At 40.6% G+C, this 72,089-nt stretch overlaps 1 protein-coding gene and 1 pseudogene across 1 annotated transcript; both read right to left on the reverse strand.

The window, feature by feature from the left end:
• Nucleotides 1-5,678: 5,678 nt before the first annotated feature.
• On the reverse strand, nucleotides 5,679-31,098 carry pou2af1 (POU class 2 homeobox associating factor 1). The gene is made up of 5 exons (XM_030745264.1): nucleotides 31,035-31,098; nucleotides 23,069-23,196; nucleotides 12,531-12,570; nucleotides 12,149-12,429; nucleotides 5,679-6,259 (listed from the first exon to the last, which is right to left on the reverse strand). Exons 1-5 carry the CDS (start codon nucleotides 31,048-31,050, stop codon nucleotides 5,825-5,827), a joined length of 900 nt encoding a protein of 299 aa, XP_030601124.1. The 5' UTR covers nucleotides 31,051-31,098; the 3' UTR covers nucleotides 5,679-5,824.
• Nucleotides 31,099-68,607: 37,509 nt separating this feature from the next.
• On the reverse strand, nucleotides 68,608-68,724 carry LOC115791316 (uncharacterized; annotated as a pseudogene).
• Nucleotides 68,725-72,089: the final 3,365 nt, after the last annotated feature.

Here is a 72,089-nt window from a genome sequence, read left to right on the forward strand (position 1 = left end):
CTTTTTTATATGACCAACATCAAATTGATACACTTTTGGGGGATCATTAATAATTATCTGCATACATACTTGGTATGTGATTATTTAAAAACTGAAATAGAAACTACAACTGAAAGATGAAAGATGAAGTGGTGTTCACATTTTTGTAATCATATAAGGTAAACTCCAAGAAATGAGTCAGTGGAGCTAAATGGAAATATATAACCACAACTTAAAATACTCAACAAATTTAAGTGTACTCAAAACAACTGAGTTAGAACTTCAACAATTCATTTTTAATTGCTTTCAATTTATGGGAATGAGTGACTCCAACTTTTTCAGCAGATTAAGATAAACGAACTCAATTCTTTTATTAGGATATACTGTTTTACAGTGTGTATCAACCGATTCTAATGGAAGTTTTTGTTCAGACTCCAGTCATTCTTCTTGTTTAAGTGTGCAATGCAACCTGAGGCTAATGGGAACAGAATCACTTTTCAAGCCAGCTTCAAAAGGCTGAACTGCAGTTTTTTGAAATACTTCCAACTCCATTCCATTTATTTGAAACATTTACTTAATGTTTGCTTAGAAGCAGAAGAATTTACACAAATGCTAATACAATAAGCTTTCCAAATACAGCATACTGTTAAAATTTATATCAGTGGTATCCAAACTCTTGTAAGGTGCTGTATGCCTCCAACATGTTACAAACAGCACTGTGTTGTCATGCATTTCATAAAAATCAAAGATTAAGAAAAGTCTGAAAAATGAAAATACAATGGTGCATTATAACTGTGTAGGCCGCGAATAAAATTGTTTAAATGAGCTTCAACTACAGAAATTAATATGAATAATCTATTGATGCCATAAAATATATTTGTAATATATCAACAATAATTTAACTGCATGCTATTGGCAACACTTACATGTAGGTGTAGCAGGACTTTTATTTATTTTTACATAGCTGTGTACTTTTACTCACTTTTTTCTTGTGCTTGGCTCTGTATGATGTCAGTGAGAGAGGATATTCCTTAGTAAACTTTTGCTTTGAGCACTGAAACCTCCTACTGCTCATGCAAAGCCATTCTAGTAAGGTGCAGAAATTGGAATAGACCTGGAAATGAGCATAATAGAGTCCCTTTACATAAATGATCAGAAATGTTCTTCAGCCATGATTAATACTGTACTGCATTCTGAAAAAAAGAACACTAGATAACATTTCCTTAAAACTACATCTCATATATTAGAGTGTATTTTAGTAATTTCCAAAAGAAAGTGGTATAGCAATGAATATTAAGACATAGTTTTATAGTTTTTGCAACTTTTATTTCTATGAGCATTAGCACTAAATTATCACCTTAATTGGTTTATAAAAAAGTTTAGATAATTGCTAAATAGGAGCACTACTGTGCAAAAGTCTTGAGCCACCCCTCCTTTCTTTGTAGTTTGCTTCCAATGACCCAGATTTAATTGTAATTTCATTTTCAGTCCAGTCCTTGTACCAGACCATTTTCAGAGGAATGGGGTTTGTTTGTTTGTTTGTTTGTTTGTTTGTTTGTTTGTTATGTCACATAACACTGACCTGTGAATCAAGCATAAAAGGCACCTAATTCAAGGGAAGATCCCAGTATTGCATCTACACATAACCAATTAAAACCGCAAGCGGTGACGATCGGGCCCTCGCAGCTGGCGCGTGTTGACCCGTGGCGCACTCGGAGGTTTTTTGATTGTGATGGTGAAGGTGTGTTACAAGTTTCATTCATTTATGGGAAACTGTATCTTCTGCTCTCCATATAAACACAATGCAATATTTGGGGAATGGTCACGGCTCCAGCGTGCAAAATAGAGTATGGGTCTCATTGACTTTTTTTGATCAGGATGATGTCAGGAATGTCGAAACAAATTTTTATGCATTTCAGAGAAACTAATTTCAGAGAAACTAATTCTTTGGACCGTCATACAAATTTTCATTTGCTTCTGTTGGGGGCGCTATTGAACCTATAGTCTTGAATCCATAGTTATGGGTTCAGTGTGAGTTTGTACATGACTGATTACATTTTTAGGCTCATCAGGCAAAGTATGTGCGAACAAGTTCACAAACTATTTTGTGGCAAGGGAGAAAAACAAAGGGTAAATTCAATGGCCTGGTGTGACAAGGCCGTTGAATATTCTACAAAATCAAGAATAACTTTTAATGGGCTACTTGTCTAGATGATCTGGAGCCATTTTGGTCTCACTGGGTGAAATGCCCTAGGAGGAGATGATTTAAATAACAGGCCTGAAAATGGCAAAAATTGACACCTTCAATTGAAAATGGCTAACTTCGTGTAGGGTTTTGGGTATGGGTCCAAGAGACTTTTTTGTATGTTTTAGGATGTTACATGAGCCTGCACAATTTCAGATATGTAGATAAAATGTAGCTACGGGGCTACACAAAAAACATGGTATTTCATGATATTTCCAGGTCCCACTAGATGGCGCTCTAATGTTAAGGGACTTTATGCATATCATTGTGTTCAGAGCAGGAGGCTTATCAAACCACTAAAGTTTGATACAGATATGGCTTTGAGTTACTGCTATTTTTGTCTTTATGGCGAAACACCAAAAGTTGCCATCCTGCCAGGGTCACGCCCTTTGGCGAAAACTCACAGCTTTGAAAACAATGTAAGGCCAAGTCCTTAAGGCTTTCCAGGGGAAATTTGAGATGTTTCTGGTCAACCACCTTGGCACTGTACCTCAAAGTGTCAAACATGACATTTCCTCTACCCACTAGGTGGCGCTGTGACTGTCAATAAATATTATCATATGTATGGGTTCAGGGGTGGACTGTCATCCTACTGTGGAAATTTGATCCAGATTGGATAATGCAGGTTTGAATGAGAGGCAATCAAAATTTCCTGGCATATGATTGAAATTCACTGTGGTGTCATGGCCACGCCCTATGGTGAAAACTCACCATTTTTGAAATTTAGATTCCCCCGGTGTGTAGATAAGACAAAACAAATACAAAGTTGATAACATCCAAAACCTCTGAGTTATTAGAGAAAGCATAAGGGCAGGAAATTGCTAAAATCAGCTATTTAATTCAAAATGGCGGACTTCCTGTTGGGTTTAGGCCATTGGACCCTGTGGTCTTTTTTGTTGGTCTGGACATGTTACACATGTGTACCAAATTTCATATATGTATGTGAAACACAGCAGTGGGACTTGAACTAAAGGTAGCACTGTACAGCCATTTTGAAAGGGCCATGCCTGAAACTGTTAACAATACTTAAATTTTCACCAGACCTGACGTGTGTAAAATTTCATGAGTTTTTGAGCATGTTTAGGCCCTCAAAAAAGCAATTAATTTGCCTAAATGTCCAAAGCAATTACAGTAGGGCCTTCACACAGGTTGTGTTCGGGCCCTAATAACATAGCGCAGAAACCAATTTTACGCTGTACCTTTAGGCACTTTGTTACTACCAGCTTCTTGCAAAAAGGTATCATTTCTTCACATTTTTCCCATTTGAATCGCTGAAAATGGCAAAGATAACATGGTTTGACAGGCACAAAATACTACTTTTGCACAAACAAGGTGACTCCCAAAGAGCTATTAGTTGAAAAGTTGTCACATTTAAGAATGGTATCCAGTGTTTACATAGAAAATTTGTAGAAAATGGGCAAGTGGAGGACTAAAAACAACTCAGCAGATGAGCAGTATCTGAAATTCATGACCTTAAAAAGAAATAGGGGAAAAAATCCAACAAAGACTTGACACAAGACTTGAGAGATACAACTGGCCCTTCAGTGGATCCATCTACTCTAAGGAGGGGTAGCTGTCAAGAAGCCATTCTTAAATAAGAGAAGAAAAGGTATGGTGAATTATGCAAAAACAAGACCAAAAGTCACACCAGGTATTATGGAGTGATGATGACAATTCTTGTCACCATGGCAATCATGGAAACCCATTCCATAAAGCTTTCTACACATAAAAAAAAAAGCATGTCTTTTTTTCTCTTCCCTAGGCCTTGCGGCAGATGACTGCCCCTCCCTGAGCCTGGTTCTGCTGGAGGTTTCTTCCTGTTAAAAGGGAGTTTTTCCTTCCCACTGTCACCAAGTGCTGCTCATAGGGGGTCGTTTTGACTGTTGGGTTTTCTCTGTATTATTGTAGGGTCTTTACCCCCAATACAAAGTGTCTTGAGGTGACTGTTGTGATTTGGCGCTATATAAATACAATTGAATTGAACTGAATTGTTCTTGAGCTAATCTGAAGGCCACGTGCACATTAGAGGTCTACTGACTGCAAAAATTTAGTGACATCTGCAAAATATGTAACTCAACATCCACCAACTCTGCTCTGTGATTTTACATGGCCTACCACTTCGTGGCTAAGTTGCTGTCATTACCAGTCGCTTCCACTTTGTTATAATACCTCTAACAGTTGACATTTCACAACTGGTCTAGTTGCACAGGTGGCATCCTATCACAGTACCACGCTGGAATTCACTGAGTTTCTGAGCGCAACCATTTCCTTCACAAATGTGGCTATGGAAATGATTAGAACACCTGAATTCAATTATTTTGATAGCAATATTGTGTATTGTGTGTATATTGTGGAAGCTCTGTCATGGTTTAGGCTGCCTTTCAACCAGTGGTATTGGGATTTTACCAAAATTGATGGAATTAATAATAGAAAAGTGTTATCAGACCTTGATCCACCATAATTATTTTCCAGTATGACAATGATCCCAACTAGATTGCCAGTGCAGGAAAAGCATCCCTGGATAGCAAAAATACACAGTACAATACATACTATGAGTCAAGGAATGGCCTCCACAGAGTCTGGACCTGAACAAACCAGTAGGGGATTATCTGACAAAGAATAGAACAAAAGGCAGCCAACGTCCAAAGAAGAGCTTTGGAATGTAGCCTGGAGCCTATTTAAAGAAATTGTGTTAAAGAAAGGTGGTCAAACCAAATATTCACTTTCAAGCTCATTAGAATTGTACTGTACAAACTCTGTTGTTGTCTTATACCCTGTGTTTACATGTATGTTTAGCCATTTTTCAGTCAATCCCTTCACTTGTTCCCATTTTCCTGGCAAAATATAAAACAATAAAGGGGTCAGTTCAAGACTTTTGCACTTTACTGTATCATATCCTCTAGAATTCAGCTGGTCTCTGGACAAGAAAGAATATGTATTTGTTTGTTTTTTTTAATTGTCCTTTATTACTGAGCACTAAACTAATTTCTAATTAATCAAATGAATACTATGTAAATTTCATAGCAGGAACCAGTAAATCTGGAGCACTGATACTGTTGCTGGGAAGATTTGCATTTATGGCAACCCAGTACTGATGTTGGAAGTCATTATACCTGTGGCTACAAAATTCATGCTCAGGTTACTGTAATCCATAATAGTCTTTAAATATGGTTCTATTATTTAAGTGAGCCAGCGTGCATAATTATTGAGGTTTGGAGCCAAAACTTCCAACTCTATTAGCAATTAATAGTTCTGTGAAGTCTAGGTCTTAATTTGTAATAATAAGTACCCTAAAGGTAACCCTAACCCTATATTTTCAAAATAAGTGATTTTTGAATTTTCAAAATTCTTCTCCTGAGTCTTTGCAATCAGGAGATCAAAACCATTCTAACTACAGAAAAAATATTTCAAGTTTTGCTTACAAATCAGAATAAACAACACTTGGATTGGGTAGTTTATCTAGGGTACTTAGACTTCAAAGGGTTAAAGAGAATCAAGTCAAATTTATACAAAAATGGTCTATAAGCACTTGTCCCTGAGGAGAAAAGCAAAATGTAAATGTAAAAATGCTTTCTTCAGAGAAAGTAAAACCTTAACTTTTCAAACATTGGGTATGAAGAGGGAACTGCTGTATGAGTCTTTGTCCTCCTCTTCACCATGTTCCTTGTGATCCTCTAGAAGTTTATCCAGTAGGTTTGGTGATTCCGGCTCTACCTCTGGATCTTCGTTCAGCGACTGACCTTGTGGTTCAGGGTCCAGCTGCTGGTCTGAATGCTCAGGGATCTCCAAGATCTGGGGTTGAGGGTCCATACCCTGGGGCTCCAGCTGCGGGATCATGGTGGTCAAAGACATGGACAGGGGCATGTGTACTAAAGGTGATCCAGGCAGGGCTGCAGAGCCTGGGGCAAACTGCACCCCTGGATTAGGCATGGTAGATATAGTGGTGAGTGGCTGGGCCCAAGGAAGATAGGTCACCCCTGAGTCTGGGAGCTCCACTTGAGGGAGGGAAGCTGGGGCTGGTGCCACCGGTATGGTCTGAAACAACAGCCATGACTTAAATATTTTTGATGATTACAGAGAAATTCAACTTTACAAAAAACAAACAAACACATATTTAAAATTGAAATCTGCTGCTGACATGATGCAAATAACTCTATTGTAGAGGCAAGATTAAGCTTGCTAATTTTCTTTTATTTCACTTTCTTTATTCTGACATATTCATCTTGTAGTGTAGTTTTGGGTATTGAAATTTAAGTAATGGCCTAACTGATATAAGTATGTGTGTTTTATTGAGTTTGTTTGTTATTCTTTTCTGCCTAAAACAGGCTATTTCATTGAATTTTGTCATTTGGGGTACTGCAGCTTTAAGAAAGCCCTTCAGATGGGCCTGTGAGCAGGGTAAGTAGAGAGAGCCTAGACTAGCTGGGGAGACCCAAGGTTTTCTTACCGTGTCCTGTTCTGTTTTTGTGTTTTATTAAGACTGTGGATTTTGTGACACTGGTGGAATAAATGGTTGTTTACACCTTACCAATTGACCTTGATATCAAGCTGATTTTTTTTTTTTGAACACTATAACAACAGAGCACATGTAAACCAGGACATTTCTTGAGTTCAACCAGCTGTAAGAAGATTTAGTTGCTTAGTTACCCCCTCTCACCCTAGCTCCTCTCACCCTAACCGTACTACTCCCTCACAACATTTTTTTTCTTGCACTTATCTGGTACCTAACCCTAGTTTTTTAATTCAGACCTTTACCCTATCTTCTTTATTTATTCAGCCCTTGTGCAGTCCCTAGCCTGTAATTGTAACCTCTTTTAACCAGGTCACTAACAAAACCTTGATAATCTTTTTTTGGTTTAACTCTTATCCTGCACCTAACCCCAAACTTAAGATTGTTTAATCTGACGGATATACTATGAAGCGAGTTCAACATAGCCATGCCTTTTTTTTGTATTAGTGATAACAGGTAGCTCTGTGGTTTATTTCTGTTATGACAGCTGTACATCAGAGCTCTGAAACCTATGCATTTAAAGATTAAATGTTATCTGCTGTGTTCATGTCTAACAGTAGGAAAAGAAATCAGAAAATCACTTTAGTTAGTCATCAAATCAAAATGAAATTCATTTTATCACCTGATATTAGCAATAAATACCCTACAACCAAAACTGATCAATTTTCTAATCTGAGCTCTAGTAACTGTAATTCCAGCAGTGAAAAAAAGCCCTAGCATCATTAGGACCAAGCATGAAAATATTTATAGATTTTCAACTTCACATTTTGGTTCCCTTATTTCCTGCAGCAGATTGAGCTGGATATTTGATTTGGCAGATTTGTACCCCACCCACTCAACAGCAAGTGTAGGGACCATGTTAAGGACCTGAGGGATGTACTACAAAGTGAGTTTAAAGAGTTAGCAAACTGTTTTGAGCTTAAAGTCATATTTTTCTGTGCCATAAAGGTTGGTCTCTTTGCGGGATGGTAATTCATCATGGTAATTGGTCTGTAGGTTATGTTCAGAGTTTCAGCTGGAAGTGCCAAGTTTTCACTAATTCCAGGATTTAAGTGCAATATAGATTCTCTGCTGAAGGAATATATTTCTTATGAACAACTGTGGAGCCATACTTTACTAACAACACCAAATGAATACTGTGCAAAATATGCATCAAATTGTCACTAAAATTTGAAAATGTATAAGTTAAAATAATGCCCTCTGGTTGTTAATTGGCTCTGGAAAACCCATTTCATAGCCTCTTAACTGGCCACGTCTTGTCCATGGGATGTATGTAGTGCCTTTTACACGTGCTGGTCATAAAATTACAATATCATGAAAAAGTTGATTTATTTCAGTAATTTCATTCATAAAGTGAAACTTGTATATTATATTCATTCATTACACACAGACTGATATATTTCAAATGTTTGTTTCTTTTAATTTTGATGATTATAGCTGACAACTAATGAAAACTCCAAATTCTATATCTCAGAAAATTAGATTATCACTTAAGACCAATACAAAAAAAGGATTTTTAGAAATGTTGGCCAACTGAAATGTATGAACATGAAAAGTATGAGCATGTACAGCACTCAATACTTAGTTGGGCTCTTTTTGCCTGGAGTACTGCAGCAATGCGGCGTGTCATGGAATCAATCTGTGGCACAGCTCAGGTGTTATGAGAGCTCAGGTTGCTCTGATAGTGGCCTTCAGCTCTTCTGAATTGTTGGGTCTGGCGTATCACATCTTCCTCTTCACAATAGCCCATAGATTTTCTATGGGGTTAAGGTCAGGTGAGTTTGCTGGCCAATTAAGAACAGGGATACCATGGTCCTTAAACCAGGTACTGGTAGCTTTGGCACTGTGTGCAAGTGCCAAGTCCTGTTGGAAAATGAAATCTGCATCTCCATAAAGTTGGTCAGCAGCAGGAAGCATGAAGTGCTCTAAAACTTCCTGGTAGATGGCTGCGTTGACCTTGGACCTCAGAAAACACAGTGGACAAACACCAGCAGATGACATGGCACCACAAACCATCACTGACTGTGGAAACTTTACACTGGACCTCAAGCAACGTGGATTCTGTGCCTCTCCTCTCTTCCTCCAGACTCTGGGACCTTGATTTCCAAATGAAATGCAACATTGACTTTGATCAGAGAACATAACTTTGGAGCACTCAGCAGCAGTCCAGTCCTTTTTGTCTTTAGCCCAGGCGAGACGCTTCTGACACCGTCTCTTGTTCAAGAGTGGCTCGACACGAGGACTGCGACAGCTGAAACCCGTGTCTGCATACGTCTGTGCGTGGTGGTTCTTGAAGCACTGACTCCAGCTGCAGTCCACTCTTTATGAATCTCCCCCACATTTTTGAATGGCTTTTGTTTCACAATCCTCTCCAGGGTGCGGTTATCCTTACTGCTTGTACACTTTTTTCTACCACATCTTTTCCTTCCCTTCGCCTCTCTATTAATGTGCTTGGACACATAGCTCTGTGAACAGCCAGCCTCTTTAGCAATGACCTTTTGTGTCTCACCCTCCTTGTGCAAGGTGTCAAAGGTCGTCTTTTGGACAACTGTCAGGTCAGCAGTCTTCCCCTTGATTGTGTAGCCTACAGAACTAGACTGAGAGACCATTTAAAGGCCTTTGCAGGTGTTTGGAGTTAATTAGCTGATTGAAGTGTGGCACCAGGTGTCTTCAATATTGAACCTTTTCACAATATTCTGATTTTCTGAGATACTGAATTTGAGGTTTTCATTAGTTGTCAGTTATAATCATCAAAATTAAAAGAAATCAACATTTGAAATATATCAGTCTTTGTGTAATGAATTAATATAATATACAAGTTTCACTTTTTGAATAGAATTACTGAAATAAATCGAATTTTTCATGACATTCTAATTTTATGACCAGCACCTGTATATGGCAGGCAGACCCTCCCATGTTTATTGACACCTCATTCAGCCACTCATGTTAAGAAACTGGTTTTCCATTGCACTATGTGCATGGTGTTTTTTAGTTTGTGATAGTGTGGAGTCCCGTAGTCCCTGCCACAGTCCCCTGGAGTCAGGCAAATTGTTGTTCCAGTCTGTCTCTTTCACTGCTCTGCAGAAGTTGCATGAGGTAGCCTTATAGTCCTCCATATTCCCATATTTAAGAACTTTTCCAAAAATCCCAGAACCATTTCCGTAAATTCCTCGTTGCTGTGAAACATGTCCAAGTCAGCTAAATCCAACACACCCTGCCGAGTGGCTTCTGTTTGGTCAGTCCACCCTGTCACTTCTCTCACAGCACAGGGTTCCTGCCTGAGCCTTTGTTTTAACTGTAATTTAGGCACAAGAAGGACAAAGGAGTGATTTGATTTCCCACATGGTAGGAAAGGCTTTGTTTTGTAGTCCCTTTTAAAAGGCAAGGACTACTACAATTAAGTTTGCAACTCAATGCTTCACACATGGAACCGGGAATGCACTGGACTTGTGAAAGATCAACAGGACCCTTCATCAGGATGTCTAAAGCAACATTAGAGACCAATTTCAAGTCACCATCAAGTGCAGGATTTACTAAGGAGATGCCCTCTCCACACTGGTGTTCTGCATAGGCTTGTAGCCCCCCATCCAGATCAGTAAGCTTATACCTCCAAACGTGTCAAATGTGATACAGTGTACTTCAAAAATGCTGCCATTCATGGACTTCTGGCAACAAATACTGTAATATCCCTATATGGCTGTGAAGTGCAATTTCTGGACTTTCAGGAACCATTTGAATTTTTCCGATAGGACAAACGGTCATGGAGTTAAGGTAAAAAGCCAGCTGATCAAAGTTCCTTCGATTGGTGCTGATACACTATGTCTCAATCGCCACTATAAAGGGCAAGTAACCAGCACTTCAGCAACGATTGCCTGGTGTTATAGGGTTAACAAGACGAGCTATGGATTTCAACTACAGAATGGAGCAATTATCTACCTCCTCAAAATGACATGTCATCAAGCTGACTGCCAGGAGTGAATGAGACATTGATTCAGTGATCTGCACCACAAAGCTCTAAAGCAATGACATCGAAATGTCATTCAGACTCGAGTAGTGTAGTCAGATGGTAAAAAGAGAGGGAAAGTAGTAAGAACTGAGGCAATTGCACTACCAGAAGGCAACATTATAGACACTGAAAACAGCTACAAGTGTCTTGGAATCCCACAGGCAAATGGGAACAATGAAGAGGCCGCTAGGAAAGCTGCATCTGCCAAGTACCTGCAGAGAGTAATGCCGAATTTCCACTAGTGTCTGCTCAGCGTGGCACAACTCGCCACAACACTACTTGCCACGACTGTTTTGTTTTGTTTTCATTACAGTTGAGGACCACCTCAAGGAGTCGATATAGCAATGCAGGTAGAAGTCTCATGACGTAGGTTGTATGTGACTCAAAGTGTATTAGCTTTTGTCTACACTGCTGCATTGTGCAATGGCAGCCATTAGCTTGGGGACCTCATGATAAACTCTCTCATTTCTCATCTCATCTCCCACCAAGCACTGAAATGTCTATACCTCCTCATTCGACCACAGCATTGGATTGTGTGCCTCCAGTTTCTTTTTTGTCGGGCTTTAAAAATGGCACAGTCAATTCTGGTGAAGGATTCGCTCTCATGACTCCACTAGTAGTGACAACACTCCCTTGCCAATCAGTGGCATGCTGTTCTTCGACGTCACATTTTAGGATCACCACAGATCACTTGGAACCCTGGCTGAGTAGGTACTAAAAAACTACCTGGTACCAGGTACTAATGGAAATGCCTACAAACCATGCTGAGTAGGTACTAATGGAAACATGGCATAAGGCAAGTCCTACAGAGTCAGCTCAATGGGAAGAACAAGATCCAGGAAATCAACACCTATTCCCACCTATTTTCCGCCAGTCACCATATACCCTGCTGAGATAATATGCTGGCCAAACAAGGAGAAGCACTGATAACAAGACAAGAAAGCTCTTTATCATGCATGGAGGGTTTCACCCCCAAATCCAACACCCTGAGATTGTATGCCTATCCGCTTCCACTTTGTTATAATACCACTAAGAGTTGACTGTAGAATATATAGTACTGAGGAAATTTCATGACTGGACATGTTGCACAGGTAGCATCCTATCATGGTACTGCAGTGGAATTCACTAAGCTCCTGAGAGTGACTCATTCTTTCAGAAATATTCGTAGAAGCAGTCTGCATGCCTAGGTTCTTGGCTTTATACACCTGTGGCCATGGAAACAACCCAGATCATCTCTTCTTAGCCAGAAACAATGCTTGCAATGTTCCAGTAGCTATATCTGTTAATTTTGGATCATATTTCCTGGGAATGGAGACCTGATTATACATTATTCTTTTAATCCTTTTATGGTCTTCTCTATATACCCCATGCAGTCTAATAAATATTTGCATTGTCATTTTTTACTTACACCAAAGTTTGTCAGCAGTGGTGTGTGTGTGTAAGTCAGCATTGTGTAGCTGGGGCACAGAGTTTGCATAGTAAGGGTGGGGGTGGCTGGGTAGGTCAGAGTCTGAGCTGAAGAGTCCTGCTGGTTGTAGTCAGATGTAGACCAAGACATTGCCGCAGCCTGCAGCCCAGTACTAGTGACAGAAGGTGCAGCTTTCCACCCAGCACAATGCAGCCCTCCATCACCGACTGTAGCTGACAATTCAGTTGGGGAGCCACTGGCAACATCACAGCCAAAGACGCCTGGAGAACAAGGAGCAGTTTCAGCATTGCATATGTGGGAACATGCTTTACACCAAGCAGTTCTGTTAGTTTATGTGATAGTTCTCAGGTGAGGTTTCTACCTTGTGTAAATGATGGCTGGTTGTTCTGTGAGACCATATCCTAAAAAAAAAATACAGATGACATCAGTGAGTTTAACATGGCAATCACTACAGCAGAGCCATAAATACATCATCACTTCAATATTAAGATATAAATTTGCAATGGTCATAGCTAAACTCTGAGAATTCACATCCAAGTACAGTTTTTTTTTTGTGAACTTGTTTTTCTGAATCACTTTATTAGCAAATAAAGCTCTGAATTTTGTATTTTGGGGCATGGAAATACATGTATATGTACATCCAACCCAAGCTGACATTTTATCTTCTACTGAGACATTTGATTGTTTGCCTTGGTGGTGCTCTCACTTGTTTTCTCTTACTGCAGTATTGTATCACTTTTTCCTGTTACAGAGCACAGTGGTGCTTTTTTGTAGCTTAATCTGTGTAGCTTGTTAAGATAATGGCTTATTTCACAGTGTAATCTTCATGTGCCGTATCCAAAGCACACTCTCTGCTGAATCACTTGTATGTTATATGAGTGTGTTTTTAGGGATTTGCTAGCATAGTGTAGCTATTAGCTTAACTCTCTGCCAAGTCACTAGCAGTATCGCTGCTTCTTCTCCTGTCTCTCCCGCACTTTCCTGTTCTGTGTCTCAGATATTGAGTTACTCTTCGGCCTCCATTAGCAGTACTTGTAATAAATGTGGCCTTTTTGAAGCTTTGGAGGCCAGGCTCAGTGAATTGGAGACCTAGCTCCACACCCTGGGATATCCTGTAGCTTGCCAGGCTCCTGAAGTTGGTGTAGACAAAGTAGCTTAGCTGCCACTATATCTCCCATATAATATCTATCTAATAGACTGCAATTTGGTTATGTAAATGTGGAGTCTTCTTCACGGGCTATGGTTAATTATGCTGTTCCATGGGGTTCTGTGCTAGGACCAATTTTACATTATACATGCTTCCCCTAGGTCGCATTGTTAGAAAGCATTGCATACATTTTCATTGTTATGCAGATGATATGGCTTCATGTATATATTGTATATATGAAGCCAGATGACACACATCAATTAGTTAAACTGCAGGAATGTCTTGTAAAGACCAGATTATCTCTAATTTCCTGCTTCTAAATTCAGATAAAACTGAAGTTAGTGTACTTGGCCCTATAAATCTTAAAAATACAGTGTCTAACCACATGCTTACTCTGGGTGGCATTACCCTGGCCTCTAGTAACACTAAGGAATCTTGGAATATCTCTGAAATTAGAAACATCGTGTCTCAGAGTAATGTTGAAAAAATAGTTTATGCATTTATAACTTCAAGGCTGGACTATTACTATAGTCCCACTATTAGTAGTAGTAGTAGTAATTCATTACTATCAGGTTGTCCTAAAAAATTCCTGAAAAGCCTTCAGCTGATCCAAAATGCTGCACCGAGAATACTGACAGGGACTAGAAATAGAAAGCATATTTCTCCCATGCTGGCTTCTCCTTATTGGCTCCACGTCAATTGAATTAAAAATCCTTCTTCTGACTTCCAAGGCCTTGAATAATCAGGTCCCACCTTATCTCAAAGATCTCATAAAGGGACATGTGATTGATGGGGTTTTCTCTGTATTATTGTATGGTCTTTACAATATAGTAAAGCAGCTTGAAGCTACTGATGTTGTGGTTTGTTACTATATATCCATCCACTTCCACTTATACTGTTCAGGGTCACAGGGGGCTGGAGCCAAACCCAGCTGACATAGGGCGAGAGGCAGGGTACACCCTGTACAGGTCGCCAGCCTGTCGCAGGGCTAACACAGAGAGACAGACAACCATTCACACTCACGCTCTCATTCACACCTCTGAGAGATTCCAATTAACCTAACCCCAGTAAGTGCATGTCTTTGGACTGTGGGAGGAAGCCAGAGTACCCAGAGGAAACCCACGCAGACATGGGGAGAACATGCAAACTCCTCGGCCGAGGAGCCTGGGCCAAGGTGGAATCAAACCCAGGCCTTCAAGATGGTATTCTAACTGTGAGGTAGCAGTGCAAACCACTGCACCACTGTGCTGCCTGCTTTGTTATTATATAAATAATTGAGACAGAGCTATTACTGTCTGATTCCAAGATTTGGCATTAGATTCACTGCTGAAACCTTTAGGGCTATGGTGACATTGTGATATGAGACTATAAGGTCTTTGAGATAAGATGGGGCCTGATTATTCAAGACCTTGTATGTGAGGAGAAGGATGTTAAATTCTATTCTAGATTTAACAGGGAGCCAATGAAGAGAAACTAGAGGAAATCATTCCTGCCTACTGCAATAACTTTATGCAATGACTCATCTCTGTCCCGATAAAGAGGTTTCACATACCTATAACGAATTGCTCATTGTTATGAGCAATTGCTCATATATATATATATATATATATATATATATATATATATATATATATATATATATATATATATATATATATAAATTACGGGGAAATTAACGAATTAAAAATTTTAACGCATTTTAACACACTTTGCACCGTGGAACGTTTCTCAGTGCACGAGTAGCCTTCACATCAGCGTCACCTGTCCTCACCTGTAGCTCATGTCGCCTAGCAACCGTGAGTGTGAAGCCCAGCTGTGTAAAAGCAGCTGGTTAAACAGAGAACGAACTTATTCTCCTTTTTGTGGTTTAATTTTAATTATTTTATTCAAAATAAGCTGTTAAAACAAGCATGCCACATTTCAACATCAAGGAATACAGCTGAGAGAATGATTAATTTTCAACTATATTAAGTGAGACATTAATGTTGAATATATATATATGAATATATATATATATATATATATAGAGAGAGAGAGAGAGAGAGAGAGAGAGAGAGAGAGAGAGAGAGAGAGAGAGAGAGAGGGAGAGAGAGAGAGAGAGAGAGGGAGAGAGAGATCAGGGACACATCTAAAACCTGCAAGACACGGCCCTTTAGGCCTGGAGTTGCCCACCCCTGGTCTAGTAGGGTTGGGATCTAATAAACATGTTGATGTTTTGGAGGAAGTAACTATTGAAGTTAACTCCGAAAGATCAACTGGAGTGAAAGAGTCTAAACAAATACCAGCAGTGCTGAAAGCAGCTGAACATGAAGATAAGTCTTTGTGATGGTTATGAATTATTTTTTCTCAAATGTCTAAGATTTTATTTGTAAAGAAATCCATGGAGTCACTACTAGTTAAAGTGAAAGGAATACTCGGCTCTACAGAGCTCTGACTCTTTGTCAGCCTGGCTACAGTGCTGAAAAGAAACCTGGGGTTGTTCTTATTTTCTTCAATTAATGATGAATAGTAAGATGTCCTAGCTTTATGGAGAGCTTTTTTATAGAGCAACAAACTCTTTTTCCAGGCTAAATGAGCATCTTCTAATTTAGAGAGACGCCATTCCCTCTCCATCTCACAGGTTACCTGCTTTAAGCTGTGCATTTGCGAATTATACCACGGAGTCAGGCACTTCTGATTTGAAGCTTTCCTTTTCAGAGGAGCCACAGTATCCAAAGTTATACGCAGTGAGGATGTAAAACTATTGACGAGATAATCGACCTCACTGGGAGCAGAGTTTAGGTAGCTGCTCTGCACTGTGTTGGCACATGGCACTGAAGAGCATAATAATGAAGGAATTAGATCAGAAAGACTTCTACTGTAATAAAACTTATTCCCCACTGCTGTGTAATCCAGAAACTCTGAGTGAGGACCAGGTGGACGATAAATAATAAAAAATAAAACAGGTTTTTGAATTTTCCAATTAGGGTGGACACGACTTAAGTGTGCTGCCCACAGCACACTTAAGTCGTGTTAGCACTGCTGCCTCACAGTTAGCATACCATCTGGAAGGCCTGGGTTCGATTCCACCTTAGCCCAGGCCCCTCCCCCTCTCTCTGTGTGGAGTTTGCATGTTCTCCCTGTGTCTGTGTGGGTTTTCTCTGGGTACTCCGGTTTCCTCCCACAGTCCAAAGACATGCACTTACTGGGGTTAGGTTAATTGGTTACTCTAAATTTCCCATAGGTGTGAATGAGAGCATGAATGTGAGTGTGGACTTTGTCTGTCTCTCTGTGTTGGCCCTGCAACAGACTAGCGACCTGTCCAGGGTGTACCCTGCCACTTGCCCTATGTCAGCTGGGTTTGGCCCCACCCCCCCAACGACCCTGAACAGGATAAGCAGAAATGAATGGATGGATGGAAGACTTAAGTGTCAGATTTTCAAAAGAATTAAAACTTTGTCTGGGTCCCCGATTAATTAATAAGCTGGAACTGAAGACTGCGCCTACTCCTCCTCCTCGACCTGTGCTTCGAGCATTCTTGACAGTTACTGTGATTTGGGGTTGTTCATTTATACTAACATATTCATCCTGCTGTAACCAGGTTTCTGTAAGGCAGAATAAATCAATATGTTTATCAATTATTAAATCATTTACTAACAGGGACTTGGAGGCAAGAGACCTAATGTTTAATAATCCACATTTAACTGTTTTAACCTTTGGGGCAGTTGAGGAAGCTATATTATTTATTGTTTTTTTAATTTTTATGCTTAAATAGCTTTTTGTTGATTCTAGGTTTGTTTTTTGTTTTTGTTTTTTTTTTTTTGGGGGGGGGGGGGGGGGGGGGGGGGGGGGTTGGTTAGTTTAAGTTTGTTTAAATTTAAAACAAAACTACAACAATGTTGTAGTTTTGTTTTAAATTACAACAATAGAAAAAAAGCTCAAAACATTAGGTCATAGACCCAGGACCACCTGATTTATTTATTTTTTCTCTTCAGCTCTCAGTGGAGACGGTCGCACTTTTCTTCTCCCCCCAGCTCTTCCTTTTTCCCCTGCTTTGCTGCTTGCTGCTTTAGAGCCTCTCTTCACACAACTTCCGAACTAGAATTTATAATTATGGATCTGGTCAGCTGGTCTCTCAACGCCACTGTTTTGATCAAATTTTCACCTCGAGGAGATTGGGGGAAGGAGAACCCTGTTCTCTCTTATTAATTGACATTCCAGCTGGCTACGTTATGGATTCCTGTGTGGTGTGGAAGATGACGTGCCTGGCTGTATTGTCAATGGAATACACACACATTTGGCTTATTGAAACTGGGATTTCTCCGAATTGGACCGAATTGGAGATACCTGGCTTGTCGTTGCAATTCAGGAAGTCTAGGCAGCTGTCTGGCCTTGGTAAGGCTGCTTATGACGGGAATGCAGGAAGGTACAGACTCAAACTCAGACTCTGTATATCTGGAGGTGATTCTGAGGGGTAAGATCTTGGAGATGTATGTATCTGTTTCTGCACGGCGAAGGAACGAACCAAGAAGACTCAGATGAATTGGATTTTTTTTTGCCACAGAGAGGTGCCAGTAAGACTGAAGGCTGTCAACAAATTAATCAGTACAGTCTGCACCAAAACAAGTCGTGGAATCAGGAATTTGGCTCCCTGGCGTTCTTGGACTGCCGCTCATCAAATTGTCTCTGGGATGTTTGTAAACAGATGCTCTACACCCCCGCTGTCCTGGCTTCTTCTGACCTGTGTTGGACTGATCTCCCTGACCTAGCTGCTGATGAACTCTACATCTTATCAGAACTGTTAGCTGAGGAGGGAGTTTGAGTCAGCCCCACAGTAGCCCAACCCCCACTTCTCGCCTCCGCTGGCTCCACTTTCCATCCCTCCCCACCCTAGTGCTCCCATGCTATATGTTTCTGCTCTATCGCAAAGGTTTTTGTAACCTTATACTGTGTATGTGTGTATGTATACAAAGTATGAGATGATTTTTTTCCTCACTCATCCCTATATGTTTTCACTATTGTTTCTGTCTTTTTAATGACAGCTCCTCCAGAAGGGGGGCAGCATGGCCACAGTTCACCTATCTCCCCATGTTTGTTTGTTTGTCTCTTTGGATGGGTGTTCTGTTAACTGTAATTTCCCCATTGTGGGATCAATAAAGTATCATCATCATCATCATACTCACTATACATTTAGCTGCACCAAATTGGTCCAACATCCTCCCTCACCGCATGATCTAACACCACCAGATGCACATTTTGAAAAAAATCTGTAAAGATAATTAATTCAACACCAATTTTTGGAGGCAGTGATACAGGCGGATCACTTTACAAAGTTCTGAAGGTTTTCCAAAACTCAGATGCATTTCCAGAGATATTTGCAAGGAAGGACAAATAGAAATCTGATCTGAGTCTTCAAATGAGTCTAAGACACTTTATTTGTTTCTCAAATTCTGCCAGTCTGACAAATGATTGATGGTTTTTGCCATCTTCTGGACTGTGAGAGCTCTTATTCTTCTTTTTGAATAAAAACATTTGCCATTTCACAGGACGTGTCATCCCATTGAGTGAAAACACCTTTTTCTAAGTTCATTGTCAAATTTACTGCTGCTGTTCAGGTCTCACATACTGAGAGACAATGGATATTTCATATTTCCTAAATAAATAAATTGCCATGTACATTTTTTTAATTTATTCGAAAAAAAATTTCTGTTCTAATTTTCTCAAGTCACATTTAATCCAAGGGAGAAGTGTGAGTTCATTATTAACCATAACTGCAGTTTATTAAAGGGAAAACATAATCAAAGCCATTATTAGAAAGCCCCAAAGCCTATGACCACAGATAGTAAGGTTTGTTTGTGTTTTTTCAATTGAACTGAGCAAATTCCATCAGGTGAGGAAGAACAGCTGCTAAAGCACCTTGTCTTGAGTTTGTTTTGCCAACAGCTGCCTCTGAGGTCAAGAATGGCATTTATATCTCAGCTGATTTTGAGAGTTGATAAAGTTTTTTTTTGTTTTTTTTAAGACCAGACTAGACAGGTCCTGGCCTTTCCAGAAAAGAAATGAGCCGTGAAGATGTCATATAAAGAAAACAGACAATGGCTTTGAGAAACCACTGAACTCATTTAAAACCTGAATTATTCATTGGTTTCTTATTGCGTTTTATACCACAAGGGTTTCCATTGTGTGTATATTTTTACTGCTTTGTATGTTTGGGATCATTGTCATACTGAAAAATTTAGTTGCTGCCAATCAGATAATTTCCAGATGGTATTTTATGGTGGATCATAACCTGAGGGCACTTCCCTGTGTTCATAATTACATCAATTTTGACAAGATCTCCAGCACCACTGGCTGAAATGCAGCCCCAGACTATGACAGAGCCTTCACCATGTTTTGCAAATGGCTGTACTATTTGTACACTTCTGTACCCCAGTCCAGACCTCCTTCATACCTAATGACAATAATTTGAACCAAAAAAGTCAAACTTGGATTCATCACTCCTACCACTGATTTTCAGTGCAGTTCTTGGCATATCTCAGCCTTTTCTCACTGTTTCATTCCTTAAGAATGGCTTCCTGACTGTCATGGCCGGGGAGGAAACGGGTGAGGAAGGGCAAAAACGAAGGACTCCAGAGGTAAACATAACTTAAAGGAGCTTTATTAAGGCTGGGAGGAGAATGAACACCAAAATCCTACGGAGGGGCGACGACGCAACGACGCGACAAAGAACACATGGAAACTGAGGGCTTAAATACACAATGGGTAATCAGGGGAAGAGGAAACAGCAGGGCACAGCAGGTGAGGCAAATATACTAATAACACAGAGGAAGCAAAACTAAACACAAAGCACAGGGAAACCAGACTGTCAAAATAAACAGGAAGTGACTAACCAAGGAACATGCAGACTTAACACGGGGAACAGACACACAGACTTAGGACAGAGACGCAGACTAGTCACAACACTAGGAGACACGAGGAACCAGAAATAGCTGAGGGCAAAAATACAAAAGACAACAAAACATGACTCGAGACACAGAAACAATACCAAGAAAGCATAAAACACTGGGCCACCGGCCCAGGACATGACACTTGACAACCATCTTTCCACTGAGACAATTTCTGATGAGGCTTCAACAAACAGCAGATGGAGCATCTGAAGGCTCAGATGCATCTCTCAGGTTCTGTCTTTGTACTGGATTTTTTCCCCCCCTTTTTCTTAAGGACATGATATTTAGATAACATAATATTCAGATATTCAGATACCAAAATATCTGTTGCAGATTCTTTTAGGCATGCCACTTGCTCCGTTTTCAAAGCCTCTTTTAAAAAAAACTATAAGAAAGTCTGGCTGCTTGAAGGAAAATATAAAGAAATGAGGGGTGGCTCAAGTCTGCTTAAAAAAGTACAAAAAAACCTCCACATGTAGTATTTGGAACTAAAAGCATTGTTAATTTTCGTCTTTATGATTCCAAAACTAGTTTTACATTCAAAATATTTTCGCTCCTGTGTAGTAATGCTGTCATCACCACACCAGGTCTAGCAAGATGTTAAAAAATAACTGAATATTTTGTGGCATCTCAAACCACTATGATAAATCATAGCTGTGCTGCAAATATCTGGACATTTGGAGAGAAAGCTAAGCATCATAAAAGCAAAAATTTCAAAAATTCTTTGTTATATATTAATGTGATTATAATTTATGATTCAATTGCAAAATTATATTATATAATTATAATAATTACATAATTATGATACAATCTATAATTTACGATACAACCAGATTTTTCTGTTTTTCTTATTTTTTCTTTTGTGGCTTATTTGATATTTTTCCAATTATTCTGTGAGGAAAGAACACAAACTTAAAGCTAATTTTGTTACAATATTTAATCTCTTTGTGCAAGCCCAGATGTCAATCAAACAGTGTGTAAAATCTGTCTGTGCTCTATGTAGACCCTGTGAGGGTGTATGTGTGTCTGTAGCAAGAACAGCTACTGTGTTGAGTAAACAAAAAAGAAAGAATCAGAGGCAACAGCAGCAGTAACAACACTGAGAGCGAGTGTCTGTTTTTACTGCATCCTGCTGCCTGCAGTCAGCAGGCAGGGCATGCTCACAGGTAGCAGGGCATGTGCCGTCAGGTGCCTGACAAGAGGAGATAGTTGATTTTACAGCTTTGACAGGAGGAGATGGGCTACAGCAGTCACACAGGACAGACACTTTGATCATTTATATGTATAGGACCTGATCACACCTACTGGGTTTCACAAATCTGACTTCACAAATCTTCATACCATAGGCTAAGTAATGATTCAGCTTTAACAACATCTATAGTATAAATGATAACACCTGGACATGAGGATTGGGTGTTTCACTTTATATTGAATGCACTTTAAACAAGCAACCACAATATCGAAACAGAGCTCTCTGCTTGAATAATAATCTGATACTGTATATATAACGTTGCCCTCTGACTACAAGTGAAAAACAGTAGTATGAGGGCTGTGGCTGAATGGGGAGTCTAGGGTAGCAAACTGATGATTAAATGAAGTAAAACAATTTAAAAACTTGGTCCATACACCATGTTGGATGATAACATACTGGACACTTTATGTGATGCTTTAAGCTTTTCCTCTTATCACACAGGGTGTGTCCATGCATGTGTGTATTTGTGTACACATGCTGCTTCGGCCCCCTTCTTTTCTGGTAGGCATAAGAACTAGAAAGTGGGAAGGCTCTTTGGCAAGGCTTTCTGTTATTTTGCATAGGGCTGTGTGCAAAGCCCTGCAGCCATGGTGTAACTGCCATGGAAAAACACCTGGATTATATAAGGATAAAATCCCCCCTCTGTTTTCTAGCCCTGTGTCCTGATTGCTCATATCTCTATAAACCAACTTGTCTTTTAACTCTTGAGGATCTCATGCGCAATCTCCTAAATTACAGCAAAATTACTACCAACAAAACCATCTTTGTATGTTGTTGTTGGAGCTTTTCCTCAACAGAGTTCTACAATCTGTGTCTAAAGGTTTAGTTTGGCTGCATCAGTTATGATCCCCACTGCTGCAGGAGGCATGAAGATCAGTTATTCATTTTGTTTTTATGAGTGAAGAAATACTAGCTTGAAGACTAAAGGTGATTAATCATCAGATGGTGTGATTAGAAAGCAGCTTCTTTTTAAGCCTTTGTAAGTACTTCAAAGAAATAGCAGGAAAAAAATGGTTGTTTTGTTTTTCATAGAAACTGTTGTTGGAAACCTTGCAAAGTGTTCATGAATGTGAATTCATTAAAAATATATAAATTTAAAAAAACAGCTGTTGCCTGAGCACCAGTCATTTTAATTTAATTTTTTTTAAAAAACACAACAACATTGTCAGTCTGACAGCATATAATCCAGAGTGGTCATTGCTCTTTAGTCTTTACTGTAAATGTTTCAGGGTACAGTAAATGCTGTGCTATATTTGTTTAGTGACTAATAATGCTGTGATAAAGTTAGAGGCTGTTTGGAAACACCAGGAAACTCTGTTTAATATGATTAGTACCTTTCTAAACACTCTGTCACTCTGTTAAATATGAACCAAAAAATCCATTAAAATTCAGCACAAAGTACCACTTTAGAATTAAAGAATTTTTCTGATGATTTTTTTTTACGGTTGTTTTGTTCTTTCTTTGTTTTTGCTTGTTTCATTTGTTACCACACATTGAATTTTATGGAAAGGCCAATAAACAGAAAATGTACTGGCACAAAATGACCAGGATAGGATCTGTCATGGTATCCTCACCGCAGTAGGAGGCGCTGTCTTGGTGCTGTGAAGCTCCAGGCTCCTCTTCCTCCTTAGTAGCTCTTTGACGGGGTCTCTGACTCGTACACCTTGGTATGGCCTGGATCTGCCCACGGCTGATGGCTGCGCTAAAGTGGTCAGACACAGAATGAAGCATAGAGACACGAGACTTCATTTCCATTTCAATCAGCCACCATGATGCGCATGAGTTCATTTAGGTGCCATGACTGTTGACTAACATTGGGAAGAGAAACACAGGAAGCTGAACCTGTCAAACATATTTTTGTTAAGATGTTGACTGTCAGTATCAGCTGATATAATTCTTGACAAAAAAATATTCATTGAATATGTCAAGAGTGTCAATCTTAAGGTCATGGGCCACATACACTTTAATTTCACCTAATGTGGGCCAGTAAAGTAGAACTACTGACTGCACAATAACCAAAAATAACACCTAACATTTTTTCCAAATGTTACCACTACGGCTGTAAAATATAAAAGTCATACATTCATACTCCTTGTTTCCATGGAATAAGCAGATCAGATAATCGCTGTCATGATGTGAGCTTTTTGACTTGCAATAAAATGCTTTCCAGTGCTAAAAAAAAAAAAGTAAGAAAATAAAATTGATGCCCTCCTCCTTTGGTTGGGTCTGGCCAACCAAATACTTTTCAAGCATGAGGTTTTTTTTCAGCTGTTCTATTAAGAAGTTATTAATCTTATTGTCATTCAGATATACGTATTTCCTCCTGTTCATTTTTCAGTAAAAAAAAAGAAATGTGTAGTGGTTTATCCAATCCCTGATTCAATCCTGAGAATGACATGAATCCCTTTGCATCACGCAGGGCACCCGGTCATGGTCCTAGCTCTGTAACCTAGTGTTTTGTTTTGAAGGGACTTTTGCATTAGTTGTTTTTATGGTTCATATTGTTTGCATTATGTATTCTTTAGTTCCCAGTGGTTTCTGTCCTTAGTTCTCCCTTTGTTCTGTCCTGTAATGTTGTGAGGAGCTTCCTGTGTCGGTTTTCCTCAGTGTGTCTGTCTCCCCCGTTTTGTGTCTAGTCTGTTCTCTGTGTCTGTTGTCTCATTGTCACACTACATCACTAATTCAACCAAAAACATTGTGTGAAAAACTTCAAAAAGGAGCATTTTTGGTACACAATATATTTATTAAAATAGGTTTGTTATTTAATTTTACAAAATAATAATGATTAATTCATTAAGTCATTTCAACATTAATCATTGTTTTACCTTTAGCACAAAATATTTTACTAACATTTGGTTGGCTGAGAGCCATACTTTACTGATAAGTAGAAAGACTCCATTTTCTCCAAAGCCACACTTACAGTGGCAGGGGAAAACACTTTCTGGGAACATTCAAATGTTCACAACCAGCAAATTCTGTTTAAACATGAGAAAAAATTCTGTCTAACAGCAGGGCCACTTTCAAATAAACTCTACACAGCAGTACTGTATAACTGCAGACAACTGCATCAGTCAGTACAGCCCCAAGCCACGAATTCACTGGGATTACAAACATCTGGTCCAGCAGTACGAGCTTCTGAGATTGTCTTGCCATGACACCACAGGCCAGTTGCACATTGTGGCACACTGCAAAGCAGACAAATTGATTATAATGGTAGCAAAGGGTAAAAGGAGGGATTGCACAGATGTGTGACAAATTAATAACCAGAATAAAGAGTGGATGAACTCAAAAGTTGATATCTGTACATAGCATTAAAAAAAAAGTGTTATCCTCAGTTGATTTGGACTTTAAGAGTTTAAGAGACAGAAAAAGATTAAAGTGACTGACAAAGACTATTGAACTGGTTTTAGTTTAAATAGAAGCAGCCACTAAAGGTTGTGTATTGGAAAGATGTGTAAATGGGCCGGGATATTTTGGTTGCAAGCACATTTGATGAATTTATTCGCACATTTTGTTAGAGAAAAAGAAAAGCCTGTGCCCTGCAGCAATTCATACAACAGCTGCTAGCATATTTTAGTCTAGGTCAAAGTGGGCAATCACCAACCAGCAGATATGAATCCGTATGAATTATTGTGATTATGCGATGAATTTTAACCACTTAACAGCCCCCAAATCATTAAGGATCAAAACGGAGTTGGGGTCATTTCTGATGATGACTCACAGAGATGATGGCACTTTTTTTTAATTGAATTTCATCAGAAATACAGAAAAACTGTAACTGAAATATAACATCATTTCATTATAAAAAAAAATGCATAATTGTGCCTAAAAGAAAACCCAACTGTAATCCCAGACTGGGCTCCAGTGATCTTGCGGATCTTAAAAGATTAAATGATCAGTAATTTTACTCTAATTTAGTTTGCCTTATTTTTTTTTCTTCACATATCAAATAGACACAGAGCTCACATTAGCACACTGATTAATAACAATTGAAAATGCCTTTTTTTTTTTTTTTGGACACATAGACTACCTAGTAGTAAAACCATCATTCTATCTATTATTATTATTTGCTTTTCACAGTTAGTTTACAGTTTAAACATTCAAATATGGGCTTCTGAGTTTTACAAACATCTAATCTGAGTTACTTAAACTATTGACAAAAAGTTTGCACATTTGTTTTTTGTTTTTGCATGTGCAGTCCACATTTACAGCCTTTAATGATGTCCCTCTGGCATTCTAGTGTTTTCAAATGAAGAAGCTGCAAACAGTTTTTTATTCCAAAAAAAAAAAAAAGAAAGAAAGAAAAGAAAGAAATATGTAGTTCCTCTTTCCAATAACAGTTAAATTGCATGGAGAAGTTTGCTGAACAGAGTTTAATTCAAACATATGATGTGATCACTGGGTTCATAAACGTGAACTATGAAAGTTTTGTTGAAAATTGTCATGTTCTCAAGAGATTCCATCAAATATTTAAAATTTTAATGTTTTGAGAGTCACATTTGAGACTATGTTGCAACTGAGACAGTCTCAAATGGATTAACTGTGTTAGATTAGTCCATTTGAGACAATGTCTGAAAATGACTAAAATCCTAAAGTTAAACCTATACTGCTACACAGCTAAGTCAGTTCAAATGAACTGGCTTGTTCCCACAGATCGTAATGTTGGTGCTGCGCCAGGAAATTCTGCCATACTGTGCTTCAAATTCCACTGTGTGCACGTTTCCAGTTATAACATGTTGAGTTAAATCTCATCAACCCTTTCCCCACCCTATTACTACAAAATCATGATATAAAGAAAATCAAACTTGTTGCATTTGTCAGTCTTACATTTCTGTTATCCCTGCACATCTTCTGTTATAGTTACATTGCAAGTTACATTGATGAGTCAGTTTATGGGCTAATTTAGTTGGGCTTAGATTTAGTAACTGTAAAGTGAAGCTACAGTTAACAAGCAGATACTAACTCAAGTAGTGCAAGAACATCATCTTGAGAAAATTGTGAGCTGTATTTCAGTTACCACTTAAGCTGTACCCTTTCCCAGGACCTCAACATGCTGAACTTGTTGCTGTGTGTGGCCATGATTCAAAAACAAATTTAGTTTCTGTTAAAGTCTGCAGCTCAGTGCAAAAGTGTTTGGCAGGCTGTATCATGTGTTATCGTTCAAGATAAGCCAGTTAAGAAAGCAAACAGAGGTTATTAGATTTTAAAGGGAATTTGGTCATCATGGATGTCAGTACACTGAACTTATTGCCAAAAATTTGGTTTTTGTTATGAAAATGAGTGAAAGTTTGTGAGGACATTTTCAAAATTTGTGAAATGTAATGTTTGAACTTCAACAAACAATTCCTCCTCTAAAGAAATGTCATGATCACATAAACTAAACTTCAAATTCACTTTTCTATCGCTGTCTGTCACCTTTGCAAGTCTACCATCGCAAACACTGTCATCATGTTTCCTGCTGGTGGACTTTCTCATTTGTTCATGTTGAAGTTGTCCATTTTTTTTTTGTGTGTGTGTGTGTGTGTGTGTGTGTGTGTGTGTGTGTGTGTGTGTGTGTGTGTGTGTGTGTGTGTGTGTGTGTGTGTGTGTGTGTGTGTGCAGATGCATGCTCATGTCCATGTCCAGCTTTACTTCAAGCTAGAGGATTCCCCACAGTGATTGCTGAGAAAACGGGTGAAGTTTCCTCCAGTTATCAGCACATTTTTTTAACTTTGCCCCTATCCTTTTGGTTCCTATCGATCACACTGACAAGAAAGGATACCTCTGGTCCAAATATGTCTGTCCTCTACTTAACCCTTGTCATCAGGCTGAATGTGTCCTGACAGTACGTTGCACAGATTCCTGTCTGCAGCTGATTGATATGCCTCTATAGGTCAGACAGGGTGCATTTTCTTCTCTGAACACACAGAAGACTATGACAGTATGCCATGTACAGACAAGTCTGTGATGCTTAACAAAAAGAGGCCCTGGAAGCACAAATGGCCATACGCTGAGCCAAAACCCTCTTTAGTTACTGTTGTTGTGTTAGCTGTGTGTGGGAAGCTTGTCCTCAGATAGCACATGTGCATTTTTCAGTAATGGTGGCAGATTTGTTGTACAACAGTTTTTGCACTTGGGGCCACACTAAGGCTGCTTGATTTCACTCAAAGATAGGCATATAAGCAGACTGGGAAAAGACTGAAAACGTTTAAATGATTCAGCAGAATACTGAGTGGTAAGCTCCAGGGCTCAAAATGTAGACCACTGTTAGAAAAGGAAATCAAAGTATTTAATCATAAATAAAATCATTGTAGAAAATTAGCATAAGAAATGCTGGGAAAGATTTTCAAACTGTAACCCTGTGTCCTATTACAGATTTGTTATGTGAACAGTGGTGCTGCACTATTCTTTAAATATAATTTTGTGTTGGATAAATGACTTGCAAAATGGAAAAAAAAATAGATTTAGCCTTTTTACTGAAGTAAAAAGAAATAAATGCTTAATCATACTTAAGTAGCTTAACGGTGCACAAGCTATATATTCAAAACATATTTAAAATACCTGAAGTAAGTGTACTCATTATTTTCAGAATCATATACAGTTCATTTGTATTCTTGGATCATAATTATTGTAGCACTGCTGGTATATATATTTTTAATGTCCCAGCTGTCCCCAGCTGTCCCAGTTACATTCCAACTGGTCCTATCAATGCTCAAATTCAGTGGTGTTAGGCATCATAAAATTAACAATGATCTAACAGTACTGTTAATCTTGCAGTATTTTAGGATTAACAGTGTGGATAATCTACTGTTAACTCTTAACTCAAGACTTCCATGTTAAAATCTCCAATTTTAGAGCAGGATTAAACATATTACCAGCTTCATATTAAAACATTTTGTACTCTATAGTTAATTAATAACTATAAAACTCAATAGGGATAGATTTAATATAATTGATTTATATATAACTGGTGTATTGTATTAAGACCACAAATCTTAAAAACATGGTGTCAAACCAGATACTTACTCTGGATGTCATTACTTTGGCCTCCAGTAACACTGTGAGAATTCTTGGAGTCATTTTTGACCAGGATATGTCCTTCAATGCACATATTAAACAAATATGTAGGACCGCTTTTTTGCATTTGCACAATATTTCTAAAATTAGAAACATCCTTTGTCAGAGTGATGCTGAAAAGCTAATTCATGCATTTATTACTTCTAGGCTGGACTATTGTAATTCATTATTATCAGGCTGTCCTAAAGCTCCCTGAAAAGCCTTCAGCTGATTCAAAATGCTGCAGCTAGAGTACTGACAGATTTCTTGCAGATTTCTCCCATATTAGCTTCTCTTCATTGGCTCCCTGTTAAATCTGGAACCTGGAATCCAGGTATGCCAGTACATAACTGGATACAAAAGCAAAAAAGAAACACTATTTCCAGAGCCTGGGCTTCAACATTATTGAAGCAATGCGGATCATCTTGGCAGAGAATGGAACAAAAGTCAGCCAACATTCAAAGAAGGGCTTTGGAATGTCATTTCAAGAAGCCTGGAGAACAATTCCTGAAGACTACTTAAAGAAATGGCAAAAAAGCTTGCCTAAGAGAGTTCAGGCTGTGTTCAAGAATAAAAGCAGTCAATCCAAACATTAACTTTCAAGCTTATTAGAATTGTACAAACTCTGTTGTTACCAGGATTGTATTTTCATGGATGTTTGCCCATGTTTCAATAAACTGCTGCATTCCATTTTCCCAGGAAAATATAAAGAAATGGCAGCTGGTCTGGAGCCTATCCCAGCTGACATAGGGCAAGAGGCAGGGTACACCTTGTACAGGTCAACAGCCTGTTGCGGGGCCAACACAGAAAGACAGACAACCATCCACACTCACATTCACACCTATGGGCAATTTAGAGTAGACAACTAACCTAACCCCAGTAAGTGCATGTCTTTGGACTGTGGGAGGAAACAGGAGTACCTGGAGGAAACCCACACAGACATGGGGAGAACATGCAAACTCTACACAGAGAGCAAGAGAGGCCCGGGCCAAGGTGGAATCGAACACAGACCTTCTAGAATTATTATTATTATTATTTGGGCCAGGCATTATTTGGGAATGGGGAAATTCCCTAGCTGATTTATTGCAAGAGGCTATTACCAATGGACAGTCCTGCACTGGGTTTTTGTGTCTGTTTAAGATTGAAAGTGTATATTTTTCATATTTCATGACATTACATGGCTAACAGCTGGCTAAAGATTTAATTACTTTCCTTTTTAGTCCATTTTGCTCTGAAAAATGGTTAATGAGTTGTACTCAGTTCTTGGCCTGGTTGAGCAACTGCAGAATGCTGTGAAAAATGAGGGAAGAAATGAGAACTGATGTGTTGTTGCAGGAGGCTGGTGAGCAAGTTTGTAACACTGCCAAGAGAAACAGAGGAGTTGTATGAACAAGAGTGTGCTCAGCAGAGGTGTGGTCCCAAACAATTTAGAGATGATTTAGAGTAGTTCTCTTCTACCTTAAGTTTGTCATTTAAATGGAGGGGTTAACCACAGAAGATTGATTACTAACATGGAAAATATTGTTGGAAACTTATATAATGCATTACTTTCTAGCTATCTAAATGCCTTTTTTAGTAAAAAAGTGAAGCAAAAATGCAAGAAGCTCAGAGCCAAAAGAAGAAAATTAATGTTACAATTTCAAATTAATGGCTATATGGCTGAAGTACAGTTGAGTGGATGATGACCTTTACTACTATCTGTTTTAGACAATCACACATGAGTGCACAGGGACAAACAATCACCATGGCACAGGCACAGGGACTCAATCAACACAAAAGAGGAAGCTCCACAGCTGTGCTGTGTTTTACTGTGGTAGATACCTGCTATTATTTTGCATATCAAGATTATACCCCAATGGCAACATGCACCCAGCTTTCAAAAGACAACCTTCCTCTTTCTGAAAGAACTGCTTCTAACACAGTTCACAACAGGAAAAGATCTTTCCTTCTGTTAGCAGTATTCAAAAAAAAAAAGAGAGAAAAGAAAAAAATACAAAAAAAAAAAAAAAAGTCTCCGAATAGAAAAGGAAGACTTTAACTGAACAATAATAAGCAAGCAGTGAATGGTTAACAGTTTAGTTGGTGAACTTTTATGATTTGTAAACAGGTAAATGAATAATTAACTAGATTATTTTTTTCAAAGCACAGTGAGAGAAATTAAAAATTTTATATGAAAATTACAAATACAAATACATGTATTAAAGAATGGCAAAAAATTAATAAAAGGCCGCTGGTCTTTTAAGACTATTGCATAAGAAAGAAACAACATTTGGAGCTTCTGACATTATGTCCACCTGCTATAAGTAAAAAACAGCTGTAACATACAGTTCACAAACTGTGCAAAAGAAGCACATTTTAAAGCTTTGTTTTCATATCCATAATTTTGATGAAGGAGATTTAATTCTGGAAATCTATTAAGTTGTTACACTTTAACACAATTATACGTTAGTATACAAAGACAGAATATATTGTAAAAATAAAATGGCAACAATGTATCGTACTTACATTTCTCCCAATGCATGCTGCTTAGATGGTCAATATCAGTTAGTTAAACTGAAGAAAATCAAAGTGGTGCGTCAACTGACGTGCTTTATAACAAATAGAAGCTCGCTAGCAATTCCCCGGGGATGGCATACTGTAGCTTCTCTAACCACAACTGCATCTGTTTCACAGTTGATAGTGTTTTAGTTGAATCATACCTACAACAGCTATAACATTTGAAAAACAGAAACAAAAAGGCCCAATTGCAAAAGAGCTGAAGACAAGTGAGCATTAAGAGCAAGAGCATAAAGACATTCAAATGTAAAACAAAAAAGTAGAAGTAATTAAAATGCTCTCAAGAATATTTGTATGACAGACGTCTGTCTTCTGTTGACTAGTAGCCAAACTTAGTTCATCTGAAGACATTATTCTGACTTTCACTCACACAAGCATTCACAAGGAAAAAAACTTAAATAAAATCTTAATCACTGCTGATGATCCTAAATTCATGGATGGATGGATGGATGGATGGATGGATGGATGGACCTTAAAAACTATTTATATTATTTCAAAAAAAAATTCTTTTTACATTTCTCCAAACCAGCTGGTCGGGCGACTCTTGGGTTCATCACTGATGACGACTCAGAGTTAAACCTAACCAATTTGCTAGCTGTTTAATATGGTTATAAATGTAAACATGACATGCAAAACATCCTTAGTGGAGTGCTATTTATAATGCACATTCATAAGGTCACGCTGATTGTACCTTTGCACAAAGAGGCACAGTGAATGGACCAAAATGATTCTCAGAAAGCATGTGTACAGGAATGTCTGAAGCTCAGTGACAGATTGAACACAAAGCAAAATGTGCATTCTACTCTGAAGTTTAAGGGAAAGATAAATGCTGTTTAATGTGAATAACAGTTTACCAATCACTACCTAAATCACTATCTACAATCTGCCGGAGTTGCACTATAATTTGTATAAAGTAATAGAATACTGTATATCATAGGGAATGCCTTTATTGTCATTGCACAAATGTTTGTGCAATGACAATCAATTTATCTTATGATTCTATTTGGGGTGGCTGTTGCTTGGTTGGTAGAGCAGGCCACCTACTAATCGGAAGGTTGGTGATTCGATTGCCGGCTGCTCCGGGCTGCATGCAAAAGTATCCTTGGGCAAGCACTGGAGTGTGAATGTATGTGAATGTTAGACAATAAGCACTTAGTTTAATTACATAAGGAAGTGCTTGTATGAATGGATGAATGCAAACATGTTGTATAAGCTCTTTGAGTGCTCAGACAGAGTTGAAAAGCGCTATATATGAACTAGTCCATTTACCATATTTGATCTTTCTTCAGCTTCAGCTGTTGAGGAAAACCATCTTTCCTTTCACTCTGAGCTTGAGGGTTTGAAATCATTATTAATTATGAGTAGTACCCCAACCCCTAGTCCCATGTTATCAGAACATAAATAATTGGCATTTAAAAACTGTTCTCTCAGGGGACCAAATTGAAAACATTCAAACTAACAAACTTCCAAAGTAAATTTACTTTTGTTCCAATAAGGTCAAGGTCAAAAGGCTAGAATTTCTTAAAACATGATTTTTCATGCTACTGGAAACAAGGAATTTTTATTTGGGAAACATTGTGCACATAACTGGTATCGTTGTGAAAGTGAATCCTGTATTTCTTGGTTCACTGGTGGAGTGGAGCCAATATAGCCGGATCTGTCTAGCTGTCCCAACAAATTAAACAAATAGGTTTACTAGCACTGCCTGTTTAGACATGAAAGTTGAGAATTAGTCTAGCATTTAGTGTAACCAGAAGAGCTTGATAAGAGACAATAGGGTTTATAAACCTTGGCTAGTAAGGTGTCTTCAGTGATGTGTTCTTGGGAAAAAATCCTCGCTGATAAAGTCTTAATGCATATATACAAAAGTTTATTGCAAAGAAACAGACAGTGTCAAAACAGGCGCTTTCCTTTGCGACCTGGGAGAGGGTAAGTCTCTAATCACCCTAGCTCATGAGACAAAGGGACTGGCAAGAGTTATATAGTCAGCACCCACATTCTTGACCTTTGACCTTGCACCACATATAGTATTTTATGGAGAACCAGGTATAGCTTGTTTCCTGCATGTATGTAAGGTCATTCCCTTTTATGGAAGGCCAGAGACCTGCAAGAGGCCCTCTGCATTCTTCTTTCTTTGAGCTGAGGCCAAGCCTTCATGTTCAAGCTCATGTTACTTATTTTACACAAATTAATAAAGCCTAAGAGAAAGAGACCATATATGCATATATAGTTTAGCAGAGCAGTACAGACACCAGACTAGAAAAATACAGGAGAGAAGACATAATTTTAAAAGCTGGTAAAACTTCATGTGCTTGTCAAAAAAAAACAAACTGATAAAGCATATCAAAGTGCTTGCAGTGAAGAGGATAATTACCTGCTTGTAGAGGTCAGCAATTGTCTGCAGAGTGAATCACTATAGACCTCCAAACCTCAGGTGGCCTTTGGATTAGCGCAAGACAAGTTTGTAGGGAGCTTCATGGGTTTTCATAATTGAGCAGATGCATCCAAGCTTTACAACAGTAATTGCAATGCAACTCAGGCCAGTTTGTCCTGTCTCTTGTTTGTGTCTATTGTCAAGTGAATGGGCGTCTAATGTAATACAATACACACACACACACACACACACACACGCACGCATGCACACAGACAGAATACACGTCACTCATGTATGGTCTTGGAGAGGCCACGTGTGGAGCCGTGGGGCCACTTGCCTCTCCTTTTTAATTACATTATAGTTGTTATAACTCACAACACATCCTGATACACACAGGACCTTTGGGGCAGGCATGTTACCCAGAGGTTGATGAGATGGGGCCACGGGAGGTGGCCCCACTCAGATCCTCATTACTCTCTGTCCCCTTTAGACATGAAGGGTTTTGGGCGAACACTGACGACAAGCAGTTGGTGCTTGTGGCACAGCTGTGCCTTCCAAATACACTTAGAAGTTGGGGAGGGGGAGGGGTGGATGGGTCATCTCACACCCCGATTTCTTACACCTCGCCCCGGGATGGGGAGACTTGGCTGGTGGCGTCTTGTTGGCCCTGGGGGGGGGGGGGGGGGGGGGGTGTCCCACTTACCCCATCTTCAGAGGGTGGGTAGCTATGGATGAATGTGTGTCTTTGTGTATTTGTCACAGTCTTCATGAGTATGGGTGGGTGAGTGAATGTGTGCGTATGTATGTAGCTATGTATATATATATATATATATATATATATATATATGTGTGTGTGGGTGAGTGTGTATGTGCGTGTATGTGTATATGTGCATAAATGTGTATGTGGGTGTGCGTGCGTGTTTGTATGTATGGCTGGACCTGGGTCTGGGCCTTGTGCCTTGCTGGGGTAGGAGCTGTATTATCCTAGCGAAAGAATGATTACACCCATGCACTTCCTTCTCTCGCCGTCTTTCTCCTGCAGAGCGAAACTACAGCGTCAGTGACCAGGAGCTCCTGGCCGTGAAGCTGGCACTGGAGGAATTGTGTCACTGGCTTGAGGGAGCTGAACAACCCTTTATTGTCTGGACAGACCCCAAAAATCTCTCATACATCCAAAAGGCTAAGAGATTAAATGCTCTTCAAGCCAGGTGGTCACTGTTCTTTGCCAGGTTTAACTTCACCATCTCTTATCGCCCTGGCTCCCATAACAGCAAACCTCACACCATCTGTGCCCAGAATAAGGTCTCCTCGTCTCATCCACCAGCTTAAGACCTTTGCCCGTACCTGGAGGCCCTTGGAGCCACATCTCCCTCGATTTTGTCACAGGCTTGCCCCCATCCTCAGGTAACTCTGTTATCATGACTATAATTGATTGTTTCTCAAAAGCAGCTCACCTTGTTGCTCTGCCCAAGCTCCCAACAGCTCTGGAAATGGCCCACCTGCTCACTGACCATGTCTTCCACTACCATGGGATTCCTCAGGATGTGGTTTTAGATTGCAGCCCCCAGTTCACGTCTCACGTATGGAGGGAGTTCTACACTGCAATTGGAGCTCAGGTTAGTCTATCTTCAGGTTTTCATCCTCAGACCAATGGCCAGACAGAACGTATGAACCAGGAACTGGAAACGGCCCTCCGTTGTGTAACCTCCTCTAATCAGACCACTTGGAGTGCTCAGCTGGCATGGGTGGAATATGCCCACAACACTTTGACATTCTCAGCTATCAGACCGTCACCATTTGAAGCCAGCTTGGGTTATCAGCCCCTTCTGTTCCCATCTCAGGAGACCGAATTAAGAGTAATCTCAGTCCAGCACCACCTCCGTCGTTGCCAACGGATGTGGAGATCTACTCGAGCTGCCCTTCTTCGCACCTCTGCCCGGAACAAACAGCTGGCTGACCAGCGCTGCTGTCCTGCACCCATGTATGCCCCCGGGCAAAAGGTTTGGCTATCTACTAAGCATATCAATCTCCGATCGGAGATTGATATGCTTGTGAGATTGACGCATGGAGATTGACGCCTGTGCCCTCTGGCTGAAACCCCTTCCACCTGCCCAGGTCATTTGTGGTCAGCCTGCTTACTCCGTCCGTTGGTTGTTGGATGTCCGCCAGCAGGGTCATGGCCTCCAGTATCTCGTGGATTGAGAAGGGTATGGTCCGGAAGAGCATACTTGGGTGCCTCATTCTGCGATTCTGGACCCTTCCATGGTCCGGGAGTTCCATCGTAGGCACCCAGATAGGCCTGGAAGGTCGCCAGGAGGCTCCCATTGATAGTCCCCATCCTCTCCGTCCTGGCAGTGTGTTGTGTGGGTATTTTGTTGTTCCTTGGGCAGACTCGGCATTTGTTCCACCCTCTGGCCAGCCTCTTCTGGCCGTGTGGTGCACACCTGTCCTCTATCACTGATTACTCACCTGTTTTCCCCGAGGCTCACTTGATGGGTATTTAAGCCAAAGGAAGTCTTCAGTCCTTGCCGGATCATTGATCCTACCAGGTAGCCAAACTATGCGCCTTATTTTTGTGCTGTGTAACTCTCTTTGCCTTGTGGATTAATCACTGTTTGTGTGCAGAGTTGAGCCGGGTTCCGTTAGCATGCAAGCCAAGGATTCTGAGGGTCAGTGAATGTATTGTCAGACCGACAGAGTGCTGGAGATGAGCCTGCCTATTCTTGGACATCCCCCCTCAAAAGCTTTGTTGGATTTGTACAAATAATTGCTCTAAACATTTAACGCCTGCCTCTGCAGTTGGGTCCTTTCTTTCCCTGCAAGCCATGACAGTATCTTTTATGTTTAACAAGTATTTGGTTTATTTACTTGCGCTCGTTCCCATTTTTTTTCTATTCTCTCTCTTCTCCTTTTTTCTCTCTCTTTCTCTCTTTCTTTTTCTTTTCTTTCTTTTTTCTTCTTTTTCCTAAGCCTGTCAACACTGGCACAATTTGTTACACTGTATGTTAAAAATAACTCAAATAAAATAAAGGGTCACACACTAGCAAGAGGAGCCTATAGAGAACCTATAGATCTCATCTTGAAATATGTTTGGCACAACAATGCATTCAGATCACAATTGTGCTTTTAAGATCTGCCAGACATGACAGGCTTTAAAAAAAAAAGTAATTGCAATGCAAAGCATCAGATGCAGAGGTGTAAAGCACTGTACCACTGGACTCTAGACCAGTGGAGAGCAGTGTTCTTTTGATGAATCACACTTCTCCATCTGGCACTCTGATGCACAAGTCTAGGTTTGGTTATTGCCAGGGGAACAGTACTAGTCTGACTGCATTTGATGGAAGGGGGTTTATGGTGTGGGGTTGTTTTTCAGGAGTTGGGCTCAGGCTCTTAGCTCCAGTGAAAGGAACTCTTAACTCTTAGCTTCAGCATACCAAGACATTTATTGACAACTTCATGCTCCCAATTTTGTGGGAACAGTTGGGGACTGCACACAGTGCACAAAGTAAATTTTCAATATTTGGTTTAGCCTGTCATCAGCTTGCCCTCATATCTTCCTCCATATCTTTCCCCCGTTTCCTGTCTCTACTGCGAATAAAAGCTGCTGTGGCCAAAACTTGGGGAAAAGGAAGCAAGTTTTGTTAAAATAATAATTAAAGGAACAATTTACAAAAACATCAAAACTCAATGGAAAAAAATCTTCCTGAATATCTATACTGATATGAAATGGGTAATGCCTTAGGGGAAAAGAATCGCACATCATTTAATGAAAATGAAAATTATCAGCCTACAGAGGGCTGAATCCAAAGACCCAAGAAATCAGTGAAAAATGGATGATCTCCTCCCAGCTCTGGAACAGGGTATCACTGAGCTCATGGACAGTTTGAAGTGCAACCTGGTAGCATCAGTTGGATTTAAACATAATGTCTCAGAGGTGTTCTACTGGATTTAGGTCAGGCAAGCATGGGAGCCTGTTAGTGGTATCAGTGCCTTCATCCTCCAGGAACTGCCTGCATTCTCTCATCACATGAGGCTGGGCATTGTCATGCACCAAGAGGAACCCAGTGCACCAGGCTAGGGTCTGACAATGGGTCCAAGGATTTCATCCTGATACCTAATGGCAGGCAGGATGTTTTTGCCTAGTCTGCGCATCCCTCCATGGATATACCTCCCCAAACATCACTGACCCAGTTGGGCTCCTGTTTCACCTTTTTCTTTTTCCACCTAGTCCTGTTGCTAATTAACAAAGTAGTGAACTCTTCTATCAGGTGTTCTTGTTCCTCTTTGTTTTGCATTACACTACTTTATTTAATCATGTCAATGACAATATTTCATATATATATACATGTATGAATTATTTGCAGATAGTTTTTTTCATTGTGTTTATGCATAAATTTTACAGAACAGCCTAGCGTTTTTGGAAACAGGGTTATTAGCAAAGCCTTTAAAGTGTAATGACAGCATCAGTGATGTAGCACAGTTCATGGGCTGAGCTAACAAATGAGTCTCTCAAAGACAAGAACTGTCCATGAACAGGTGGCTTGAATTTTCTCTCTTTTACTCACTCTTTTCATTTTTCATGTTTCAGTCATACAACCACCTCCGCCCTTTAGTTTCCCACATTCTTTGTGGCAGTTACTCATGCTGTTTAAACAAATCCTCACCAGTGTCGACAGTCACTAACTCTTGATAAATAATGACAAATCCATGCTGTCCCCTCTTTTGAAAACCTCTTTGCATCAGCTGTTGGCATTAAACCACACTTTGCATTACACTGCACACATACAAAATCAGGCAGCACATGTGCGGGGTGAGAATGTAAGTTTGACTGTTTTCTATGTCTTTGTATTTTTTGTTTTTTATTTATGCTTGCTCTAGAGCATAGTATTTGGAATATAAAACACTTTTCACTTCCAGGAAAAAAAGGTCAGAAGCCTTACACAAAGCATTAGGATGTAGATATGCTGTTTTCATCTCTGGAAATAGTGCCAAAGTGCTGAAATGCATGGCTTCTGCCAGCTGTTTTCTTTCTTATTTTAATTGTCTATGAGTGGAAACAAGAAAGTAAGACAGGTTTAGATAAAATTGCATAGACAGTTAGCTTTAACTATGATTGAAGAAGCAGATGGGATTACTACTCAAATAAAATATATATATATGAAGAAAAGCTAGTGGACTCATGTATTCATATCTGAGTTTCTGCTTTTTTGTTTTTTGTTTCTGTGTGTTGCTTGTCAGTGAACCATGAAGTACATGCAGGTGTTTCCCATTTGTTCTGCTAGATAGACCGATCAGTTTCAGGGCCATGTATAGAATGTATTTAGCCTCAAGATTTTTGCAGCTGATTGCATACCTTTCTGCTGCAAAGAGTGCTTTTTCCTTATGCCTCACTGCAATTCAGAAGCAAACACAGTAATATTTAACCTACCACATATATTTGATTGCTTTACTTTCATTTCATCACCAATTTAATACTTATGTCTTAATAAAAAAATATCGCTTTTTTTTATAAAAGGATGCAAAATGTATGCAATATTTTACAGTTTTGCTATTTTAAATGTGGGGATTTACTGTTTTCTGGGATATAGAACAAAGCAAACATCCTCAATATTATTTTGGAGTCTGGGAAAATCTGACAACATTTCTGACATTGTTTTCCTAACTTCCCAACTAATATTCATCCAGGGTTTTCCTGGTTTGGGATGATCCTTTTGGGGGTGATTATGTGTATAATCACCACATATCCATGATATGACCAGACAAGAGTATGTTACCTGTTGTTACAGAAACTTTTATTGTTCTGCTATTTTAGGCCATTTAATAGACAAACACATGATGTACAATTAAAATAAACTGAATAACAAATTTCTTTCTTGTTGTTGTTGTTTTAATTACTTTCTTTGTCTCTGGCTAAAAACCATTTTGTTTGGAAATTGTATGAAAATAATTAATAATTGAATCCAGCCAGAGATTTTGACTCTAGTAATTTATATTAAGTTACAGCTTAAACAGAAAAAAAAAAAACATAAACTGCCTGCAAAATCATCCACCTGCACTAAAGTACTGCATGGTTGCACATAAAAATGTGTTCCTAATGTAGTTAACTATGTGTCTTTTGTAGATTACAAGATGTATGTAATGTGATTGTAAACAATGTATATGAGATATCTAAGTTTTGAATCTGTAGCTCAATTCAGATTTTATTTTTTTGCTTGCAGTATAATCAGTAGATAAACTCCAAAAGAGGAAGTTAATCACAATGAAATGACTGTGAACACCACAACTGCCTGCTGCGTCAGAACCGTACTCTAAACACACTCTGCAAGAGGTCTTTTTTTTTTTTTGTTTTTTTAATTTAACTTACACCTGCCTGAAACAGTTATCTATATTACTGTGTATGGAAATGAAGTAAACAATCCATTTACATTAACACACTCTGGTTTGAAATGCAGTTAGCATCAAATCAAACAAAATAATCTATGATCCTTTGCTGTTTTTACAATATTATTATAATCCTTCTGACCACGTGTAGCAAGTCACACCACCCTTCCAGTAGTAAATAGGACAGAGTGGGAAAATCCCATAATTACATGCTGAATAAATAAATCAAATGCTTACTGTACTATTTGTTTGAGACAAGCAAATAAAATTCTTAGGAAAATGTTGCATTTGGCAGGGTAGAGGCACTGAGACACATTTCAAGGGAAACAGGGTGGTTTTGTTTTTTTGACCAGTGAAACGGTTTTCCCACACAAAGCAAATATCCTGCAATAATTATGTCTAGAAGAAAAATATTACAACAAAGTGAGAGTAGAAATGCCACAGGAACAGAGTGCAAAACAAACAAACAAAATAAATAAAATGAAATATGAAAATGTAGATAAAAAAAAGTCTTACATGCAGATGACGTTATTCTGATTCTTTCAGATGTCACAGTCTCTCTTACTCCGCTTTTCACTCTAATAAAGAAATTTGGTCAGTTTTCCGGTTTCACTATTAATTGGGACAAAAGTCTGTTTATGCCTCTTTCAGATGGTCTGGACTCTGCTTTTCTTAGTAATCTGCCATTCAAAGTTTCCACTAGTTGTTTTGAGTATCTTGGGATAAATATTACAAGGGATCCAAAGCTCCTTTTTAAACATAACTTTCTGTATCTGATTAATAAGCTTAAATCAATGGTGGACAAGTGGAAACTCCTCCCCCTTTCCTTGATTGCCCACCTTAACATTGTCAAGATGGTTGTCCTCCCAAAATTTACTTATCTTTTTCAAAATATACCCATTTATCTGACTGTTTCATTGTTCAAGATGATAGATTCAATTATCATTCCTTTTGTCTGGGCTGGTAAACATCCTCGAATCTCAAAATCACACCTACAGAAACCTACTGCTGAGGGTGGCCCCGGCCTCCTGGCTTTTCGCCATTATTATTGGGCCTGTAATACCAGAACCTGGGTTTTCTGGAGTCATATCTATCCGGGGGATAAAGAGGTGGACTCGCTATTACCTAATTGGCTGCTGAATGAAAATCTTGCCTCCTTAGCCCTTACTAGTTCCTCCCTAGCTGCTGCACTGTTTTCCAATGTGTCTTTGCCTTTCCAACAGCTGAGGGATAATTTCGTGCTAAAAAATTCATTTAGGATTCTCAAGCAAATAAAGACTGTTCTGGGTCTCCCTGGCTTTTCCATTTATGCACCCATTTGTCAGAACATAGCATTTAAACCAGGCACAATGGATGCAGTCTTTAAGCACTGGCTAAATAAGGGCATAGCTGTTATTAAGGATCTCTACATTGGTAATCATTTAGCCTCGTTCATGAAACTCCAATCAAAATTTGGTCTCCCTTCTAGCCACTTTTTCAGATACTTGCAAGTTCATAACTTTGTCAGACAGCACTTCCCCCACTTTGAAACTCTACCTGAGCCACATAGCTTCTACTGTATGAGCCTCTAAACATTTAATTTCTCATTTTGTCAATCTTTTCAGTTCGACCCCATCCTCAAAACTTATTAAAGAGGCCTGGGCTTCTGACATACTAGGTGAAATTTCAGATGAGCTGTCACTGCATGAAACGTGGGTTTTTCAACAGTTTCTTGCATGTAATATTGCCGCGCGCCTTGAGCTTTAGGGCTCTCAGCAGGAGGCTTTGGCCAGAACAATAAACTGTAGGGAAACTGCCGTGGACTGTCTGTGTCAGTGCTCCCTGAGCTCCCCCCCCTCTCCTCAGGTCTAGGGCAGGCTCTCATATGTAAAGGAATTTTCTGTGAGTCATACAAATGCAAATCAAGTACTCACCAGTGGTCACCAGTACTCACCAGAGGTCTACCCCTCCCAACAGTTGTAACATATTTTTATTTTGAGATATATATAATCAAATTTACATTATCATCTTTTAAGCCTTTTTCCATTACAATGTGACTACACATAAATTATACAGCGAAACATTCAAACAAGACTAAACTCAGAAGAAGTCATTCTATTTTATAAATTAGTATTATCTAGTTAGAAATATACTTTTGGACGTTTTCAGCTTTTGTCCCTTTTTCCAATAAGGCTGTGAGCTTCTGTCTGTGAGCTTCTGGTGCCGTTTACACGAGACCGTTTTCATTTTGAAACGGTGTCGTTTTGATGCGTTTCGGCCTTGCGTTTACACGACAACGGTGTCGTTTTGATGCGTTTCGCCCTTCTGTTTACACGACAACAGAGTGAAAACGATGTGTTTCAGAAACGGGGTCCAGAGTGGAGCGTTTCAGAAACGCACCGGCTTGCGTTTTCGTGTAAACACTTGAAACCGGGGTGATTTGAAAACGCTCGACTCGCACATGCGCACTATGGTTGCGACGGCCAGTTTTTCGCGCACGCGCAAACTGATAAACAGTACTCGCGGATTCACGAGTGCTTCTTATGCTTTTCCTGTGTTTTTACCGTTTTGTAATTCAGCGTTGTGTGCAGCAGCGATCCAACCTCATCATCGGTCCACACAAAACCTCTCACATTGGCCGTTTTGTAAGTAATGAACAATTTGCCGCACTACCTACTGTGTCACTCCACGCATGCGCGTCTTGCGTAAACAAACTTTGCAAAGAGAAAACCAACGCCAACTTGTGGCCTGGCATGGGAACTACATCGTTTTCATCGTTTCACATGTCCTCGTGTAAATGCGGATCGTTTCTGAAACGCCATCGTGTAAACGAAAGGCTGAAACGCATCAAAACGACACCGTTTCCAGTGAAAACGGCTTCGTGTAAACGGCACCTCTGTCTCTGAGCTTCTGTCTTGTGAACCTTTGTCATGGAGTTTTTTGTGAACCCTGAACTTTAGTGGACTGAGGGAGATAAACAAAGGCTATAACTTGATTTTGGTGACACCACAAGCATTATTTTCATTGAAAAGCATACTCAGTTTTCAGTCTAATTCACTGTAACAAAAAGTCTGTCACACCATCATCCTCTTCTGTACAGTGGCTTCCCAGCTAGCACTGAACATTAAGACAACATCCCATGAACGCTGCTATAAACGTTCAGTGAATGTTCACATGCATTAATGACATTAAAGACTACCAAGGCAGATGGAATAAGAAAACATATAAACATATAAAACATATAAACTTTCATTTTGCTATACATGGATGTACATAAGAGATATCAGCAAAACCTTCATGAGAAAAATGTAAAAAACAAACAAAAAAAAAAAAGTAAAAGTAAAATGTAAAAAAAAAAAAAAACGGACAGTGGATGTGTGTCTTCCAGCTCATAGGGGGTCGTTTTGACTGTTGGGTTTTCTCTGTATTATTGTAGGGTCTTTACCCACAATACAAAGTGCCTTGAGGCGACTGTTTGTTGTGATTTGGCGCTATATAAATAAAATTTAATTGAGTTGAAATGAAATGAATTGAATTCCGTGTGGCAACTTCCTCGCCTGTGATTGGACAATACAGATCACGTGCAGGATCACGCTGAAGGTCTCGCAAGACCAAAGGAAATCAGCGCGGTCGTTCTCTTCCGTTCAAACTGAATGGCGTTCTTTGTCTACGCTGCTTTCCTGGTACAATGGAGGACATCGTCTATATTTTCAACACCCCAGAAGCTCCTCGTGAAAGCGGGCCTCTCTACCGGCCAGCTTCAACCAGCCCCGCTGCAGACGAGAAGACACTGCTGGCTGCAATGAGTCGGTTATCTCCTCAGTTAACTCAAGTTTCTACCAGCAACTGAAAGACAAGATGGTGTCTATTGTTTAGAGACTCGATGCTCTGGACTCTAACAAAGACTCACCTACTAAAGAGGAAAAGACTGCAGCATAATCCGAAAACTGCAGTAAGACTTGGTCGTTTCTAAAACATAAATACTAAGAGTGGCGGAATGGTCACAGTAAGCTGACAGACGTATTGTGATTTGGTTTCTTATTTTTATTTGGTTTCATCTTATAGGAAGCAGTTCGCGGCCTGCACAACTCTGAATCCAATAAAAGCCGGTATGATCCTCTGCAGAGGTAAGAATCAGAAACAAAGCAGCAGTATTCAATGTGTGGAGGAGAGAAGAACTTCAAATGTTTTTACTCTTATTTATTTTCACCTTTATTTTCCACAGACTGTGTCCACCTCACAACGCGAGTGTGAGTGTTCCTAATGCGTGGACCATGATATAATTGTGTGTAAGTATCTATTGGTGTTGTTTGTTTGTGTTTTTTGCCTGAATATGTTTATATATACACTGTGTTTATGCTCTTTATTTACAATGTAAAAAAATGTTTTCCAGCTTCTTGTTAAACCTACAGACGGTCCGCCACAGCTTCCGCTACAGTCAGCCTCACGTTCCTGAAAAGGCGGCAGCCATTAAAAATCCTGCCCGGTGACGTGCAAGAAGGAAGCTAGTAAGACGTGTTGGATTGTATTGTTGGTCTGCTGTATTTGTGTAGTTAGCTTGGAAATGCAGTTTTATTTTTGGGAAATATTACTTATTGTTTTTTTTAACTTTATATAAAATCTGGCTTCTTTTGAACAACCCAAAATATATATAAAAAGATGATGCAGTGAAGGTGAAAATAATTAACATTGAATGTTTATAGTTTTAGCAGCTGTAACATTTTGGGACCTAAAAGATAAAAAGTGTATAATCAGTTTAAAGGTGCCTCAAGGGTTAATGACCAAAATCACTGAAGTACTTTTATCAATGTTACATTTTTTTCAAAGTACTTGTTCATTTGTCTTTTATTCACAGGATGCAGGAGTTGGTACTTTGTCACATAACCATTGTTTTTGATGACAAAGATGGGCTGATTATTTATTTTTTTTGCATTCAGGGTCTTATCTGCTATGTGTACATTCAAAGTCAAGAGACTCAAACTTTCAGTGTAGTTTCCTGATTTCACAATATTTCATTTAGTTTCATAATGACTTAATGTGTGCTCTGTGTCAACAGCTGCTGGAGGCGAGGGCGAGTGTCCTGGCAGTGAAGGAGGTTGCCTTCTGGGACGGTGTCACCACTGACCTCATGTTGGATGAGGAGGATGGCGTCTCAGAGGGCGTGTCGGGCTGGATTAAGACCCCCAAGCTTCCCCAGCCAGGAGCTCAGTGACCTCTGAGCCAAACTGCAAGACAGACTAGAAGCTCACCCTAAATACAACACTGTGCACCATAAGTGTTTGTATGCTGGACCATGCTCTGAGAGAAAGCCACCACCACATGGCCCAGAAGTAGCAAAGCATTATATGTCATAATGTTTTTTTCTTATATATGATGTGTGTGTGTGTATGTGCATATTGCTTTGTAAATAAAAAAAAAAAAAGAAATTCAAACTTGTGCCTCACAATTTGTTTCTCTTAATTGAATTCCTTTTACTTGAGGTTATTAGCATGGCATGAATACAACATAACATACAAGGTATATCACAGAAATAATAATTAAAAATAATTTTTATTACCAGGTTATTATTTATTAGGGAGGGGCTTACCCAGGCCTGTCTTTATAAAGGCCAATGGGGGACAGATCTACCAACCAATCACATGTGAGTGCTGAATTGTGATGGCATTTTTTTCATCCAATGACAGAGAAGCCACGTGGGTCTGTTACCGCTGCTTCGGCTTGCAGCGCTGCTATTCATATGTAAAGTAGAGACGTTAACACCTCCCGCGGGCCGGCTTTCCCGTACCTTTACCCCCCGCTGATTCTGGTGGTACGTAAACGACCATATCCGTCTCAGGCGAACGAAAATGCGCATCCCCGTATGCTGACGAAAGCGGCCGTTTACTAGCGGCGGCCGCGTCAGTATACGGGGACGAATATGCTTCTTTTCGTGCAGTGTGTGGGATAAGAGTCTGTCGAGAATCAAAACCTGTTCCATCAATTCCAGACTTCAGCTTATTCAATTCAAAGTTGTCCATCGGCTGCACTTTTCTAAAACCAAACTTAATAAACCATTTCCCTCTGTTTCTCCAACTTGTGATAGATGTAAATCAGATGATGGGACTCTGGGTCATCTGTTCTGTTCCTGCCCTAACCTTATGGACTTCTGGTGCAAGATATTTCAATTTTATAGTAATGTTTATGGCAGACATTTGACCCCTGATAACCATCTGATAATTTTGGGTTGTTCTGAATTTTCTCTTACTCTTCCTATGTCTATCCAGCAGGCTCTTATGTTTGGTTTGGTGGTCGCAAAGCGGGTTATTCTGAGGGGATGGAAATCTCCTACCCCTCCTTGCTTCAAAAAATGGCTTAATGAGATGGTCTCCCGTATTTATCTCGAAGAGATTCGATACTCTTTGTCAGACAGTCATCATAAATTCCTTGATGTCTGGGGTCCTTTCAATAGGTATATAGAAAGTAGTGTGCCCAATTGATTATCCTGATCATTTGGTCGTGTTTTTTTTTTTTTTTTTTTTTTTCATCTTTATTATTATCTTACTTTCACCCTATATTGATACTGTGTTGGTTTATGGTGCACTGTTTGAATCACATTAGTTTCTGAGCTGCCTGTTGTCCCTTATGACTCCGTCTCATGCTTAATTGCACACTTTGGTCTGACATGCACATTTTTATCCTCAGTAGTCAATACACTAGCTGGCTGACAGACTTTTTTTTTGTTTTTTTTCTTGTTGTTGTTTTGTTTTTTTAATTTACCTTGTAATGTTTTGATTTTTTTATTTGTTTTTTGTCTGCTTTAGTTGTTGAATTCTGAGAAATTATAAATAAAGTATTAAAAATTGTAGATAAAAAAGTGTAATAGCAAGACTGACATTGTGCAAGAGAAAATATCTACTAGATGGAAGGGAGCAAATGATTTTTTTTCTTGTCTCAACAGAAGGATTAACTGTGTTACACTTGCAGTCATACCATAAAAATGTAAATTAAAAATGCACTGTAACATGTAATGATTTGTTGTTCATAACAGGTTTTATTTACATCATTTTAAGACCTGTTAAGGATCAGATTTATTTTTATGTCCTGATGCATAAAACTTTAGACATGACAGAGGACGTTTTTAGTTTGTACAATGACTGTCTCAATTATAAAAATGCAGTAAGAAAGAAACAGCTGCAGTAAAAAAAAAAATGATATTGTTGCATTCAATTGTTGCATTGAGTATGTGTCATTTGTTTTAATTCCACATTTCTTTTTGTTTTGTTTTATTTAATAGAATTCCAGAATCCATGTGTGACCACTGAGGCTTTCTTATAGTCAGTAGGGGTGGTGCACAGGTTGGTTAGTCTGGTTTTACAGTCTCGAGTGACTGCTCTAGTGATGTTACTGTCAATTCCTTTCTGGGCCCCTCTCATGTATTGATCCATGTTCCTGTTCATCTTAGCCACTATCATGTTCTCATATTGTTCCTCTGCCACTGAGAGCACACCTTGGATCATTCAGCTGATGATCTCTTTTCTATTCTCCTCGCATCTATGTCTCTAGCATACCTCTTCAAGTAGTTAGCCAAAGTTTCTAAGACCTCGGGTATGGACACTTCAGGCATTGTACTTCTTAGGCACCCATATCTTCAGCTATGATAGTTGGCTAACTTCAGAAGGTTTGCTGTGTCTCCCAGCACAGTCTCAGGACGATGGAGGAGATTCCAGGAGAAAGGTTAAGGGTAATTTAAAGAGTAAATTCCTCTCAACATCACCAAGATCTGCTTCTTTGTACAAGGAAGAACAAGATTAGCATAGCCAGAGCCAATGACCTCCAGTGGGCCACTGGTATGAATGGCTCTGAACAAACAACCAGCAGCAGACTTCATGTGGGTGCCCTGAGGGCCTGATATTCTCTAGTGGGCCCTGTGCTCAATGCTCGGCACTGTAGAGCCCAAATGGTATCTGCCATAGAATATCAGAATTGGCAGGTCCATCACAGACACCCTGTGCTTTTCACAGATGAGAGCAGGTCTGAAGAAGCCTTGGAGAACATTATTAGTATGGTTCAGAAATGTGTTAATATGTCCTCATTGCTGCCACCAGGTCAAGTATCTGGGATTGATGGAGAATCTGAGGGTGAGGAGGCCTGGTTTTATCTACAGATGTCACTATGAAGTGGAAGGAACACATTAGGAGTCATGTAGTAAACTTAAAAGTGTTAAACAAACCAAAATATGTTTTAGATTTCAGATTCTTCAGAGTCGGCACCTTTTGCTTTGACTACAGCTTTGCACTCTTGGCATTCTCTCAGTCAGCTTCATGAGGTCATCACCTGAAATGGTTTTCCAACAGTCCTGAAGGCGTTCCCAGAGGTGCTGAGCACTTGTTGTCTGCTTTGCCTTCCCTCTGCAGTCCAACTCATCCCAAACCATCTCACTTGGGTTTAGATTTGGTGATTGTGGAGGCTAGGTCATCTGACACTCCATCACCCTCTTTTTTGGTCAAATAGCCCTTACAGAGCCTGGAGGTGTGTTTGGGGTCATTGTCCTGTTGAAAAACAAATGATGGTCCCAATAAGCACAAACCAGATGGGATGGCATGTCGCTGCACAATGCTGTGGTAGCCATGCTGGTTAAGTGTGCCTTGGATTTTGAATAAATCACCAACAGTGTCACCAGAAAAGGGCCCCCCCTCCCATCACACTTCCTCCTCCGTACTTTACGGTGAGAACTACATATAGGAACCTCCACTCACCTTTTCTGCATCTTACAAATACATGGTGTTTGGAACCAAAAATCTCAAATTTGGACTCATCAGACCAAAGGACAGATTGCCACTGGTTTAATGTCCACTCGTTGTGTTCCTTGGCCCGGGCCATTCTCTTGTTGTTCTTCCTCAGAAGTGACTTCTTTGCAGCAGTTCCACCATAAACTCCAGATTCATGGAGTCTTCTCTGAACAGCTGATGTTAAGATGCATGTATTGCTTAAACTCTGTGAAGCATTAAGCTGGGCCCTTATCTTGGGTGCTTTTAACTTGCAGTTCTGAGGTTGGTAACTCGGATCAACTTCATGATAATGGACTGTTTTTTTGTTTTTTTGTTGACATTAGGGCTATTCACTCTATACCAACACTCTATACCAACTTTTCACAACACAACTGATTAGTGCATAATGGGAACTGAAGACTGATCTCAAACACATTAAGAGTGCAAGAAATTAACTCTTGACAGGCACAGCTGATAACTGAAAGGTGATTACATGATGAAAAAATGCCAAAAAGTGCAAAGCTGTCATCTAAGCAAGAGGTGCCTGCTTTGAAGAATCTGAAATATAAAACATATTCTGTTTAACACTTTTTTTAACTAAATAATTCCATATGTATTTCTTCATAGATTGGTTGACTTTAGTATTAATCTACAATGCAGACAATTTTTAATTGAGTAATCTTGTGGCAATTTGATGTGTTTCTGTTACCACGCACCAAGAGATCATTATTATAGTTAACACAGATATGAAAAAGGTTGCACATTTGAAGCGTTATGCATCTGATTTAATGAAACTGCTAACATTAAAAACCAGAACTAAAATGCATTTTATATATTAAGTATGAAAGGCATATTTTTTTTTTGTTTTTGTTTTTTTGTAGACCACTGTTATCATCACCCTGGTTTACTCAGCAGAAGGCCTTGGGGATTTTTGTTGGGGATATGCTTTTGGATTATCAGAGAAAAAACTATGTGGGGAATAAATGTTTACTATATGTTTAACATTCTGCTTTCAGCTGCTCTCTCATTTACAAGGAGTTGGCACCACAGGTAGTGGTACGTGTTTGAGTTGGCAGAAACTTTTTGTACTGGATCACCAACCCCAAAGGGATTTGTCTCAAGCAACATATACTCCAGAGATCAGTGCCACTTTTACAATTTTTAAAGCATAAATGTAATTGCAAGAGGTAAAATGCTAACATTATGGTATAAATAAAGTACATCACATGTACACTGTGATAAAACTGAATGTTCTGCTGTCTCATTTAGCCAGCACCTTCTCTGGAACACTAAATACCCTCCAAATTCATGAGAAGAGTAGTTAGTTACATATATTATTTTGCAGAGTGAACATGCTTTAAGTTGTGTTAACCACAGACCTCACTTCAGACATCAAATCAAAAACCCAAGTTTTTGAAGTCTTGTGGTTTGTTCAGATCCAGCTTTGCAAAGCTAAGCTGTGATCTCATATTCTTTTTAGAAGTAAGAGACTTTCTCCTGGCAGCCATTCCAAGTATTAATTTAAAATCCTTCTCCTCACACACAAGATCTTGAATATTCAGGCTCCATTGGACTCTGTAGATTTCTCTGGCCCCTCCTCAATCAGACCAGGAGTGACATATTTAGCCGCATGTTCTCCTTGAATTGCTGGCTGTCTGAGTGGTGTCCAAAAACTGATGTGGGCATCATAGATAATTGGCAAAGTTTCTGGGGAAACCTAGAGGAGGAATAGCCGCAATCTTCAATTCCTTAATAATTAATCAAAGACCCAGTCAAAGTTTTAATTCTTTTGAAACTCTGACTCTTAGTCTTGTCCATCCTAATTGGGAAATTCAAAAACCTGTTTTATTTGTTATTATCTATCGTCCACCTGGTCCTTACTCAGAGTTTCTGTCTGATTTCTCAGACTTTTTATCCGATTTAGTGCTCAGTTCAGATAAAATAATTATAGTGGATGATTTTAACATCCATGTAGATGCTGAAAATGCATTTAATCTATTATTAGATTCAATTGGCTTCTCTCAAAATGTAAAGGAGCCCATCCACCACTTTAATCATACTCTGGATCTTGTCCTAACATATGGCATAGAAACTGAAGACTTAACAGTATTCCCTGAAAGCCCCCTCCTGTCTGATCATTTCTTAGTAACATTTACATTTAATTTAATGGATTACACAGCTGTGGGGAATAAGTTTTATTACAGTAGAAGTCTTTCAGAAAATGCTGTAACTAAGTTTAAGGATCTAATTCCTTCGAAGGAATCATTGTTATGCTCTTCAGTGCCATGTGCCAACACAGTGCAGAGCAGCTACCTAAACTCTGCTCCCAGTGAGGTCCCAGTGAGGTCGATTATCACTGCGTACAACTTTGGATACTGTGGTTCCTCTGAAAAGGAAAGCTTCAAATCAGAAGTGCCTGACTCTGTGGTATAATTCACAAACGCACAGCTTAAAGCAGATAACCCGAAAGCTGGTGAGGGAATGGCGTCTCTCTAAATTAGAAGATGCTCATTTAGCCTGGAAAAAGAGTTTGTTGCTCTATAAAAAAGCCCTCCGTAAAGCTAGGACATCTTACTATTCATCATTAATTGAAGAAAATAAGAACAACCCCAGGTTTCTTTTCAGCACTGTAGCCAGGCTGACAAAGAGTCAGAGCTCTGTAGAGCCGAGTATTCCTTTCACTTTAACTAGTAGTGACTTCATGGATTTCTTTACAAATAAAATCTTAGACATTAGAGAAAAAAATAATTCATAACCATTTCAAAGATTTATCTTCATGTTCGGCTGCTTTCAGCACTGCTGGTATTTGTTTAGACTCTTTTGCTCCAGTTGATCTTTCAGAGTTAACTTCAATAGTTACTTCCTCCAAACCAGCAACATGTTTGTTAGATCCCATTCCTACTAGACTGTTCAAAGAAGTCTTTCCAATTATTGATGCTTCAGTCTTTAAAATGATCAATCTGTCTTTATTAGTTGGCTATGTACCACAGGCCTTCAAGGTGGCTGTAATTAAACCACTACTTAAAAAGCCATCACTGACCCAGCTGTCTTAGCTAATTATAGGCCAATCTCCAACCTTCCTTTTCTCTCAAAGATTCTTGAAAGAGTAGTTGTAAAACAGCTAACTGATCATCTGCAGAGGAACGGTTTATTTGAAGAGTTTCAGTCAGGTTTCAGAATTCATCACAGTACAGAAACAGCATTAGTGAAGGTTACAAATGATCTTCTTACAGCCTCTGACAGTGGACTCATCTCTGTGCTTGTCCTGTTGGACCTCAGTGCAGCTTTTGATACCGTTGACCATAACATTTTATTACAGAGATTAGAGCATGCCATAGGTATTAAAGGTACTGCACTGCAGTGGTTTGAATCATATTTATCTAATAGACTTCTTCTTCACACACTAAGGTTATTTATGTTGTGGGGGTGACTGTAGCTCAGGAGGTAGAGCAGGTCACTGATTGGAAGGTTGGGGGTTCGATTCCTGGCTACTCCAGGCTGCGTGCTAATGTATCCTTGGGCAAGATACTCCAAGTTGCTCTCCAACGCAAGCATTGGAGTGTGAATGTGTGTGACTGTTAGATAACAAAAAGCACATAGCTTAGTTAATCATGGAAGTGAATGGGGTTAATGTAAACATGTTGTATAAGTGCTTTGAGTGGTCAAACAGAGTAGAAAAGTGCTATATAAGAATTAGTCCATTTACCATTTAATTATGGAGTTCCACAGGGTTCTGTGCTAGGACCAATTTTATTTGCATTATACATGCTTCCCTTAGGCAGTATTATTAGAAAGCATTGCATAAACTTTCATTGCTGTGCAGATGATAATAAATTCAGATAAAACTGAAGTTCTTGTACTCTGCCCCACAAATCGTAGATACTTACTCTGGATGGCATTACTTTGGCCTCCAGTAACATTGTGAGAAATCTTGGAGTCATTTTTAACCAGGATATGTCCTTCAGTGCGCATATTAAACAAATAAGATAAACTTTAATGATCCCACGATGGGGAAATTTGCGCATTACAGCAGCTCAGTACAGAGAAAAATGAAAAGGATGAGTAAAAACAAATGAACTAAAATAGAATAGAATAAAATAAAATAGAAAAAACTATACACATATACATAAGCACTATATACATAAAATATATATATCAACGTCAATACACACATGTAAATATACACACATATACACACACATCAAAACACTATATACAGATATCAAAACATTATATACATTTGTAGCCGGTAAGGTACCCAGCATACACAGTATGCATTATATGGGTGAGTGTAATAAATAAAATGTATCTGGACTGTATGGATAAAGTGATGGCAGAGGAGGTAAAGTGTCCAAGTGACTCAAGCCATTATGATGCGTTATACAGTCTAACTACTGTTGGGATGAATGACCTGTGAAAGCGCTCCTTCCTGCAGCGAGGATGTTTCAGTCTCTGACTGAAGGAGCTGCTCAGTTCACCCACGGTCTCATGCAGAGGGTGATGGGGGTTGTTCATGATGGATGTCAGCTTTGCTAACATCCTCCTCTCACCCACCACCATCACAGACTCCAGAGGACATCCCAGCACAGAGCTAGACCTCCGCACCAGTTTGTCGATCCTGCTCCTGTCCCTTTCCGTGCATCCACCCCCCCAGCAGGCCACTGCATAGAAAAGGGCAGATGCTACCACTGTGTCATAAAAGGTCTTTAACAGAGTCCTTCAGACACCAAAGGACCTCAGTCTCCTCAGCAGGTGTAGTCGACTCTGGCCCTTCTTATACAGGCCGTCTGTGTTTGTAGTCCAGTCCAACTTGTTATTGAGATGAACACCCAGGTACTTGTAAGAGACCACTATCTCAATGTCCTTTCCCTGGATGTTCACCAGTGCTGCAGGGGGTGGCTTCCTCCTGAAGTCTATGACCATCTCCTTCGTCTTGCTGGCGTTGATTTGGAGTGCTTTGTTCTCACACCAGCCGACAAAGTCACTGATGACCCCCCCTGTATTCCTCGTCATTCCCATCTGATACACATCCGATGATGACCGTATCATCTGAGAACTTCTGTAGGTGGCAATGGTCCGAGTTGTACCTGAAGTCTGAGGTGTACAGACTGAACAGAAAGGGTGAGAGGACAGTGCCCTGTGGCGCCCCTGTGCTGCAGACTACCACATCAGACACACAGTCATGGCACACATACTTGCCATGGTCCATGCCGTCAGCTGACTGTCCACTCCGGCTCCCTCCATCTTCCCTCTCAACAGTGCAGGCTGGATGGTGTTGAAAGCACTGGAGAAGTCAAAGAACATGACCCTCACAGTGTTCCCCGCCTGCTCTAGGTGAGAGAGGGATCTGTGCAGCAGGTAGATGACAGCATCGTCCACCCTGATGCCGGGCTGGTAGGCGAACTGCAGGGGGTCCAGCGCTGAGCTCATCAGTGGGTGGAGGTGGTGCAGGATGAGCCTCTCCATGGTCTTCCGCTGTGGGTGAGGGTGAGGAGAGTGCAGGCAATGATAGCACTACACCAGGAGAGAGGGGGATCAGCATACGGAGGGGGGCAGATGGGAGCTGAGAGGTGGGGGAGGTGGTCAAATAGTCAAATCTATTGAAAAACAGATTCAGGTCGCTTACCCCCGGTAAGCAGACACTGTGGCTCCTCCATTGTCCTCAAAGTGGATAGAGATTTTTTTCATGTTTCTCCAGACTTCTCGGACTTTGTTATGTTGGAGCTGTTCCTCCATCTTCCTCCTGAAGCTCTCTTTGCCTCTCCGGATCTTGTATTTCAAATCCTTTTGTACTCTCCTCAGTTCCTCCTTGTCTCCAGATCTGAAGGCCCTCTTCTTCTCGTTCAGCAGGGCCTTCAGCTCTGGGGTCACCCACGGTTTATTGCTGGAGAAGCAACGTACCATCTTGTTTGGCACGGTGTTCTCCACACAGAAATTCATGTAGTCTGTGATGCAGTGTGTGAGGGCGTTGATGTCCTCACCGTGAGGCCTGCAGAGTTCCTGCCAGTCTGTACATTCAAAACAGTCTCTCAGGGCCTCACTGCAGTCCTCAGACCACAGTCTTATCGTCTTCTTGGTGGGGGGTTTCCTCTTCACAATGGGGGTGTAGGTGGGGTGAAGAATGACCAGGTTGTGGTCTGAGTGGCCAAGCAGGGGTAGAGGTGATGAGCTGTAAGCCTCCCTTGTGTGGCAGTCAACATATTGGGTGAAGTTAGTGAGAGTGTAAGAAGGTGAGGCATGGTTGAAGTCCCCAGAGATGGACTGCGGATGTGCCGTCTGTAACTGAGAGACGGTGGTGTGGATGTCCTCACAGGCTGCTGCAGCGTCGGCCGAGGGCAGGATGTAAACAATTAACACAATAACATGTGAAAACTCCCAGGCCAGGTGGTATGGCCAAACGCTAACTGCTAACAGTTCAATGTCCTTGGTACAGCGCTGCTCCTTCACAGTGATGTGTCCTGGGTTACATCATCTCTCATTAACGTACATCGCCAGTCCCCCACCTCTCCTCTTACCACTCTCCCTCATGCTCCGGTCCGCTCTCACCAGTTGAAAACCCTCCAATGTTACGATGGCGTCCGGTGTGTGGTCCGTGAGTCAAGTCTCCGTGAACAGCAGGAGGCTGCTCTGCTGGTACTCCCACTGCAGTCTGGTTAGTGCCGTCAACTCTTCCATCTTGTTGGGTAAAGATCTTACGTTGCCCATGAGAATAGATGGAATGCTCGGTTTGTACCGTCTCCTCCTCTCCCGGTACTTCGCTCCAGCTCTGCATCCCCTCCTCCGACGCCGTAATTCCTTTGGAATCTCGGGTTGCTCCTCCGGGAGTACCCTCCTGTTGCACAGGGCTAACAGCTGATCCCGGCTGTAAACAATAGAGTGGCTCACAGGTTCTCCAGATGAAGTGGTGAAAAGTCCCAAAAAGAGTATAAAGAATGCCACTACTCTAATGAAACTTTGCAGGTCCATGGCGGGTTTGATATGTGATATAACTACGAAACTAAGAGTCTGAAAAAAAACTTAAAACACAAGAAAAACACACAAGAAAGGGAAGTAACCTGGGAGCTGCAGTAACAGGCTGCTGTGGTGTCTGATCTACTGTGACTTAGACTGCTGTGTTAAACTGCATCTATGTATGGGTTTTCTCCTTTAGGATGAAGGCCTCGAATTCAGGCCAGCTTTGACCTTGTCCAAAAAAGGATAGCTCAGAATGAGCATATAGTCTGCATAGTCTGTAACCCCTTGTTGCTCTCTCCCCAAAAAGGGAACAACCTTGCATACATGCAGGAAACAAGCTATACTTGGTTCTCCATAAAATACTATATGTGGTATAATGTCAAAGGTCAAGAATGTGGGTGCTGGCTATATAACTCTTGCCATTCCCTTTGTCTTACGAGTTAGGGCAATTGGAAATCCCTCTCCCAGACAGCTAAAGATGAAGCGTCTGTTTTGACACTGTCTGTTTTTTTGCAATAAACTTTGTCTATATATGCATTAAGACTTTGTCAGCGAGGATTTTTTCTTTAAGAACACATCCATCCAAGACACAGCACTGCCTACCGTGGCGCCATCTTGGAAAGAATTTAAATAATAGAACCGCTTCTTTTGCATTTGTACAACATTTCTAAAATTAGAAACATCCTTTCTCAGAGTGATGCTGAAAAGCTAATTCATGCATTTATTACTTCTAGGGTGGACTATTGTAATTCATTATTATCAGACTGTCCTAAAAGCTCCCTGAAAAGCCTTCAGCTGATCCAAAATGCTGCAGCTAGAGTACTGACAGGGACTAGAAAGAGAGAGCAGATTTCTCCCATATTGGCTTCTCTTCATTGGCTCCCTGTTAAATCTAGAATAGAATTTAAAATCCTTCTCCTCACATACAAGGTCTTGAATAATCAGGCCCCATCTTATCTCAAAGACCTTATCACCCAAATAGAGCACTTCGCTCTCAGACTGCTGGCTTACTTGTGGTTCCTAGGATACTTAAAAGTAGAATGGGAGGCAGAGCCTTCAGCTTTCAGGTGCCTCTTCTGTGAAACCAGCTTCCAGCTTGGATTCAGGAGACAGACACCCTCTCTATTTTTAAGATTAGGCTTAAAACTTTCCTTTATGATCAAGCTTATAGTTGGGGCTGCATCAAGTGACCCTGAAGCCTCCCTTAGTTATGCTGCAATAGGCCAAGGCTCCTGTGGGGTTACCATTATGTGCTAAGTATTTCCTTTCATTCACGTATTTGTTTATTTATACACCACTCCACATTTCCATCCATCCATCCATCCTCTTCCGCTTATCCTGTTCAGGGTCGCGGGGGTTTTGGAGCCTATCCCAGCTGATATAGTCCAATATAGTGGGGTGGCTGTAGCTCAGTAGGTAGAGCAGGTCACCTACTGATCAGAAGGTCAGCAGTTCGATTCCTGGCTACTCCAGGCTACATGCCAATGTATCCTTGGGCAAGATACTTAACCCCAAGTTGCTCTCCGACCATCCCGTCGGAGTATGAATGTGTGTGAATGATAGTTAATTAAAAAAAAGCACTTAGCTTAGCAAACATGGAAGTGCTTGTATGAATGGGAGTGCATGGGTGAATGTAAACATGTTGTAATAGCGCTTTGAGTGCTCATACTGAGTAGAAAAGCGCTATATAAGAGCTAGTCCATTTACCATATAGGGCGAGAGGCAGGGTACACCCTGTACAGGTCGCCAGCCTGTCGCAGGGCACTCCACATTTAATCATTAGTTATTGTTAATCTTTGGCTGTCTTCCATGTGTCTCTTGTCCTGTCTCTCTCCCCTCAGCCCCAACTGGTCACAGCAGTTGACCGCCGCTCACTGAACGAGGTTTCTTCTTGTTTTTGTTTGTTTGTTTGTTTGTTTGTTTGTTTTAAGCCTGTCATGTCTGGCACATCTTGCAAACAGAACTGTGATCTGAATGCATTGTTGTGCCAAACATATTTGCCCTTTCAAGATGAGCTCTATAGTCAAGTCAAGATTCTTTATTTGTCTCCCTTGGGAGAAATTTATCTTGGTTTAAAAAGAAGAAGAAGAGGGTACCCTTGCACAATAAAACAGAACAGAACCACCACTCAATCCGATAAATATATTTAAAAAAAACAAAAAAAAAACAGAATAATTAACATAGAAAAAAATAGAACTATAAATATAAAACCAATATACAATTTAACCAATATACAATTTAAGAACCTATACAACTTGCCATATGTACTTCTTCATCATGTTAGCTCATTGATTAGCTTAATTGATAGGGGTATAAATGAATGTTTGTACCTGTTATATTTACATAAAGGAACACTGTACCTCCTTCCTGAATTCAGCAGCACATACTCTGTGTGCAGAACATGGGAGCTGTCCGTCAAGATGCTATTTGCCTGCGCAATAATTGCTTGGTCAAAAAGTTCCTGAAGGTTGGGGGGAGTGTGACCCATAATTTTCTTATTAAATTATGAATTTGCATTTTGGATTTAACTGTTAGATTTCCAAACCAGCTAGTTAGACCATACCGGAGTATTGACTCTTTTGTTGCTCTATAGAAAATTACCATTATATTTTTACAAACTCCAAAAAAACGGAGTCTGCGCAGAAAATGAAGACGCTGATGAATGCTGGCAGACACCGTGGCAACATGTGTCCACCAGCTCAGGTCACTGTCAATGTGAACACCAAGGTATTTGTATGAGGTCACCTGTTAAATGGCTTTATTGTGTATGATCACAGGGTTCTGGTCACTAGTTGATCTGGGATCCAACAGCATCTCAATAGTCTTGCAGGTGTTTATGTGAAGTTTATGTTTATCACACCAGGTCACAAACCTCTCCACGGCAGCTCTGTGGGTGGAATCACTGGAATCCTTGGTGAGCAGACTGATAATGACAGTATCATCGGAAAACTTCACAATGTGCTGATTTAACATAGAACTGACGCAGTCATTTGTGTACAGGGTAAATAAGAATGGAGAACTGATGCACCCCTGGGGGGCACCAGTGCTGCTTACCAATGTATCTGAAAAGTAGAACTGAATTTGACTTTCTGCGGCCTATTGGTAAGGAAAGAGTGGTACCACCTGATTATAGGTTCTCTGTAGGCTCTTCTTGTTAGTGTGTGACCCTTTATTTTATTTGAGTTATTTTTAACATACTGAGTAACAAACTCTGTGCCAGAGCTGACAGGTTTAGGAAAAAGAAAAGAAAAAGAAAGAAAAGAAAAAGGGAGAGAGAAAAAAAGAGAATAGAGAGAAATAGAAAAAACAGGAAAGAGCACAAGTAAATAAACCAAGTAGTTCATCACTTGTTAAACATAAAAGATACTAAGAATACTTGCAAAATTAAAAAATGTGTGGGGAAAAGTAAAAAATTGTGTTTACACACACCAACCATTTTGTGTTGTAACTACGTGGGTGTTTGTCTCTGTTTCATGAAATGTACTTACCAATGAGGGCAGAACGCCGCAGCTCTGCCCACCAGAAGCTAGAGGCAGGTAGCCGCAGGAAACACAGGCCACCAGCAGCCCATCAAGACCTACGAAGACCTGCGGCCACTCATTCCAAAGACAACCGCACACCCACCCCAGACAGAGCTCCCCGAGTCGAGGAGCAAAGGCCTCAGAGAACCCGAGACGATGAGAAACCAGACCCCCCCAGCGGCCAGCCACCTGCACAGGCTGACGGCAGGGGTCCAGGCCCCCGGCAACCTAAGGACCACCTGACACCCCACAGACCCCCCCCCCCCCCCCCCCCCCCCCCCCCCCCCCCCCCCCCCCCCCCCCACACACACACACACACACACACACAGGAGAAGCCAATGCAGCCCCATGCTAAAACACCCAGGAGAGCAGGTCAACACCCACGTCAGAACATCAAGCCCCACCCAGGTACTCCAATGCACCCACACCCCAGGGGGGCAGGGGGGAGGAGGCAACCAGTGAGAGGCGGCCGTGAGGCAAGGCACAAGGCCCAGACCCAGGTCCAGCCATACATACAAACATGCACGCACACCCACATACACATTTATGCACAGATACACATACACGCACACTGCTCATCGTCAGTGCTTGCCCACACTGCCCCCCAAAACCCTCCATGTCTAAGGTGTCCTCTGGAGTCCTTCCCTGACCACCTACAAAGCACATCAGGAACAGAGCCCACAGCCAACCACCCCCACTAAGTAATGGAGCCGGTCAGTGGGAACCAAAGAGAGTCAAATTCCTTCAATTGGTTTTTAGAAGAAGCAGACATTCTCTCTAAACTAACATGATCTACTAATAAATTTCTGTATTGAGTAATACACAGTTTATTTTTTGACTCATGAGGATAGTTTTCTTAGTGATGCACAAGGCGGTAAAAGATACATGTGATGTATTTGACTCCATAACTAATTCACTGACGAGGTTTCTTCATGTTAAAAGGGAGTTTTTCATTCCCACTTTTTGCAAAGTGCTTGCTTATAGAGCAGGGGTCGGGAACCTTTTTGGCTGAGAGAGCCATAAACGCTACATATTTTAAAAATGTAATTCCATGAGAGCCATACAATATGTTTAACACTAAATACAAGTAAATGTGTGCATTTTATGTAAGACCAACACTTTTAAAGTACAATAAGTCTGAATTGCATTTAGTAACGTTATGCTGTTGCTAACCAATGATAAATAAAGTACTTCTTACCATTAATGCGACTTCTGGTGCTGCATGGTTTTGCTGATGGCTTTGTAGTCTGGTTGATACGTGGTGAGGTTAAGCTTCATGCAGGAGTTGAGACTTCCATCCGTTAAACGTGATCGTAGGTTAGTCTTAATGTTCTTTAGATGTGAGAAAGACTGCTCACATGCATACGTAGAGCCAAACATTGTTAGTACAGCAATACTCACACGCTGCAGTGTGTGGTATGTGACGGGAAGTGCTTTCCAAGTTTTGACAATCAGCTGGTCTGCGGGTTGAAGTTTTTTCATTTCTCCCCACTTGTGTTTGCTCACCAACTCTGCTTGCTGTCGTGCAAGTCTTTCCAAATCTTCATTTAGTGACTTGAATTTATTCACCCACATGTCTGAGGCCTTCAGGTCAGCAACTTGTAGCTCAAAATCTCTGACGGAGACACCGGGGATGTAACTCAGGTCGGCGCTGTCCACTGCACACTCGTGTGGATGGGTGATGAACTTGAAGAGACGAGAGCGCTCACGAAATTCTCCAAAGCGCGCTTTGAATGACTGCAGGAGATTAGATGTGAAGCCCGCTAGCTGCTGGAGATCAAGATGTTGAGCAGGGTCACTTGCTGTGCATGCATCTTTAAACTCTCCCAGTTTTTCAAAGTGTAGTAAACGACCTGTTTCAATGTCGGCGATGAAGAGTTCCAGCTTGTTTTCAAATGCAAACACTGCTTGTTGAAGTGATAAGACTGTATTTCCAATGCCTTGCATTTTCACATTGAGCTGGTTCAGATGTTCAGTCATGTCCACGAGATAGTAGAACTTCAGGAGCCACTCAGTGTTAGCTAACTCAGGATGCTCGATGTTTTTCATTTCAAGAAAAGTCCGGATTTCGCTCAGACAAGCCGCAAAACGGCTGAGCACCTTCCCTCTTGACAACCAACGCACATTGCTGTGCAGAAGCAGACCAGGATAATTATTCCCAACTTCATCCAGCAGTGTTTTAAACTGGCGATCATTTAAAGCTCAGGCAACAATAAAGTTGACCACTCGAATGACCAGCGACATCACCTCACCAAGCTGCTCACCGCACATCTGAGCACAAAGCGCCTCCTGATGTAGGATGCAGTGAAAACTTAGGATGGGTCTCTTTTCATGTTCACGAAGAAGCGCTACGAATCCTCTGTTTTTCCCCACCATGCACGGAGCACCATCAGTACACACCGAAATAAGTTTATCCATCGGCAGATTTTTTCCTTTAGCGAACTCAGTGAAAGACTTGAATAAATCCTCCCCTCTTGTTGTCCCTTTCATAGGCAAAACAGCAAGACTTTCCTCATGTAGTGTGTCACCGACAGCATACCTTGCAATCACGCTGAATTGGGATAAATGGCTTACATCTGTTGACTCGTCCAAAGCGAGAGAAAAGAATACTGCTGCATTTATGTCCTTCACTTGTGTTTCCTCAATTTGATTTGCCATCATGATGGTACGATCGTGAACAGTTCTTGCCGACAGAGGCATGTCTTTTATTCGTTTCATTATCTTGTCTTTATCCGAAAAGTCGTCAAAAAGTTCACTGGCGACATCAAGCATGAATGTTTTGGCATACTCACCATCTGTGAATGGCTTTCCGTTTCTCACAATTGCTAAAGCACCAGCAAAGCTAGCCGAATTCCAGTCACCTTGTTGGGTCCAAACACGAAGTTGCTGCTGACTAGCTTGCACTTTGCACAGTAGCTCTTGACATGCTTTCTTCCTGCTGTCCCCCGCTGGGTATTTCGATGCAAATGTAGTATGGCGTGTGTCGAAGTGCCGCTTTATATTTGACCGTTTCATCAATGCAATTTTATCACTGCATATTAGATACACTGCAGAACCTGCTCTCTCCACAAAGGCGAATTCATCTGTCCATTCCTGCTGAAAAGTACGATACTCCTCATCTTTTTTTCTTTTAGCCATCTTCTTCGTAAAAGGTTTCCTCAATTAGTTAGCTGACTACTTGATTAAAAGGAGGGAAGTTTACTCCCTGACCTCACAACGACCCGCGTACGTTAGGCATTATCCAATAAAAATTTGGTGTGGTCCCAGAGGACAGTTGTGATTGGCTCCAGCCACCCGCAACCATGAACATGAGCGGTAGGAAATGAATGGATTGAAATACTTGAAAATGTTATATATTTTTTAACGTTATTATTTTTTTTTTTATTAAAGATTTGTCTGCGAGCCAGATGCAGCCATCAAAAGAGCCACATCTGGCTCGCGAGCCATAGGCTCCCGACCCCTGTTATAGAGAGTCATTTTGACTCTCTGTAATTATTGTAGGGTCTCTACCATACAATATAATGTGCTTTGAGATTACTTTTGTTGTGATATGACACTATATAAATAAAATTGAATTGAACTGAATTGAACTGAATCATTACTAATGTCTTTCCTCCCGAGCAGTGTGTTCCAGACCAGCAAAGTGCCAAAGCTTCTACTTTTATAGAAGTGATCTATTAATTGACAATTTGATGATCAATTTTTGCATTTGATTAGCTGCACCTGTATGTTAATTCCCATTGGAAGCAGTTAAGCTAAATGCTTAGTTTTTCATAGGACTGTATGTACCAGGAAGTAAACATGTTCATTTTATTGCTAAAGTTGGGAGTCTATAGGGATTGGCTCCATTTTTGAGTGGCTTTTGAAGTGGCAGATGGAGGAACCACAATTTCTGGCACTTCTGGAGCAGTTTTAATATTTCAGTCCCAGATGCTGATGCTTGATTGTGTGCCCCAGCACCTAATAGTATTTATGGGATTATGAAAGAACTTGGACTCATTTAGTTTTATTCCTTTTGGGTTTTGTGAAGTGATTTATGTTCCACTTCTGTTTGTTTTGTTTCTTTTGAAATTTTGTACAATTTATATTTTTGAGCTTTGCTTTTCTAAAATCCTGTTCATGTTGCTGGTGATCACAGAGCTGCCAAATCCTTTAAATAAATACTGAATGGACTGGTTTTTATATAGCATTTTTCTACTCTACTTTGAGTACTCAAAGTACTTTATACAACATACCTCATTTATTTCCTTCTACACTTAAGTGCTTTCTATCTAACATTCACACACATTCTCTGGGTCATAGTATTAGCAGTAGTAATATAAACAGATATAAGGCAAAAAAAAGGTTCAAACTGAATGGGTGGGTGTGAGGAATGGTTTTGTGTACATATGTGGTGTTCCTGCTCTGCTTAACCTGTGTGTACATGCCAAGACTTAAAGGGTCTGAAACATGCCTCAACCTGCAGAGCACTGGGGGCTATGGCTTCACTTTCACCATTCATTCACTACCTCACTCTGTTGCAGACACAGTGCATACACATGTACATGTGTGTAGAAGAGGACAGTGTTACCTGTAGGGGATCTCTTCTTGAGTTTTGAAATCCTGCAACAAAAATGCTGCTTCAGAGGTAAACCTGAGTAATCCTGTCTCATTAAACATTAAACAGAGACGAGGTGAAAGAATATCCAGCAGCATATCAAAGGTTCATAATGTCACAGCCGCTAAGATCGGGCATGGTGATTGCCCTGCAAAGGCTGCTTAAGAAAAATATGTGGATGTGGAAAGTCCCATGAAGTGGCTGCTTAGGTTAATATTTACCTAATGACCTGAAAGGACTTGATTCCAGTGAAATACTAAAATGTGGTCAGTAATTTTTGATAGGTGAGGCCTTGAATTATCCATGAAGAGTTCTCCCCATTGTTAGTTGAAACCAGGCCATGATAAGCAGATTCTGCTTTAAGCAGACACATTCTGGAAAAGGGGATTCCCAGTGTGTGCAAAGAACAAATCCGTTTCGACAAAATGCAAAAACACTGAGAAATGCCTGGGCCAAGAATATTTGCTCAATATTTTACTTCAAATATTATATATCTTTAGGCGTTTTACTTAGAGATCTGTAGTTATCTGTGGTCTCTGGGTCTTGGACTCAGGGATTTGAGTTTTTGGCATGTTCAGGGTTTTTAATCTGTTGATTTTGCTTCTGTATTCTGTATTATTTATCTTTGAGTTTTAGTTTCACATCTGTTTCTTTTCTTGGTGTCAGGTTGCTTTGTGCTTTAATTCCTTGATTCTCTGTCATTTCTGCCTCCTCCTTCGTCCTGGGTCTATGACCAGCCTTTTCTGTTTTAGACTTTCAAATTCTGTTATTTTATGTCTGTTTGATTTATACTTTATTGTCATTTTTGGAGTTTTGAACCTTTTGGTATCAGTTGGTTTCTTTATTTACACTCAGTTTAGTTATCTGAGTTATAGTTTTATTGTTATTTAATTCCTTGTTTCCATGTGTTCTCTGTGTCAAGTCTGTATGCCTGTTCCCGTGTGTGGTTACTTCCTGTTTCATTTTGGTGAGTCTCTTGTCTCGTGTGTGCTGTTTAGTTTTGCTTTCTTTGTCTTGTTTTCCCCAGTTAGTTTCAGCATGAACCCTTGTGTTTCTCTTTTCTAAAATTGCCCCATGTGTATTTAAGCCCTCAGTCTGCCTTAGGTCTTTGTTGTACTGTCCCTTATATCCAGTGCTGTGTTCTGTTCATGTTTCTACTTCGTGTTTCCTGGTTCCAGCCCAGCTCTGTTTGGAATCTGTTTTGGAAAAGCTTTCAAAGCTTTCTCTTTATCCTATGTTTGTGTTTATGGTCTGTCCCCCGCTGTCATGCTTTCCCTCATGGTTGTGTCCCTCCTCACTGCATATTCGCCAATAAGAGTTAGAATAGAATAGAATAGAATAGAATGCCTTTATTGTCATTATACAGAATGTACAATGAGATTGGAGGGCCACTCCTGTTCAGTGCCATGCAATATGAAGTCTTTCTAAAATAAAAATATAATAATCTAATATAATCTAAAAGTATACAGAAATGGTTCAGTTGGCAGATATTGTGATATCTTTATTTGATATATGGGAGCTGTCAGAAGATATAAAGAACAGTTGTGTTTCCTTCAACCTCTGGTAGGGTTATCTAAGAAAAAAAAAACAAAGGCGCTGGTGGGTGTTTTCCCTCTTGATAACTCCTCAGTCTGTCACTTCAGTTTACTGTCACTGCAAACATGAGTGGCCTAAAATGATTAATTCATACATGACTGAGTGGGACAGACAGACAACATAAAAGGTTTCTTGCAATGCAGATTATATCTCAAAGACATCAAGATGTCTCTCAGTATGACATTTATGTTCAGGAAGTTTTGGAACTTCCCTTTTCAGTTTCTGACTGGGGACATGTGCAGTTGTGCCAGGTGCTTTTACAGTTTATCTTAGTTAAACATCAGCTTCCCTGAGAACTGCCCCGTCCCCTTAATCGCTTGCATGGATGAGGCAGACAAACAGGTTGTCTTCACATTGCATGTACTTGCCCCATGGTGTTAAATGGGAGGGGGGGGTGCTTTATGATCATGTGGGATTCGCAACTTCCATGTAAAAAGTAGATGATTTGCAGGTCAGGTCATGTGAGGAAGCAGCAGCTCTTTAAAGTTAAAAAGGCAACTATCAAAAATATACCAGGCTGTAACTAGCCATGCACTTTTTGTTAGAATGATTTATTGTTCATGTTGACTCATTCAGTGGTTTGTGGTTCATCAGTTTATAATGAGCCATAAGTTTTGGCATGAACTTTAATTAATTTCACAGATTAAGTCATCTTTTGTTGGCAATAAGAGAATTTTACCAGCTTTTATTATGGCTGCCACACAAATACTTCCATTTCCCTTCACTCAGTTGGGAATCTTCCTGAGCAAAACTGACAGTGCCACTGCAGTCTCACTGCAAATATATGGTTTTTGGAGTCCATTCTATAGTGATGGTATTTAGAACAAAGTGAAGCACAACCTTCTTGGACAAGCTGTATCACGGAGCAGATTATATTATTATTAGATATTATTAGATAATTCATTACAAAAAAGTTCCAAAAGGCACCAAAAATGCAAACACAGTTGAGAGGACCAGCTCAGTGACTTAAATTAGTAGAGAAGTATAAAGTTAGAGGCTGTATCTTCTCCTATTGTGGGACATCTGCAAATCAAATTAATTTTCAGCCTTAATAAAATCCATATCAATGCTATTTCCATTCAAATTGTTTCACCGTAAACTCAACCTCACCCCTTCCTGTGATTGTTATGAATAAGTAAATTAGCTAAATTCTTCTTTTTATCATCAACACCATTCAGGGGTTTCCCCCCACAAGTTCTGCTCAATTTCCTTGAACTTTGAAAATGACTTTTGCCTTGGGCAGTGTTATTTATTAAAGAACATTTCCACATTAAAGATTTAGAAATTGTCTACCAGCTTGGACAACTACAATCTCAAAAGTGAATAATGGAGAAAAATCATGCTTCTTTATTTATGCTTCAGCTCTAAAGAAGCAGCACTGAATAAGTTCTATTCAGTCTCACAATAGGACAGTGCTTCAAAATTGCATGAGTCAAAAGCAATGCCGAGAGCTGCAGACAAACTGCTTACAGGCTGAAGTGAAACTCATTTAACACAAGTGAGGACTTGCACAGTTTCTGCAGTAGGACCACAGCAAACTGTGACTTAATACCACTCACACACACACACACACACACCCACACACACACACACCACACACACACACACACACACACACACACACACACACACACAGTGTTGTATTATAGGTCATATTATAAAAGGATACAATAGCAAAATGATCCTTTTACCACGGAGGCATGTTACCACATTTGTGTGCTATCAGTCAAAACTTCTTTGTATGGCTCTGTAGAAGCAAAGCCACCATTTAACAATAACCCCTTTTAACAGGTTCACATTTAGCAAATAAAATATGTGTTCACCAATGGAGCAACCATTAAGAGAGAGAAATAAAAAATGATACAGAATAGAGAAAATGATTTCAACATAACATGTACAAACCTTAACAACACATCCAACAAGCAATACAGAAACACTCAGAGTTTAGCACTGGCTCTAAAAGGCTGAGTATTCTTATCTACTACTGCCACCTGTTGCTAAACCCTTATAAACACACATTTTACAAACAGGGACCCTACAGTAATGAATAGGAACACTAGATGGCTTCAGAGGACTGGATTTTCAAAAAACAACACCTCACTTTAAAGTTGGGCTTCATGAGAAGATGATTCAAGAGAGGCTGAAAGTTCAAAAGAAGCGGGCAGTAAAGATATCATTTCATGGTGGCTTCACATGATCCGCGAAACAGTTCATATGCTGCTATTACCAGGCAGTGCTGAGATGGATCAACACCATGCTTTGTTAGTCTGTTTCACCAAAATAAAATTAAAATGTCACCCTGTACAGACCCAGTTTCTGCAATCAAACCCCACTGGCAGGTTTTCTTATATGGATAGCATATCCATATGCCATCTGCAGAAGTTCTCTGACGACTCTGCCATAGTTGGCCTCATCACAGGTGAGGATGACTCAGAGTACAGACAGTGGACTCAGGACTTTGTGGACTGGTGCCAGCGGAACCACCTCCTGATCAACGCCGCTAAAACCAAGGAGCTGGTGGTGGATTTCCGCAGGCGCAGACCCACCACACGGACACCGGTGAACATCCAGGGAGTGGACATTGAGATAGTGGACTCTTATAAGTACCTGGGTGTTCACCTAAACAATAAACTGGACTGGACTCATAACACTGATGCGCTCTACAGGAAGGGTCAGAGCAGACTCTACCTGCTGAGAAGGCTGAGGTCTTTTGGAGTGCAGGGGACACTCCTGAAGACCTTCTATGACTCTGTGGTGGCATCAGCCATCTTCTATGCAGCAGTATGTTGGAGCAGCAGCTTATCTACAGCTGAGAGGAAGAAGATAGACAAGCTCATCAGGAAAGCCAGCTCTGTCCTAGGATGTCCTCTCGACTCAGTGCAGGTGGTGGGAGACAGAAGGACTCTGACCAAAATAACATCACTGATGGACAAGGTCTCCCATCCCATGCATGAAACTGTTGCTGAGCTGGAGAGCTCCTTCAGTGACAGACTGCTGCATCCTAAATGCACAAAGGAGCGTTACCGCAGATCCTTCCTCCCAGCAGCTGTAAGACTTTATAACCATCACTGCTCCCAACAAAAACCACAATAACCTACACAATGTAGGATAATATATAATATACTGTAAATAGTCCGGCCTGTTAAGGTTCAACACACAGGCACATCATGTACATTGTATATAGTGTTATTATTAGTAGTATTAAGGTTAATCTTGTTTGTTGATTTTATATATATTTATATTCTTTTCTTAATAGTGTGAATTATTATATTTTTACTTATATTTATAATAACTGCGGCTGCTGTTACACCCAAATTTCCCCTCTGTGGGACAATAAAGGCTGTTTCTTCTTCTTCTTCTTCTTCTAGCACTGTTCTAGAAAGAAAAATAGAAAGTTTATGTTCAATCAAGTAATATGTAAAGTTTCAACTAGCAATAATCGCACTTCGGATTAACCTCATAGGCTACGATACTGCCACAGCGCAAAGCATTTTTTGGGGGGGGTCTAGTCACTTCCTGCTTTGATGTGTGGTTCTCCTAGTTGCCTAGTTGTCTGTGTTATCTTATATATATATATATATATATATATATATATATATATATATATATATATATAAGAATAGAATAGAATAGAATGCCTTTATTGTCATTATACAGCATGTACAATGAGATTGGAGGGCCACTCCTGTTCAGTGCCATGTAACAGAAAATCAAACTCTCTAAAATGAAAATAAAAATATTATAAAAATATTATAATCTAGTATAATCAATATGATCAAGAGATATACAGAAAATAAACAATGTGTAAAATATACAAAAAATAGAATGTATAAAAATATATACATACATACCTACATTGGTGCATCTGTACATTGTAAGAAAGTAAATGCGTGTATACATATAATAATGAAGATGATGAATATTGCACTTGGTGAATGAATATTGCACTAATGAATGAATACTGGATATTACACAATATAGGAATGTTAGATATTGTTCAGTATGAATAATATAATATTGCACAGAGATGTGGGTGTTGCACAGTTACAGTGGGTGAGTGTGTGAGTTTAGGGTGGTGATTGCTCTGGCGAAGAAACTGTTCCTGAGTCTGTTTGTTCTGGCTTTGATGCACCTGTAGCGCCTGCCAGAGGGCAGCAGGTCAAACAGGTCAAAGCCAGGGTGTGAGCTGTCCTTGATGATGTTCCTGGCTCTGCTGATGCAGTGGGAGGTGTAGATGTCCATCAGGGAGGGGAGAGGGCAGCCAACGATTCTTTGTGCTGTCTTGACTACCCTCTGAAGCCTGACCCTGTCTGCCTCAGTGCAGCTGCCGTACCATACTGTGATACAGTACTTCAGCAGGCTCTCAATGGATGAGCGGTAGAAAGTCAGCAGCAGGTTTGAGTCCAAGTTGTTCTTCCTGAGGACCCTCAGGAAGTGAAGTCGCTGCTGAGCCTTCTTGATAACAGCTGTGATGTTATCTGACCAAGAGAGATCAGCAGAGACGAGGACACCAAGAAACCTGAAGGTGTGGACCCTCTCCACACGCTCGCCGTTGATGTAGAGGGGAGCTGGGTCAGTCCTGTGCTTCCTGAAGTCGATGATGATCTCTTTGGTTTTCATGGTGTTCAGTACCAGGTTGTTCTCTGAACACCAGGCTGTCAACTTAAGGACCTCCTCTCTGTAAGCTGCCTCATCTCCCTTTGAGATGAGTCCGACCACTGTGGTGTCGTCAGCAAATTTGACGATGAGGTTGTTATTGTGGGCCGGACTGCAGTCATGGGTGTAGAGGCAGTACAGGAGGGGGCTCAGCACACAGCCCTGTGGGGAGCCAGTGCTCAGTGTGCGGGTGGAGGAGAGATGGGGGCCAAGTCTCACAGTCTGGGGCCAGTTGGTTAAGAAGTCCTTGATCCAGGAACATGTGAGAGGGGGGAGGCCCAGGGTGTGCAGTTTGGTGGTGAGAATGTCCGGGATGATTGTGTTGAACGCTGAGCTGTAATCCACAAAGAGTATGCGAGCGTAGCTCTGCTGCTGCTCCAAGTGGCTCAACACAGAGTGGAGAGCTACAGCGATGGCGTCCTCTGTGGATCTGTTTGCACGATATGCAAACTGATGGGTGTCGAAAGTGGGGGGCAGATGGTCTTTGATGTGCTGGAGAACCAGCCTCTCAAAGCACTTCATGATTACCGGTGTGAGGGCCACAGGGCGGTAATCATTTAGGCTGGTGACAGATGACCTTTTGGGCACGGGGATGATTGTGGCTGTTTTTAGGCAGGGGGGGATGACTGCTTGGGCCAGGGAGAGGTTGAAAATCCTGGTGAGAATCAGGGTGAGCTGGTGGGCACACGCTCTGATCACCTTGCCAGGTACTCCGTCTGGTCCGGCAGCCTTCCTGGGGTTCACTGCCAGGAGCACGCGCCGTACCTCATGCTCCTGGACAGTAAGTGGGGTGCAGCCTGGTGGGGGGGGGGCAGGACTGGAGCAGATGGGTGGTCCTGAGGCATCTCAAAGCGAGCAAAGAAACAGTTAAGTTCCTCTGCTAGTGACACACTCAGGTCTCCTGCAGTCACATCACAGCCTCTGAAGTTTGTGATGTTCTGAATGCCCTGCCACACCTCCCGTGTGTTATTGCTGTAGTCCATTTTGGCTTTTTTAATTCCTCTTTTCAGGTCAGCTCGAGCAGCACTGTACAGAGCTCTGTCACCTGACCTGAAGGCAGCATCACGGGTTTTGAGGAGTGAACGGACCTGGCTGTTCATCCAGGGTTTCTGGTTAGGGAAAACCCGGATGTTTTTGCTAACAGTCACATTTCCGATACAGAACTTAATGTAGTCCAGTACCGTCCCTGTGAATGTTTCTAGGTCCTCGTGTTCGAATAAGTCCCAGTCTGTGTATGCAAAGCAGTCCTGTAGGTCGGAGAGTGCGTTTTCAGGCCAGGTTGTAATGGTTTTTACAGTAGGCCTGGCTCTCCGTCTGAGGGGGGTGTATGCTGGGGTGAGCAGCAGGGAAAGATGGTCGGACTGGCTGAGGTGGGGGAGGGGTTTGGCTCTGTAAGCGTGCTTAATGTTGGAGTAAACATGGTCAAGAGTGTTCTCCCCTCTTGTGGAACATTTGACATGTTGGTGGAATTTCAGGAGTACAGTCTTTAAGTTGGCCTTGTTAAAGTCTCCCGCGATAATAAGAACACCGTCGGGGTGGACCCGCTGCTGTTCGTTAATGGCGTTCAGCAGGAGAGAGAGCGCCATGCTAACGTTAGCATCAGGAGCTATATACACAGCTGTGACGATCACTACTGTTAGCTCTCTGGGTAGAAAAAAAGGCCGACATCTTACAGACATGTACTCGAGGTCTGGGGAACAATGTTTGTCTATGATTGTTCCGTTGTTACACCAGTCCTCATGCACGTAAATACAGAGACCCCCTCCCCTGCTCTTACCGGAGTCCTTGGTCCGATCTCCGCGTAGCAGAGTGCGGCCTGCTAGCTGCACGCTAGCATCGGGAATGTGGGGGTTTAGCCAGGTCTCGGTGATAATCATTACACAGCAGTCACGAACATAGCGATTTACAGCCAGCTCTAACTCTAGGTTGTCCGTTTTATTTACCATGGACCTGGCGTTGGAGAGATACAGGCTCGGCAGAGGAGGCCTGTGTGGTTGGCATTTCAGCTTCAGCATAAAGCCGGACCTGCAGCCCTGCTTCTGCTTCCTCTCCCCCTGCCGTCGGCGGCACCTTCCAGACCCGATAACAATCCACGGAGCACCCGGCAGTCTCGCTATAGCGTCTGGGATGTTATGAGTGTAGTGAAAATCACTCGATACTGATATCTTGTGCCGGTAGCCAATGTCCACAAGATCCTGG

The sequence above is a fragment of the Archocentrus centrarchus genome, chromosome 13 (assembly GCF_007364275.1).
Source record: "Archocentrus centrarchus isolate MPI-CPG fArcCen1 chromosome 13, fArcCen1, whole genome shotgun sequence".
Lineage (NCBI taxonomy): Eukaryota > Metazoa > Chordata > Actinopteri > Cichliformes > Cichlidae > Archocentrus > Archocentrus centrarchus.

Excerpts from the sequence above, each read along its gene's own strand:
- pou2af1 (XM_030745264.1), bottom strand. Across the intron at positions 12,571-23,068 it reads AGACAGCGCCTCCTACTGCG|GATATGGTCTCACAGAACAA; the intron begins GTGAGGATACCA and ends TTTTTTTTTTAG. Across the intron at positions 12,430-12,530 it reads CCAGCCATCATTTACACAAG|GCGTCTTTGGCTGTGATGTT; the intron begins GTAGAAACCTCA and ends CTTGTTCTCCAG.